Source organism: Cheilinus undulatus, linkage group 7, assembly GCF_018320785.1.
Source record: "Cheilinus undulatus linkage group 7, ASM1832078v1, whole genome shotgun sequence".
Lineage (NCBI taxonomy): Eukaryota > Metazoa > Chordata > Actinopteri > Labriformes > Labridae > Cheilinus > Cheilinus undulatus.
The window spans coordinates 49,527,972-49,599,291 of NC_054871.1; the positions used below are offsets into that span (position 1 = coordinate 49,527,972).

At 38.8% G+C, this 71,320-nt stretch overlaps 4 protein-coding genes and 1 pseudogene across 7 annotated transcripts in view; all 5 read left to right on the top strand.

Annotated features, from left to right (window-relative positions):
- Positions 1 to 3,127, top strand: part of anapc4 (anaphase promoting complex subunit 4) — an 18,678-nt gene extending 15,551 nt beyond the window's left edge. For both annotated transcript variants that reach the window (XM_041790635.1, XM_041790636.1), the window contains exons 24-29: positions 62 to 100; positions 189 to 290; positions 374 to 451; positions 1,900 to 2,067; positions 2,516 to 2,639; positions 2,750 to 3,127. In XM_041790635.1, the coding sequence (XP_041646569.1) occupies positions 62 to 100; positions 189 to 290; positions 374 to 451; positions 1,900 to 2,067; positions 2,516 to 2,639; positions 2,750 to 3,001 (763 nt within the window). In that variant the 3' untranslated portion in view covers positions 3,002 to 3,127. The remainder of the gene's footprint in view (positions 1 to 61; positions 101 to 188; positions 291 to 373; positions 452 to 1,899; positions 2,068 to 2,515; positions 2,640 to 2,749) is intronic.
- A 4,004-nt stretch (positions 3,128 to 7,131) lies between these two features.
- srd5a3 (steroid 5 alpha-reductase 3) lies at positions 7,132 to 18,424 on the top strand. Its single transcript, XM_041791644.1, has 5 exons — positions 7,132 to 7,597; positions 11,376 to 11,524; positions 15,201 to 15,386; positions 15,465 to 15,590; positions 17,597 to 18,424. Exons 1-5 carry the CDS (start codon positions 7,296 to 7,298, stop codon positions 17,854 to 17,856), a joined length of 1,023 nt encoding a protein of 340 aa, XP_041647578.1. The 5' UTR covers positions 7,132 to 7,295; the 3' UTR covers positions 17,857 to 18,424.
- Positions 18,425 to 20,533: 2,109 nt separating this feature from the next.
- Positions 20,534 to 28,477, top strand: LOC121512506 (immunoglobulin superfamily member 10-like). Of its 3 annotated transcripts, XM_041791806.1 has the most exons (9): positions 20,534 to 21,508; positions 21,643 to 21,718; positions 23,817 to 23,849; positions 24,137 to 24,439; positions 24,621 to 24,920; positions 27,197 to 27,469; positions 27,550 to 27,588; positions 27,735 to 27,816; positions 27,892 to 28,477. In XM_041791806.1, the coding sequence occupies exons 2-9, from the start codon at positions 21,688 to 21,690 to the stop codon at positions 28,052 to 28,054; spliced, it is 1,224 nt and encodes a 407-aa protein (XP_041647740.1). In that variant the 5' UTR covers positions 20,534 to 21,508; positions 21,643 to 21,687; the 3' UTR covers positions 28,055 to 28,477. The 3 variants fall into 3 exon arrangements, with proteins under 3 accessions (XP_041647740.1, XP_041647739.1, XP_041647738.1); XM_041791805.1 differs by having other exon boundaries at positions 20,534 to 21,718; XM_041791804.1 differs by lacking the exons at positions 20,534 to 21,508; positions 21,643 to 21,718 and having other exon boundaries at positions 23,632 to 23,849.
- A 3,170-nt stretch (positions 28,478 to 31,647) lies between these two features.
- Positions 31,648 to 47,525, top strand: LOC121512835. Its single transcript, XM_041792328.1, has 6 exons — positions 31,648 to 31,663; positions 41,428 to 42,147; positions 42,331 to 43,029; positions 43,552 to 44,331; positions 47,078 to 47,239; positions 47,320 to 47,525. The coding sequence occupies exons 1-6, from the start codon at positions 31,648 to 31,650 to the stop codon at positions 47,523 to 47,525; spliced, it is 2,583 nt and encodes an 860-aa protein (XP_041648262.1).
- A 5,472-nt stretch (positions 47,526 to 52,997) lies between these two features.
- On the top strand, positions 52,998 to 64,651 carry LOC121511721 (annotated as a pseudogene).
- Positions 64,652 to 71,320: the final 6,669 nt, after the last annotated feature.

A 71,320-nucleotide genomic window follows, 5' to 3' on the forward strand; every position in this document is an offset into this window, starting at 1 on the left:
ATACGACTAAAATAGTGTGACACAAGCTGCATTTAACTGTCAATTTTTGTTGTTTTTGCAGCCCTGAAAACACTCCTCGACTTTTTGAGCTGCCGTCCTTGTATGTAAAAACCAAAAACATGCTGTTTCTTAACCTTTTCTGCATCAGAAATTATTTTGTTGTAATGGTCTTTCCTTGTCGTCCACAGGTGGAACGACAAGAAAGCCAAAATGCACTATGTTCTGTTCTGCATGCCGGAGATTTCTCTCTCCAAGCTGTACCTGCTTCGCAAACCAACAGACCCTAACAGGTACATCTTCATCATTTAGATGTGTGAGTCTTCTGTGCTTCTGTTTAATGTTTATAACTATAATAATGAATGTGTTTCCACAGAAATATTCCAAACACTGTTGTATCGATTGATCTCAGCCACCATCTTGACAATGCTGATGATGACAACACTGCAGCCCAGTGAGCTCCTCCTTTCTCCTCTTCCTCCCATGTTTTTTATTTTTAAGAACTGTAGCTGAGAGAGTATTCCTTAGCACAGGGGTGTCAAACTCAATCACAGCAGGGGCCAAACTCTGGATTCAGGACTAACCTGAGTGCCTAACAGGGTCACCATAAACTGTCAACCTCATTTCACCAGTAATAAAATATGACCAAAAAAAAGTATCACTGATGATAAACAATTTTGACATTTAAAAAGTTAAAAAGATAAGTTTAAAGGATCACAATCTGAGAAAAGTATATTTTTTAGTTCAAAAAGGTCAAAACATGAAACTGAAATTGAAAACTAATGTTTTTAAAGGTAAATATATAAGAAAGAAGTCAAAATCATGAGTTTTAGGGTCAAAATAGGAAATAAAATTTGTAATCATGAAATTAAAAGTCAAAATATGATTCAAAATTTTAATTTTGTAAGTCTAAAAGGTCAAACTATGGGATTATGAAGTCAAAGTTTGGAGTTGAAAATATGAGGTAAAATACAAAATAACAGGTTAAAATGGTCAAAACATCACTTAAAAATTAGAATTATGAATCTTAAAGCTCAAAATAATGTATGGGAAGTCAAAATTATGAGTTGAAATGCTCAAAGTATGAAATTAAAAGTCAAAATCCTAAGTTTGAGTCCTAATTGTGAGATGCTAAATTAAAAAATATGAAATTAAAACACAAATTAATTTCTTTTCCCACATTCCTGACTTCTTATCTAAATATTTTTACTCCTTATTTTTCTTAGATTTTGTGACTTAACAAGGAAATCTTAAATCATCAAGGATAATTTCACATTCTTATACTTGAGGAAATCTGCAGACCTCATACTGATGGCAGTGTTAATTTCATCAACTAAAACTAAGACTGAAAATGTTCGTAGACAGTCCTTTTTCCCTGAAAAAAAAAGACCAACACTAACAAAACCAGATCTGTGATGACTAAAACTGACAAAAGCTAAGTTTAGTTATTGTCAAAATGACTAAAACTAGACTAAAATGTAATGTAGTTTTCTTGGGACATTCAAAATCTGTGATATTTCTCCCTGATTTGGTACCAGATTCAGGCAAGAAAATAAATGCTTGGACTGAAAGTAGGGACTAAAATATGAGGACTTTTTATGGACTATATCTAGACTAAAATGTTTTTGAGTTTTCGTTGACTAAAACTGAAAAGGATAGAAATGACTAAAATGTGACTAAAACTAAAATGCGTTTCATTTAAAGACTACAACTAAGACTAAAATTAAAAATAGCTGCCAAAATTAACAATGACTGATGGGCCAGTTATAACAGAAATATGGGATCATCTTGGGAGCCGGATTTAACTGTTCCACGGGCTGGATTTGGTCCCTTGAGTTTGACACCTGTGCCTTAGCATGTGAAAGTGTCACTGCTATTACTTACCATGATTTTCTCTGACAGACCTAGCTGTGTGTACAGCTGCCTGGATGCTCGGTTCTATGACGATGAGATGCTAACTGTGGTCCTTCAAAGCTCAGAGGAGCAGAACAAGAGGCGTATACTGGCTCAGCTTCCTCTGGCTTCCACAATGAGCTGTGAGGCCGAGTTCAAGTGGGAGCCGAATATGAGGTGTGTCTGTAGGAACGCTCTATGAGAAATTTCTGTCATATAAATAACGCTTATTCTGCAGCCGTGAAACGACTGGGAAGCTGGGTGTAATTGTTTTATTTAAAGAAGTGACGCTTCTATATATTCTAGATTCATCTCATACAAAGTGAAACATTTCAAGACTTTTTCATTTTAATCTGAAGGAGAAATTTATTCCCCCAATGGATATATGGATCAATCTGGTGTGTCAGGTTAGCTGTTCCCTGCCAACAAGACTTTATAGTTTAAATTTTTAGGGTCTTTCAGTTCTCCACCACAGACCTTAGGGACAGTACAATTACACACCCCAAACACTAATTACTCTGCCAGAACACACAGTTCAGTCTGGCATTTCAACAGGCATCCCAGATAGTTGCAGTCAGCCATATTCTAGGTTTTAACCCAATGTTATGTGACTCCTTACCATCAGGTTGGACCAGCAGAGCGGCGCTGTGCCATGCCAAAGCCTGGTGTTGGGGAATCAGTGGCGTGAGCTGGAGAGCATGAAGGCTCAGTTCGTGGCTGTCAATGGAATCCGCAAAGTGGCCTGTGTGGTACGGGGAAATTATCATCTCAATTAGTTTGGATTGTGAGGGGAAACTGGAATTCGGTGTTCATATTTCTGTTTAATGGTTCCTCATATTAACTTTTTCTCTTCTTGCAGCTAAGCGCCAATCTGCGCCACATCCGTGTTTTTGAGATGGACGTTGAAGATGAAGATGACGAGGGAGCTGAATCGCAGAACACCAGCGCTGATCAGGACATGCTGGACACCACGATGAGCAGCACAGGGCAGGGAGGAGAGGAGCACGCTGAGGCTGAGGCGGACGCTGGAGGGCAAACAGGGCAAACAGGGGGTGTGCTTCAAAACACTGAGGAGCGTCTCGAGTCAGAGGAAGCTCTTGAACTCTCCTAAGACTGCCGTACAGAAACAAGCTAAAAAAAATACAAAGATAAAAAAAATCTATTTTTAGCTTATAGCCTAAGGTTTGTCAATAGCTTGAATGTCACTTTTGTATGATAATAAACAGACTTGTTCTGATTTGTTTGTTCATATTTACCTTTAAGGAGTATATCTTGGGGGATTAAACATTCTTACACTGCATTTTACTTTATATTTTTAATAAAATGAACAGTCAATGTATTCTTTAACATCTAAAAAACTAAATTTTTTATAACTAAGTTTAGTTTAAGTAATGTAGACCTAAATGAGATTTATTTTGGGCCTTTTCATGCCTTTATTTGATAGAGGAAGGACAGTGGATAGACTTGGGAACTGGGGAGAGACATGCGGTAAAAGGCCACAGGCCAGATCTGAACCTGGACCACCCGCGTACATGGGTTGCACCTTAAACCATTCGACCACCTGCGCACCTTAAATGAAAATCTTTACAAACATGGTGGTAGCAAAGACATTTAAAATTTTCAAGAAACACAAAGTGAAACAATTTCATACAAAGAATTTTAAGCCATCAAAACATGGTTTATATTTATAAAAATATGAAATACTGTAAATCCTCAATTAAAAACTGGGATTCAATCTGCAGCCACCTGGATTTTGCATATCATGTGCATTTATAGGCTGGTATTTAAATTGTAGCTGTATGTTAGTGCATCTGATGATATGACAAGTGCATCTGTGTGACCCTAATAGACATTCTCACTCGTGGTGCACAAATTAATTGAAAATAAATATATACTGTATTTTGATGTAAAACATTAAAAAAGAAAATTGATGTTCAGTGTACAGAAATTATTGCTGTATTTGATGTGGAAAAACAGACTTTTAAACTGTAGACTGCTGCTCCCCTAAGCATGCTGGGAATGGTCTGCCCACCTGGCATCAATATGACTAGGGGGGAGTAAAGCTTCTGAAGCTTCTGGAAAAGATTGTCCTATTTCAATCAATTTGTCAGCCTTTTTACTTAGCATACTGTTTAAAGGAACATTTCATTGTTAACCAGATCTAAGAACTTTAATTTCTAAGACTCATTTTAAAGGGAACATTCGGCCCTTTTTATCTCTTCACTGCTGTCTAGACAGATAAATGAGTTAAAATTTAAACATGCAAAAAATGTCAGAACTTAATCTTATACAGGGGCCCTAATACTTTTTAATAAAGTGGAAACAAAAGTGGTTTGTTTTGTATGAACAACACATTGATAACCAATGTATACAGTCTTTAAGAGGCCAAAGAGTAAGGGTTAAAACACATCCGTATGTCCAGCTGCTGAAGTTTCAGTACCAGTGTTATGTTATTTGCTTTGAATAAAAATATGAGCTGCTAACACAGCCCAGACAGAGAGTTTTAAAAATAAAGGCCTGGCTCTAAAAAAAGAGCCTCCTTCTTATAAAGGCCTGGTGCCCTTAACAATTAAGAAAAATAAAGAATGCAATTAAAAATACATGAATACTAAATATGAACAGAGATTATTATTTGTTGGAGAATTAGAGCAAACTATTGGGTTGAATTGATTTTTAAAATACTTATAAACCATTTTAGATGCTTTCTATAGAAGTCTGCCGCACAGTTTTAAAATGAAGGATTTGAAATACACAGTATATAAAATCTGCAATATGATTTTTTATCTTCAAGTTTGTTTTATGTGGAAGAGTCGGTGCATTTACACCATACTTTTGAGCCACCAGGGCCACTGTACTTTAAGCAGTTAGTTGCGCACCTGAACTGATTCACTCTCTGTGAAGTAAATCACTGTGGTGTTTGCCATTTTTATGGTTAACCAAATTCAAGGTGCTTCTTATTCTCCTGTAGACAAAATTGTTGGTTCGCTTCTGTTAAAAAAAAAAAAAAAAAACATGGTCACCAAAATTACTTGAAACAGACAAAAGTAATAATAAATTGAAATTTACTGAAAACTCACTAATGCAATTCAGACATTGCATTTGAATTATGGTTCAACAGAGTCATTTAAAAAAAAAAAAAACTAACAAAACTGGCCTTGACAAAAATGATGGTACCTTTAATATTTTGTTGCACAACTATTTGAGGCAATCACTGCAATCAAGTGATTTCTGTAACTCTCAATGAGACTTCTGCACCTGTCCACAGGTACTTTTCACCAACTACTGTGAGCAATCTGCTCCAGCTGTCTCAGGTTTGAAGGCTGCCTACAGACCGGACTGCATGTTTCAGCTCCTTCCCCTAATGTTCAATCAGATTTAGATCAGGGCTCATAGAAGGCCACTTCAGAATAGAAAATGTTTTGTTCTTAGCCATTCTTTAGCTGAATGCCTTAATAGTCTTGAGATTTCATTGGACCTTGCACAGATTCAAGGCACCCTGTGCCAGATGCAGCAAAGCAGCACCAGAACACAACCGAGCCGCCTCCATGTTTCACAGTAGCTACAGTCTTCTCTTTGGATGCTTCATTTTTGCGTCTGTGAACACAGAGCTGATGTGACTCGCCAAAAAGCTCCAGTTTTGTCTCATCTGTCCAAAGGTCATTCTCCCAGGGGGGATTTCAAGAGTGGAGTCTTCCTTAGTAGTCTTTCATTAGGTTGTCTGCAATGTCAAGATGCAGAAAACAGAAAGAAACTTAAATCTGTCATTATTAAAAAAAAAAAAAAAGTCACATATCAATTCATTTTAACAGGTTTATTTGACTCTATATGCCAGTGTTACTCAACCCTGCTCAACCAAAGAGCCAAATTGTTGAAAAATACCTTTGCAAGAGCCACAATCTAAGCGGTGAAGCAAAAACAGCTTAAAGTATAATAACAATAAGTTAAAGGTGGCAAAAATGGTCAAGAAGCAACAAAAATGGGTGAAAAGGGGTGAGACTGAGGAGGGAAAGTGGAAAAGGGGTCAGAAAGTAGCAAAAAATGGGTGAGAAGTGACAAAAAATGAGTAACAGGTGACTTAAAATGGTCCAAATGTGGCAAACAAAGAGTGAAAGGTGACTAAAATGGGCAACAAGCAGTCAAGAGTGGCAAAAAGAAATGGCAAAAATGGGCAAAAAAGAGGAAGCAAGTAGCAACAGGTAGCTTACATGGGTGGAAAATGGCAACAAAACTACGAAAGAAAAAAAGGTAAAAGGGCAAAAATGGGATAAAAGTGGCAACATGAAGTGGCTAAAATGGGCAAAAACTAAGGAAAAAAGTGGTATTTCATGACAAAAGGTAGCTTAAATGGGTGAAAATTGGGAGAAAAATAGTGAAAAGGGCAAAATTGGGATTAAGTGGCAACAAGAAGTGGCTTAAATGGGCAAAAACAAGGAAATAAGTGGTATTTCATGACAGTAGGTTGCTAAAATGGGTGCAAACTGTGAGATAAAAATGGTGAAAAGGGGCAAAAATTGGATAAAAGTGGCAAAAAATGGGTAAAAACTTGCAAAAAAAAAAAATGCTAAAAATAGGTATAAATGTAGGAAAAATTGGTATTCAATGGCAAGGTGTAGCTTAAAAGGGGGACAATTGTACGAAAAAAAATGGTGAAAAGTGGCAAAAAATGCTCAGAATAGGTGGAAAAAAAACAGGAAGAATGTGGTATTCCATGACAAAACGTAGCTTAAATGTGTAAAAAGTGAGAGAAAATTGTGAAAAGCAAAATTGGATAAAAGTGGCAAAAAATGGGTATAAAGTTGCAAAAAAAAAAGTCAAAATTGGAAAGAGTGGAGAAAAGGTGGTATTTAATGGCCAAATGTAGCTTAAATTGGTGAAAATTGTGAGGAAAAAATGGTGAAAAGGCAAAAATTGGATAAAAGAGGTGAAAAATGGGTATAAAGTTGCCAAAAAAATTCAATATTGGGATAAAAGTAGGAAAAGGGTGGTATTTAACGGCAAAATGTAGCTTAAATTGGTGAAAAGTGGCAAAAAAAAGTGAAAAAGGGTGAAAAAAGTTTCCCTTTTTTAGGTTTTCTGGTTGAATAATTTTTAAATTTAAGACGTAAAAGAGCCACAAATAATCACAAAAGAGCCACATACGTTTAATATCGCTGGGTTAAGCCATTGCCTCTCGTGCCTATCGCTCTAATTAGACAGGGACTTCCGTTGTTGATGTTGGCTGCGCGTGAAGCAGTGCAGGAGAGGACAGGATTTAGTCATAACGAGTTAATTTTAAGTCATACTGTGTGTGGTCCTCTGTCTGTTGTACGCTAAGTTAAATGCATTTCAAAATGTTTTAATCGCAAAATGTAGCTTCATCGGAACGATTTTATATTTGTACGCGTCGTTATTTCCCTGCATGTTTCATGCGGAACTATTGGTATTGTTTCCCAACGTCTCATTTTAGTGAAGCACACAACAATGTCCGCGCGCTGCAGAGCAGTAAAATGATCCGGAGCTCGGGTTTTCTGAGTTTAATAGATGTTTTTTGGTCTTTTTTGGCTCTTGCTTTCCTCGCAGCTTTCTGTGCTCATAAAATCTCTCCTCGCCTGCCAAAAGGACTAGAAACGTTCCGTGTTTACGTTTTATTTCAGGATCTTATCAGGTTCGGAAAAACCAAACACCCCAAACGAGACGACTGGCTGCGACTGTTTGACGTCCCCAAAAGGTGGTACTTTTTAAAATTAACTAGCAGGAAATGGGATAAGTTACGATGAATGTTGAAAAAAGAAAGATTTTTGTCCCTCTTATGTAAGTCTTTAATAAACTCCTTTGGAGTTTACAGACGTAAAAAGCTTAAAAATAGTTCTCAGTGCACTTTTAACATGTTTAGAAATAGACGTGTGAATAGTCATTTATCGTTTGATTGTCGTATTCACTATGAATACATGATGAAGTTTTAATCTAACAAGTAATTTCACCGAATTTTAAAGGGTAATAATTCTAGTAGTCATTGAGTCTTACATTTTTTTAAATGTGGAGACTTTAAAGGCAGTATACAACTTTACTTGTAGAGCACAAACACAGGATCAAAAGTCATTAATATATTTTTCATTAGTTTAAAGTTGAATTAATTAATTAATTTGGTTAATTAATCGTCGACAGCCTTTTTTCCATGACAAAAACTAGACTAACACTAACAAAAATGGATCTGTGATGACTAAAACTGACAAAAACTAAGTCTATTTTTCGTCAATATGACTGAAACTAGACTAAAATGTTTTATAGTTTTTGTCAAACATCCAAAATCTGATATTTATCCATTGTGGGTAAATCTTTAAACAAACAAAGCAGCTGTATCTGTTCTGCCTCTCAGCGGTAGAAAGCAGGGACCCCGGATTTGGCAGGGTGCAGAGAACACACTACCATGATCTGGTACCAGATTTAGGCGAGAGAATGCTTGGACTAAAAGTAAAGACTTAAATGTGAGGACTTTTTATGGACTAAAACTAGACTAAATTGTTTTGAGTTTTTGTGCACTAAAACTAAAAAGGGAAGAAATGACTACAATGTGACTGAAACTAAAATGCATTTCATTTAAAGACTAAAACTAAGGGTTGCAAGCAGCACTGAACTGGTTCTGAACCTTTGCGCACCTTGGTGTTTGGTGCAAATCTGGCTTTTGGCGCAGCCAAATGTGCTGCTTCAGCGGCTTCCATCAAACAACAAAAATTCAAAATTCTCTGACCCTTTATGTCTGATTCAGTCAACACAAAATGACGGTACACAGTCTAAAAGGCTGAAGAAATTCATAAAGATATCACTTGGTCTTGACAGCAGGTGACCTTTTGAAATAAACTTTATTTCCTCTAATGATGACTAGTAGTTAATCTGCTGCCGTCCCCCATACAACAGCCGGAGTCTTGGTCTGCCCAAATAAATGAGGAAAAGAAAAACGGACCTAGCTTTTAGCTCATTAGATATGCCTTTTTAAAACACTTTATTTTGTTTCAAACCACCTTATAGCCTACTTCAAACTAAAAAATATATATCATCATATTAATCATTTTATTTTAGTATTATCTTGTCATGAGGCAACTCCCAGTTCACAAAAGATTTGAGCTATTACTGTTAAAGTTACACTATATTTATTTAGCTTGAAAACATGAACAATAGTTTTCTGAGACACTTGGAGATAAAGGGCCGATTGGAAATAATAAACATCCTTCATATTCACTGGAATCTTCCTCCATTTGTAAATAAAGGCCCTGGTCTTTATTTGAGAATGTATGGTTATAACTTGTGGTGTTTAAAGTGTTCAGAGAAGATCTGTAATGAAACAAGTACAATTTCAGGCAGTTTGGACCCCACAGGTTTGCGTAATGATAACGGTGCCTGCCAAATTTCACAATTTTAGGAATAATGCACCATGGGGCTGAATCTAAAAAAAAAATCAGGGGCTGCCACTGAGCCACTTTACCTCACCCACTCACATAACTTACACGTTGCTGCTGATTTTGTAACTGGGCTTATTACTACAAATTTTGATGCCATTACAAGCATTTTCAGCACGTCAGAAACTACTTCCTGTTCAGTGGCATGGTAATGGTGAAAGCTTTGGCTGCACATCTGTGAGCTTTGCATGTGATGGTTACATTTTTAGGATGTTAGAGATCAATGTAAGAGGAATTCTGGCAACCTGGTTTAATTTATCCATATTCCTTTTGGTCTCTTCTAGCAGCAGAACGAATTTCAAGAGGATATGAAGAACCTTCTTTGAGGAGATTCGCTATATTGCCAAAAGTATTCACCTGCTTTGACTGGCATATGAACTTAAGTGACATCCCATTCTTAATCCATAGGGTTTAATATGACGTTGCTTTACCCTTTGCGGCTATAACAGCTTCAACTCTTCTGGAAAGGCATTCCACAAGGTTTAGGAGTGTGTTTATGGGAATTTTTTTACAATTTTTCCAGAAGCGCATTTGAGAGGTCACACACTGATGTTGGACGAGAAGGCCTGGCTCTCAGTCTCCGCTCTAATTCATCCCAAAGGTGTCCAGAATCTCTTGGTATGCTGAAGCATTCAGAGTTCCTTTCACTGGAGCTAAGAGGCCAAGCCCAGCTCCTGAAAAACAAGCCCACACCATAATCCCCCCTTCACCAAACTTTACACTTGGCACAATGCAGTCAAACAAGTACTGTTCTCCTGGCACCCACCAAACCCAGACTCTTCCATCAGATTGCCAGATGGAGAGGCGTGATCGGTCACTGCAGAGAAGGCGTCTCCACTGCTGTAGAGTCCAGTGGCGGCGTGCTTTACACCACTGCATCCCATGCTTTGCATTGCACTTGGTGATGTATGGCTTGGATGTAGCTGCTCGGCCATGGAAACCCATTCCATGAAGCTCTCTACCACTGTTCTTGAGCTTACCTGAAGGCCTCATGAAGTTTGGAGGTCTGTAGCCATTGACTCTGCAGAAAGTTGGTGACCTCTGCACAGTATGCGCCTCAGCATCCGCTGACCCCGCTCCATCATTTTAGGTGGCCTACCACTTGGTGGCTGAGTTGCTGTCATTCCGAATCACTTCTACTTTGTTATAATACCACTGACCGTTGACTGTGGAATATTTAGGAGCAAGGAAATTTCACCACTGGACTTGTTGCACAGGTGGCATCCTATCACAGTACCACGCTGGAATTCACTGAGCTCCTGAGAGCGAGCCATTCTTTCACAAATGTTTGTAGAAACAGTCTGCATGCCTAGGTGCTTGATTTTATACACCTGTGGCCATGGAAGTGATTGGAACACCTGATTTCAATTCTTTAGATGGGTGAGTGAATACTTTTGGCAATATAGTGTAAATGTAGAAGGATCCCTGGAAATGGTTTTGTTCAACAACTTCTTAACCAAAAGTTGAACATGGTGGACTTCCTGTTGATTTTCTGATTGGGCTCCAAGAGACCTTTTTGTAGGTTCTGGCATGTGTACCGAATTTCAAGATCAGAGGTTAAACGCAGTGTAAGGGCTGATCTTTGAAAGAATTGTAGGGGGCAACTCTGAGTTATGAAGCCATGGTCATTACGACTGTTACAAGTTTTTTATTTTGTGTTGAGGTTCATATAATAATCTTTGATCCACCAGAAGTTCCTCATTTTCATACGTTTAAGACAGAAAAAAACTCAAAATGAAAGAAAACTGATTTGAATGCAAAATAGTGGAATCTGTAGTGATAGAAAAAGGAAGATTGATTTCATTCAACTACAGGAATTTTCAGATTAATCACAGTTAAATATTTGAATTGTCTGACACCCCTGGTTTTAAAACATGTCCTGGAAGACCTAACTAATGTCAGCTTAGGTTATCTATGCAGTATCTATACATATTTCATATACATATTTTCTATAACCCTTTAATCTTTAGAGTACAGGGATTTTCCACTGAGGTTAGATTTTTATGTGGTTAAACATCCTGAATCCTAACGTGATTCTCTTTTTTCTCTCAGATGGTTCTGGCACTTTTATGCAGTCTCTGCTTGTTGGAACGGTTTCCTCCTGGTTCTCTACCTGAACTTCACTTCTCAGAAGACATATCCGCCATGGCTGTCTGGACTGTTAGACATCCTGACAGGAGCACCAAGCCCTGACACTCAAGGTAGGCTCACTTTTGCCTTATTTTCATGTTTTGACTCACAGTTTGATAGAAGTATTAAAAAGTTTTAATCAAAAACAGCAGTCTATAGGGGTTCATGACAGAGTTACCTATCATACAACAAACCTAAATACAGATTTATTTTCACTTTATAGCAGTGTTACTCATCCCTGCTCAATCAAAGAACCAAACTGTTGAAAAATGCCTTTGCAAGAGCCACAATGTAAGTGGTAAAAAGTGGCAAAAAAAGGGGTTCAAGCTGGCATTAAAAATACATTAATGGTGGCAAAAATGGACGAAATTGGGGCAAAGTAGACATAAAACGGAAAAAGGGGTAAAAAGTGAAAAAAATGGGAAGGAAAAAGTGGCAACAATGGGTGAGAAGTTACCAAAAATTGAATTACAGGTGGCAAAAATAGTCATAAAACAACAAAACAGGGCAAAAAATGAGTGTAAAATGTGATGATTTGTGTAATCAATTGTGTGTATTAGAACCCAGGAGCAGAGCCGGAGACAGTTGAAGCAGTTTAAAAGTTTTATTGGGGAAACATTGGAGTGAGGAGAGGGAATTCCAGGGAGTGAGTGAAGGATCCAGTGAGACGTGAGGGCGAGAGGCGTGGGGAGAGGCGGTGGAGGCTGTGTGAGAGTCCAGTGCGAGAGTGTCACTAGAGTGTCTTCTTGTTAACCACAACTATGTCCTCTGGAGTGATTACCTCCATCACAGGTATCTCAATCTTCCTGCCAAAACTTTGCCTCTGTGCCTGTACTATATTTGGGCTTTTCTGACCTTCCATTCCTCTCACTGCTTTTGCATTTGATATTTTATGATCCTGTTTTACTTTCTGAGTCTGCTCTCCTTCAGTAAAGAAACTGGGTGATCCTCTTTGCAATTGGAGCATTTTACAGGCTTGGCAAAACTCTTTGCCTCTATGCTGACCATTATTTTTGGCATTTGAAACACTGCAAAGTGGCACTGATGACACCTTATTTGGCAGTTCTGCCTCTTTTAAACCCCAGTGGTTCTGGTATGCTTCTTTTCTTGTTCTGAGTGCTTCCCATTTTAGCCACGCTCCTGTTCCCCTGCTTCAGGTTGTTTAGCAGCTCTTGCTCTGACATCTCTTTGGGCACATTATAACTTACTCCTTTGGCTCCAGTCTTTCCTATTGGAGCACACCCCTCAACCACCATTCCCAAGAGGTTCTTCATTTTGAAGGTTTTAACTTGCTGTTCATGGACCGAGTGCACCAGTTGGACTTGAGCCCTGTTTGAGTGATGCCTGGTTTTAAATGTTACACATATGATGGAGCGGGTCAAAATTTAAGAAGTCAGACTGACTTAAGGTCTTGTGAATAGAGACCACACAACAATGGTAAAAAAAAAAAAAAAAAAAACGTAAAAAGCATAACGGCAGCACACTTCAACAGATTTATCAACAAAGGCATGAGGAAGAAAGACAGAACCATCTATGACCAGACTCTAAACCTGGCTGAGACAGTCAGATGGTGAAAAAAAAGCATTTAGCAGACAAGCTCTGTTTGAGTAAAAAAAAAACAAAAAAACCCACTATCCTCAAAAAATGAGATGTCAGGTAGAAAAACTTTGCTTCCCCCCTGCAGGTGTGGATTCTGTCAGTGTTGCAGGAACTTTTCTCCCTCAGTAGGCTCATAATCTTCTGTTTGAATACACTAGGGCAGTGGTTTTCAAACTTTTTTCGCCCAAGGCACACCTAATGTTAAGCCAAAATCTCAAGGCACACCATATTTAAATCAATCCAAAACAGACTTTTTAAATAATGTTACAGTGAAGGTGGCCTATAAGGGGAGATAAAGGGGAGAGCTTTCTGGGCCCAGCCAACTGGGGAATCATGGAGGTGGCAAAAGTAGGCTAAAGGTGCCAAAAATAGATTAAAAGTGATTAAAAAAAACATGGCAAGTTGGGCAAAAAGTGGCAAAACAAAGTCAGAAATGGGCAGAAATTGTTAAAATCGAAGTGGCCAAAAGTGGCTTGAAATTGGCAAAAACTTATTGGAAGTGTCAGACTAGTGGCAGAAATGGCTTACAAGTGGTTATATGTTGTAAAATGTGGTAAAAATGGGTTAGAAATGATTTAAAAAGGGTAAAATTGGGCAAAAATGTGGTCACACAAAGGCTAAAGTGGGCAAAAATAGGCAAAAGAGTGGCATAAATGGGTTGAAAGAGTCAAAAAGTTGGCAAAATAGATTACAAGTGGCAGAAAAGTGGCAGGAAAGGGTTACAGTTGCTGAAAGGTGGTAAAAAGGGGTTAAAAGAGATAGGGAAATGGCAAAAAATGCCAAACAATTCGTAAAATTGGGCTAAAAGTGGCAAAAAGGAAGAAAAAATGGGTTAAATGTGGCAAAAAGTTCCAAAAAAGTGGCAGAAATGGGTCATAAATAGTAATAAGTAGTGGAGAAAATGCTAAAAGAGCAGCAAAATGATTTAATTTGTCAAAAGAAGTTGACTAAATGGGTAGAAAAATTGGTTTACTTGGTTAAAATTTATGTAATGGTTTTGAAATTGCAACAATTGTTAAAAAAATGTAACAAAAGGGGTTAATATGTGGCAAAAATAGAAGAAATATAGCAAAAATGGATAAAAGTGGCACAAAGGGGATAAAACATGAAGGACAAGTGTTTTAAAAGAAGTTAAAATCATGCAAAAATTGGGTTAAAGAGGCAAAAAGTATCAAAAAGGGGTTAAAAGTGTCAAAATGGGTAATATTGGTGCTAAATCTCATATTTTGCTTTTCAAATTTTGAATTTTTTTTTCATATTTTAACCTTTTTAACTCACGATTTTGAATTTCTTTTAGTACTATAACTGTTAAAAATCATGGTTTTAACTTCTGACTTTTTATCTCAAAATTATTTATCAGTAAAGTTACGTTTTACCCAACAGTCTGCTCATTTATTCAGAATAACGTTTTTGTTTTTAAATCTTGTTGGTATCTTGTTCGGGGAGAGTATCAGGAGGAACAGGTGTCAGAGGAGCATCAGGCTCCTCGATGGAGGCGCTGCTCAGATGCTGCGTCTGGTCTCGTCTAGGCCGTAAAGTAGACCAGGTCCAAAGGGTCCAGTCCTTGCCTGATTCTTTAGGATGCCCACAGCGGCACAAGCATAATAGGCATGTAAAATTATCCATAGTAACCAATTGCAGCTCTGTCCGCTACAGTCTCCCTCCTGTAAGCACACTGAGTAGCTGGCAGACATGTCAACCAATCAGCTTACAGCCTCATCCAATCATTATTTAACCATTATTGTCACCTGTAGTCCATTTATTTGGTCACGTCTCACCCATTTCTGCCACTTTTTCTCCACATTTTTGTCACTTTTCACCCAGTCTGCCATTTTCTTCCTATTTTACCCCTGTTCACCCATTTTGGCTGCTTTTTTGCAGCTTTTGGCTGTTGCAACGGTATTTTTCAACCATTTGGCTCTTTGGTTGAGCCAGGTTGAGTAACACTGATGAACGGCTTGTTTCAGCACACATTTTCTGAAAGGTGGAGAAAGAGAGGGGGAGAGGGAATGGATTTTTCTGGTATTTGAGGGGATTGTGGACAGGCCAGGGACACACATTTGTGTTAGAAAAGTCTGAAAAAGTGATTTTTACATATGTCCCCTTTAAGATTATCAGAACCAGCCATTGAGTTGGTTCTGTTTTTAGTCCCACAGCTGGTCACAGTGCTGGTGCAGCTCCTGCTCTTCTCCCACTCCCTCAGGCGGCTGCAGGAGTGTCTGTTTGTCAGCGTTTTCTCTGATGGAGCCATCCATCTGGTGCAGTACGTGTTCGGTCTGGTTTATTACATCATGATAGGGCTGACGGTGCTCGCATCAGATCGTCTAGAAAAAGGTGAAAGCTCAACAAACTCCTCTTTGTGTCTGTTATTCACTACTTTGTGGTTGTAACAGTCCTCTTTCTACCCTTCAGGGACTAGACCTCTGCTGTCCCAGCTGGACTGGTTTCATGTGGCTGGAAGTGCTCTTTTCATCATGGCCTCATTTATGCAGCATCAATGTATGGTCCAACTGGCTGGACTTCGTACTGGGAAGTCAGGTAGGCTAATGACCACTGTCTTCCAAACATGGGTTTAATGTTATCTAATACTATTCCACCGTCTGCCAAGTTTGACATTCACAGTAAGGACACACAATAACAAACTAATGGATCAAAGCAGCATCAAACCCTGTCTATATGAATACTGGTGTTGTTTTATTATCTAGTTTAAGGTGGAAATGTCTTCATTCATAAAAAGAAAACATAAATGAACAGTTATTTCTGCTTAAAGTTTATATTGTAAAGGCAGTAGTTCACATGATGACTTTTCCTCTGATTGGCTTGTGTATAAATAAAAATGAGAATAAAATAAATCCCCTGCTCTGCTGTTCTCTCTCTTTAATTACAAAATGAATAGATACAATGAAATGATTGCCGTTTCACTACAAAGTGATTTAAATAAATACATTTACTAACTTTAAACCAAGCTCATACAGTCATGGACGAAAGTATTAGCACCTCTGCAATTTTTCCAGAAAATACACCAGAAATTGCCCAGAAATTGTTGCAATAACAAATGTTTTCAGTATACATAAAGTAGGGGTGCACCGATCGATCGGCCAAAATCAGTGTCAGCGCCGATTTTCTTAATTTTGGGAGATCGGCGATCGGCCGATCCTTGTAAATAAGATCGGTGGATAAGATTGGTTTCATATGCCTCTACCTACTAAAATATGAAAAATGAAAGACTAAAGGAACTGATATAATTTAGTAGTTTGGACAGCAATGCTCTAAACTTTTTATTTATTTATATTTGAGAGAACTACCTCATGTGCAGTTAAAACAACAAGTTTGTATTGTTTCACGGGTATTGTTCAATGTTTTTCAATAAAATAAGATTGGAACATTAAAGGTGTATGCTGTCAGTTATTAAAAAATCGGTATCGGCCAAAATCGGAATCGGCAGGTCAGGCTTTTTAAAGATCGGTGATGGTTGATCGGCCATAAAATTGCAATTGGTGCACCCCTAACATAAAGTTTATTTCCTTTATTTGCAATGGAATGATGCGAACAACGCAAATGCTGGCAATCTAGAAATCACACCTGAAGCCAGTGAGAATGTCTAAAAGTTGACTCAACCTTTGTGTTGTGTGCCTGTGTGTGTCACACCAAGCATGAAGAAGAGAAAGAAGAGCCCAGAATTATCTGAGGACTTGAGAAGCAAAATTGTGGAAAAAATTAATTTAAATTTAATGCCAAGACCGGTCAGGGGATGTGCAAAAACATCTTCTCTTTTGTTGCCAAGACAAGTTTGGCGTGGCTTTATGCTCTTGTTTTAAAGAAGAAATATAGTCCAGTTCTGATTAAACTGTTGCGTCCCTACAGTTACATTTGAGCTAACAGCTATCACGGCTGTAGTACAGCGAAGAGGAAAAACATCTTTTCTGTCATGAAAAGCTGTCAGTGTGGCTCTCTGTCCTTGTTTTAATAAAGACACCTTGTCCAGTTCTGACAAGCATGCATGGGGCTAAGTCTGAGCTAATCACTCCACTAGCAGCCATTGTATACAAGCATTCGCACAACAACTAAACTTTTCCCCCGTAACTATCACAAACTCATGCTGAAGCAGGTCGACAGAAGAACAAGAAACATCTTTCACAACATGAAAATCTTTCAGAGTTGTTTTTATTCTTTATTTCATGCAGAAACATGGTCCAGTTCTAGTAAAATGGCCGCAGTGCTAAATCTTTATCTGAGCTATTTACCGCAGTGGAGGCAGCCATTACCAATGGCTTTCAGTACAACTAAACCCCGCCCACAGGGCAACTCTGTATGTATTGCTCTGAAAGGAGAGTCACTCAGTCAGTCAGACACATACAGACCCATGAGTAGGTTAGGTCACTATGGCAGATAATCACTGTAGAAGCATGAATCAGGCTTTACTGCTCGTATGTTGTAAATATCAGTTGTAAATATTGGCAGAATTATCCGTATTTGCCAGTACCATTATTAATATCATGCATCCCTATTAGGATGAATAAGGATTGGTGTATTCTGTGTTTCAGGCTCAGTGGAGACGCTGGCTCACAGACTTCCAGAGGGTGGCTGGTTCAACCTGGTGTCATGTCCTCATTACTTCTCCGAGCTGCTGCTCTACATCTCTCTGAGCCTGACGTATGGAGGTGTTTCCCTCACCTGGTGGTTGGTTTTCCTCTATGTGCTCTTCAGCCATGCTCTGTCAGCTCAGCTCTGTCAGGAATTCTATATCAGCAAATATGAATCATACCCCAGGAACAGGAAGGCTCTCATCCCGTTTGTGCTGTGAGTGTGAACTCTTAAAGACGTGCGAGGATGTGAAGGACTAAATCTTTCCTGCCTCACAGCATGGAGTGACAGAATGCTCTTGAAGAGCTGAAGCTTCTTGACAGTCGACACCTGGCAGCACTCAGGTGTGACTGTGAGACAGGATAGGCAGCATAAAAAGTCTTTAACAGCAAGGACTCTCTCTGGGTGAGAGGTGGCCTGTGTCCACTGTTGGTTGGGCAATGCCAGTAGAAACTGCAAGCCAAAATTGAAATGTATTTACAGTGAGCTGTTTGTACGTTTCAGCAATTAAAATGTAAATGTGATAGGAAAAATAAACAGTGGGAGTTTTATGAAAACTGTACACCTTATACAGTTAATGGATTTATTAATCATTTGTACAAGTGTGTGTTATAGATGTATGTCCCATCACAGTAAAGGAGGACAAGGACAAGGTAAACATTTGCCACAACAGGCAGGAGAGAGCAGGAGAGGGAGAGGCAGAAAATGAGGCCATGGTGAGAGAAGTAAGCGTCTAAGCTAAGCTGTCTTAAAAGGTCACATATTTTACCCCTTTAAGACAAGTTCATATCATCATATATCTAAGAGGTCCCCAAAACATGCTTGTGACATTTGTTTCTGAAAAAACACTCCACTATTGGATTTTTGCATGTCTATAAACCCCGGCCCTGCTCAGAACAGGCTGTTTCTGTGTCTGTGGCTTTAACCTTTAGAGCTCACAGCTATTTTTTTCACCATCATGTCTCATCTGGACTTTTTGTCTTAAAAAGCTTGTAAAACATCAACCCTATGGTGCACAGTCAAGTTCTAAACACTTTTGTTTTTTCAGGACAACCTGGGCTTTAAGAATATATCTACAACAATAATGTCACTACATTTTTGAAAAATTTATAGGACTCTAAAGACAAGAGAAAAAAACAAATCGGAATTTGAAACTTAAAGATTTTATTGATAACACACAGTAAACAATAGTGACTAAGCATTTTCTTTGCACAGACGTGTTCTCCCATCTCTTGGGGACACAACAGTGAAAAAATAAACATTCTGTGACTAATGGTTTTCAAAATATTTACATATATATACAAAAAAAGTCCATGTGCTTTTTGCAGTTAGATTTATTTGTGCCATTCCTTTAAAGCAGTAGAGATGCAACATCTTGCAATTGGAGGATGGCCCCTCCCACAATGCATTGCATGTAAACATTGCCCTAAACAAATATGGCACTACCCACCGAAGAAACCCAAAGTAAATGTTCGAAAATGGATTAAAAATGGACAAAAAGACGCTTAATATCAGATCTAACACAGTGGATTTAATCTTTAAAGACCCTGAAAATTCACTGAAGTTCTGGGCTCACTAGAACGGCGTCCTTAAGGCCTACGGCGACATCAAGGGTGGCAAACAAATGGCAAAACAGCTGTCAGAGGAAATAAAAGCGTGTCTTTGACTTATGGTTCAAAAGTTATTAATGTTTTTCTAAAATGTGTCACTTCTTGTTGCCGTCCTCAGAGACCCCAAGAAGTCAGCCAAGTTCCAGGCTCACTAGAAAATGTTCTGTAAGAGCTACGAATGCATGAAGAACATATTTAGAAAGGCACAACACAGAGCTTTAACAGGAAAAAACAAGTTAGTGTCTACGACTTACGGTTCAAACGTTATCAAGCAATTTACAAACGGGTGTGCCTGCGCAACAGATCCGTGCCATGTGACCTCTAAGGGTTTAATGTTAATGAGCTGTCTGACTCCACACCTGGCCACGCCCCTCTCAGGAAATGGAAGTGGCTTTGTGAAAGAAGAAACTGAGACACCACTTTGTCCCGTTTGTATTTAGTGACACCAGGACTGTAGGCTTTTTAACGGCCAATTTTAGACTAAAACCTGCCAGCTAAGACTGATAGGTGGAAATGTTATATCTGTTAATTACCAAACTCAAACTCAATCACAGCGGGGGCCGGATTCTGGATTCAGGACTAACCTGAGGGCCTAACAGTGTCACCTCTTTAACCATAAACTGTCAAATTTGCTTCACTGGTAATAAAATATTTAAATGAAAAACTCAGCACTGATGATAAAAAATTTTGACATTTAAAAAGTTAAAAAGATTAAGTTCACAGGCTCACAATCTGAGACAAGTACATTTATTAGTTCAACAAGGTCAAAACATGAAATTGAAATTGAAAAGTAATGTTTTTAATGGCAAATATATAAGAAAGACTTCAAAATCATGAGTTTAAAAGGTCAAAATATTAAATAAAATTTGCAATCATGAAATTAAAAGTCAAAATATGATTCAACATTTTAAATTGTAAGTCTAAAAGGTCAAACTATGGGATTAAGAAGTCAAAGTTTGGAGTTGAAAATATGAAGTAAAATACAAAATAATTGGTGAAAAGTATCAAAATATCACTTAAAAATCACAATTATAAATCTTAAAGTTCAAAATATTATATGAGAAGTCAAAATTATGAGTTGAAATGCTCGAAGTATGAAATTAAAAGTCAAAATCCTAAGTTTGAGTCCTAATTGTAAAATGCTAAATTGAAAATGTGAAATTAAAACACAAATTAATTTCTTTCTCACATTCCTTACTACTTATCTAAATATTTTTACTCCTTACTTTTTCAGATTTTGTGCCTTAACAAGGAAATCTTAAATCATCAAGGATAATTTCACATTTTTATACTTGAGGAAATCTGCAGACCACATACTGATGGGACAGTTAGAACAGAAATATGAGATCATCTCTAGGCCCCCTCTCCTTGAGTTTGACACCTGTGACTTAGGTATTGATGAATGAGGGACTAACCTCGAGTTTATCACAAATGAATGAGTAGCTTACTACTAGTGAACTACTGACAAATAAGTTACTAACTTCTAGTCACCACCTGTCAGTGTTAACTGGCTGATTTTAGTCTAATATTGGCCGTTAAACAGCCATCATTCATCATGTCCCTAACCACAAACAGGACAAAGCATGACATGTCCTGATTTTTGGTTTTTGGTTTCATTTTATAGAAGTGTTCCCAAAACACCAGAGATCCAAACGAGTGAATTTTGGCATCAGGCACAAAAGCATGGCTCCATTAATATTTACCATCTTCAGACAGAGCTATTGGATGAGACAGGATTTATGTTAACTAGTATTCTGTGAGCTCAACACCAAATAAAGGCAGCAGTAAACATTTATCTTTTTATTTTCTCTACTGGAAACCATGCCTGTATCCTCCACTGCATTTTTGATGGACATGAGACAGTCTGTGTGGATTTCTGTGGGCTGTATTTTATTATTGATGAAACTGAAAACAATGAAATGCTCTACAAAGAGAAAATACATTTCAGTGTCAGAAAATACTGCAGAGGAAAGAGATAAAAATAGATCCAACATGGTGACACAATACAGAAGATTTTCAATTAAAAGAAGAAACTGATTCCAACATTTTTAAGGATGTTCCCAACATAGTTATAATATGAGACATATAAAAATATGAAAATTATAAACCAAATCAGAGCTTTCTTCATCAGAAGTATACTGATATTTTCTAATCTGCCTGTGTATCCTTCTGTCTGTTCACTCTGATAACTGGAAGAAGAGGACGGAAATGTCTCTGCTGAGATAACATCTCTGTTTGTGGTCTGCTCAGAGGAAAATCCTCGTAAGGACACTTTAGTCTCTCGTTCATAGCGACTAAGCTCTAAAGTTCTCCTCTGGGCGTCTAGAATAACATCTTTTTCAAGTTTTTGATGTCTGAAAATTCTCATTACTGTCAGTTTTTCTCTGTTTTATGAGGCATTAATGGACAATCTGCAGGAACACTTCTAAACATTTGGGAGCATGAACATCATCCTGATCTCCTCTCTGCTGGGTGAGTGTCACAGATTTGAGATTGGCGATTAAACCTGCTTGGTTCTTTATTGACCAGTCAGGGATCGCTTCAAGACTGGGAACACTTTACACATCCAACTGTGATATAGTTTGAGATGAATTTCTGTCTTAAATGTCTCTAAGCATGAAAACATTTAGTAAACTTTTTTTTAAGTCCAATAACCTTCCTTTTCTGTGACTTGCATGGTTTACAGCAGAACTTCAAGTTTTGAAAACAAGTTAAATTTAGAAAATCATTGCATAATCCAAATTCCTAAAAAGTTGGGACGCTGTGTAAAATGTATTCACAATAGACATAAATAACATATCAGATGTTGAAATTGAGACATTTTACCATTTTATGAAAAACATTAGCTCATTTTGAATTTGATGGCAGCAACACATCTCAAAAAAGTAGGGACATGCTGTTGTGATGGATGTGGTTTGTGGTTTAGCATTGTCTTGCTGAAATAGTTTAGACCTTCCCTGAAAGAGACGTCTGGATGGGAGCATATGTCCAGATGTGTAAGCTGCCCACGCCATAGGCACTACTGCAACCCTATACCATCAGAGATGCAGGCTTCAGAACTGTGTTTTGGTAAAGTAGAAGACCAGTGAAATCTTCTGGAATTAGTTTTACTGTTATTTGGTAACAGTTTGAAAGCTACTAGCATGCTAACTAGAGCTGTGAAAAAAAATTCAATACAGCAATATATCGCGATACTTTGACATCTGATACAATATCGATACTTCAACTCTTAATATCAACGTTTTTGTAAAAAAATAAAAATTCATATTTAGCAGAGTTGTTAATAAAATACGACTTCCGCACCTCCACTGTGGTAGATGGCGCCGAGAGCTACTCTGCTGTATGTCGCCGTGGCATTTCGTGGAGAAGCAGTCAGAGTGCATAGGTGAAAGGAGCGTACATTTCTGACAAAATAACACCTGCACAATTCAAAGCAGACGTTTGGAAGCATTTAGGCTTCAAAGTTAAAACGGGGAGCACAAACAGCGAGTTAAAGAAAGGAAATGCCGTTTGCAAGCTCTGTCTTGCTGCCGTGAAATATAGCGGGAACACCACCAACGTATTGTGTGATTTACATATACATCATCTCTATATTTTTCTTAGTTAACTGTGTAGAATATCACAATATATCACAATATCATGATATCCTGGTATATCGTGATACTATCGTATCGTGACCCAAGTATCATGATGCGTATCGTATCGTATCGTGAGGTTCTTGCCAGTACTCACCCCTAATGCTAACTGTGCATTACTGACTCATGTTAGAAAGAGTTAGCTTGTATGCTAATTTTACGATGCAAATGAATGGAGAATGCTACAGCTAACTGTAATCAAAACACTCCTGTGATTTCAAAAGCAGCTGTTAGGTAGGATGATTTTGATATGTAATGTTAAATTATTATTTATTGGAGAGCTACTGCTAGATGCTAAAAAATACCACTCCATAAAATATTAATAACTATTTTACAACAAATTTAAGTAACTTGAAAAACAGCCAGCATTCTTCACTGATTTTAAGAGTGTAGCAAGGCTAGCTTAAAGCCTATGCTGCTATAGGTAAAAGTTGTTCACACGCGAATGTATCATTTGGCATTCATTTTCCATGCTCCATATATTTTGCATACCATAAAATGACAGAAAAAAAATTCTGGACCTGGTCTGTATGAGTGCATGTTGTCTCAGAGGAAAAAAAAACGCAATGTGAGGACATTCCTGCAGCTCCGGTGGGGATGAGAAACATCTAAACAGTCTCATTAAGGAGGCGGAAGCTCTGCTCTGTGTCACACTGTGACTAAAGCTCTTTCTTTCTGTGTTGAATGTTTTAAACGTGCCTGCAGAGATGAAGACTTTAGAAACTTTACTTAATATTCTCCTGGTTTTCAAATCTGCTGTGCCTGCATGTGGGAATAAACCGTCAGAGCCGCCTGCGGTGGTTACACTCCCGTCACAGCTGATTGGCAGAGCACAGACTGACACACTGATGTTACAGCAACAAACTGGGGTCAATCTAAAGACCTACTGAGACGTCTGATGACTTTATTTAAAGTCTTTTTTTTCTGTTTTTCAGGTGTGTCTCTTCTTAAAGTCGTTTTGGCTGAAGGTATGATAAATTCACACACACATGGAGCATACACCTGTCTCTCACATGCAGCAGAGCCTTTAGGGTTGACATGAAAAAGGAAGTTTTAACTTTGATTTGATTCTGGAAGAAATCAATAACAAATCAGATATAGACATCAAAAATCTGAATCTGCCCAAAAAAGTGCAATAGTAAAATAACTACATGAGGAAATGTTTAAAGTTGAGCAGAACTGTTTAAAGTCTTGTGGATTCAACCATAAAACCTCATCTGTACGTCATACAGTAACCATCCTCCTCCTCCTGCAGAGCCTCCACAGGTCAGCGTGTCAGTGTGGCCTAAAGGACTGAACATCTACCTGGATGAGAGCGTGCTGCTTCGCTGCAGCATGGAGTCAAACTCCAGCTCTGTGTGGACCCATCGATGGTTCAGACACAGACCGGACTCTGCCCCAACCCTGAACCCTAGACACCTGGTCTCAGGTGACAGCTACTCCATCACCGCGGTAACCAGAGAGGATGGGGGCAGCTACCAGTGTCAGGCAGAGAGGAGGGAGGGGAACATCAGCTCTGTGGTGATCCTTAGCCAGCCGGTTGTTCTCAGGGTGTTGGGTGAGAGACAGCAGATAAAACCTGCAGAGAACACCAGAGAGATTTGGTCCAGATGATTTAAGTCAAACAAAATACAAAACAGCAAAAAGGAACCCCAAGACATCCCATTTTGTGTAAATCCTTGTTTTAAATCAACAAAACTAACTAAATCACATACATCCCTCCTCTTTTTTCTCCTCAGATGTGGCCCCTGCCTCTCTGACGGTGACCCCCAGTAGCAGACAGATGTTCAGAGGGGAGCGTTTCTCTGTCCACTGCCCTGGTTCTCACTCTAACTCCTCCTGGACGCTGAGGCGGCTCTCACCGGGTCAAACTGAGAGGAGCAGAGCCTTCCATACTGACCGGTGTTCACCACTAGGGGGAGCTGTTAGCACAGACAGACCTCATACATGTGTGTTCACTGCTGGGAGAGAGACCGGGGGCCTTTACTGGTGTGAGGGAGCCGAGGGCCGCAGCAACGCAGTCAGCATCTCAGTGAGCTGTGAGTTTAGAGATGATGATGAAAAAGGTTCAAACAGACAGGAAACTGATGCACAGGGAGATTATTATCATTGACTGAGAATTTACAGGGCTTAGAAGGACATTTTTACAACTCTGACTCCATTTTTTACATTTTTCAGCTGCCAATAATTCTGTTCTTGATCCCAAAATTTGGAAAATAATGTTTAGTTTTGAATGAATTGAATTAATAATAATAATAATAATAATAATAATAGTAATAGTAATAATAATAATACAATACAAAAACAAAAAATTCTTTGACTTTAAAAAATGTTTTAAAAGAAAACAGTTATCAGTAAACTAAAAAAATCAGAGAAATGAGGAGGAAGTAGAACAGTGATGCTCAACATGTGGCTCTGGAGCCACGTGTGGCTCTTTTGTGATTATTTGTGGCTCTTTTATGTCTTAATTTGAAATATTATTCACCCAGAAAACTTTTATATAGAGAAACTTTTTTGCCTTTTTTTCACCATTTATGGCACTTCTCAGCCATTTAAGCTACCTTTTGCTATTAAGTAACACTTTTTTCCCACTTTTTTACCCATATTGACACTTTTCTGAAACTTTTTAAAAAAAATTTTCCACTTTTATCCCATTTTTGCCCCCTTTTACAGATTTTTCTCCAAACTTTCACCCATTTAAGCTGCGTTTTTCCACTTTTTTCTTTAGTTTTTGCCCATTTTAGCCACTTATTTTTTCCACTTTAATCCCATTTTTCCACTTTTTCACAATTTTTTGCCACTTTTCAACCATTTTAGCTACCTTTTGCTATCAATACCACTTTTTTTCCTACTTTTTTCATCATTTTGACACTTTTTTGCAACTTTATAAATTTTTTTTGCTACTTTTATCGCATTTTTCCCTGCTCATTATCAAATTCCACTTTTTTCCATAGTTTTTGCCCATTTTAGCCACTTTTTTTGCCACTTTTCACAATTTCTTTGCCATTTTTTGCCCATTTAACCTATTTAATGCCATTAAATACCAGTTTTTTTTAAATTACTTTTTGCCCATTTTGACCCTTTTTTTTTTTGCAACTTTTACTCATTTTTCCCATTTTTCACAATTTTTCCTCCCAGTTTTCACCAATTTAAGCTACTTTTTGTCATTAAAAACCACTTGTTTCCTAGCCCATATTAGCCACTTATTTTTGCCACTTTTATCCCATTTTTGCCCTTTCACCATTTTTTGGCAATTTTCACCCATTTAAGCTACATTTAGCCATTAAATACCATCTGTTTCCCCTTTTTCCATTTTGACACTATTCTTTGCCATATTTACTCATTTTTTTTGCTGCTTTTCAACATTTTTTCTCCCAATTTTTACCAATTTGAGCTACTTCTTGCCACTAAAAACCACTTTTTTCCTCTTTTTTGCCCATTTGTGCCACTCCTTACAATTTTGCCCCCTTTTCACCCATTTTGTTGCTTTTGACCATTTTTTGCCACCTTTAACTTGCCACCACTTAGATTGTGGCTCTTGCAAAGGTATTTTTCAACAATTTGGCTCTTTGGTTGAGCAGGGTTTTGTAACACTGATGTAGAGTTTACTGAGTGACTCAGTGAAAATTCTTGAAAATTTCCCACATATAATCTTAAAAATATCAAGGAAAACTCCTGAAAATCTAATAGTAAAGTCTCCCAGTATGTGACAGATTTACTTAAACTTCAATGGACAGTCTGAATAGTTTTCTCAAAAATTCTAATAGTATAAATTTTTACTATGTTGTAGGAAAGCTAGAATGTGATGTCCTCATGTGTACACAGGGTCTCTTCAGAGGTTATTTGCTGTTTGCATTAGTTACCCTGGCTGACCATCAATGACGAGTTAAAAGCTGAAGATGTTCTTAAGCATCCAACTATGATGTCCAGAAATGCTTTAAACCCATTTTTGAAACATCATTTTAGCATGTTTGGATGCCATTATGATAAAGATAGAACACAATCAACCATCCAAATAAACAAAAAAATAAAAAAATGACGAATAAACGCAGTGTAGGACGGTTTAGATTCAGTTTTGGCTTAGCACACATATGGTTGGGCAGAAGTTGTAAAACGGCCTTGTTTTCTACCAGAAATACGTCACACCCAGCCATGCATAGAGCCGATGCAGTCAGCAACATGGCTGAACAATTAATCAAAATGTACATAGAAAGTGGAACCTGGCTTTGACATGAGTTGAGGTAGAGTCAGTCTTAGACAACGATGCTCAGTATGTGTTTGATATCTACTAACTGCTGTTTTCTCTGTCCCTCAGATGGCTCAGTCATCCTCAGGACTCCAGCCTCTCCTGTATTTGAGGGCAGTGCAGCCTCTTTACTTTGTCAGTACAGGACAGGAAGTTACGGAAAGACGATCTTCTTTAAAGATGGAGTAAAAGTCAACAAGTCGACGTCTTCGATCTCAAACACAGAGATAAAGATGATGATTGACAACGTGACGAAGGAGGATGAAGGTTTCTATAAATGCTCTTCTGATGACAGACGGGTGGAGAGTCCAGAGAGCTGGTTATCAGTGACGCCTGGTCGAGGTAAGTGCGAAGCAGAGTTTAAATCTGTTTTTGATTGTGTAACATCAGCTAGCGACTAACAGGATGGCAATTTGTTTTAGGAAATGGGACGTCAACAGATGGGAGAGAAGCTTCCACTGGTCAGAGAATCATTTATTTAATATTCGTACAAACCACTGTTTTCATGAAGCTGCCAAAACTGAGCACTGTTGGTCTGTTTTTTCTCTTATTTTTTATGAATAAATTGCACATTTATCTATTTATTTATCTTCTAATTGTTCCTCAGGCTCCTGGATATGGATCTTAGTTTCATGCATACTTCTCCTGCTGCTCACTCCTCTCTCTGTCTGGCTCATTCGCCACTACAGGTCAGTCACAGTGTCTTCTAGAAAATCCAAAGCCTACTTAGAAATGCCTTCTCTGATTATTGTTTTTGCGTACAGGTACCAGACCTTTTGCACTCGCAGCTGTTGGCCATCTTCTAAAAAGCGGCGTCCAGCCGTGCAGCTTCCTGCAACCAAACAGGATGTGACAGAGGTGCAGTGGGACCTGTCCTGGATGGAGATGTCCGACCTGCTGGATAAACATTTGTACCCTGGCACCTAAAGGATCTGTCCAATTTAAGGGATTGTTCGGTCAAAGCTGCTTCCACAGTGAAGCCAGACAATGTGTTTATGATACTGGTATTAAAAAAGTTTATTTAAGGTGTACCACAAGGATCTATACATTTATCCCTCTTGTTAAACCTCGGAAATGGCGACAGTACTCACATATAAAATTCTAAATCATCCCTTTGATGCAGAGCATTAAAGTCAACATAGAAAATATTGTTAATTACGATATTTAATGTTTTACATACATATTTTGTGACCTTGTAAAGCTGTATTTAACAGCTGTATACATTTACGGGGGGTTTCATTCCTGAAAAGATGTCATGGGTGTTGTCAATTTCACTGGTAGGGAAATGTATTGAATATATGTAATTCTAATATTTCTGAGATGTTCTTTATCACATAAGAATCCACATAAATGACCTTGAGTTAACTTTACTGTTGGTAATTTAATACCATTCATGTTTAGTTTCTCATTCTGTCTCCATGCCAGTGCTAACCACAGGCAGAGGCATGATGACGTGTGTGTCACTCAGCAGCCAAGGTCAAGCTTGACGGCACTTCTCTCGTCCTGACTGCCAGTGGGTTTTGGGCCCTTGAGCCATCCACAGCAAGACCAGGGGCTTTGGGCAACCTTACTACCAGCCTGGACAGTTCCTTAGGCCAGTGGCTCCCATCCATTTTTCCTTGGAGCCCCCCCTACATGTACCTAAGAAAGGTGGAGCCCCTTAGAACACAAGTGAGATGAAAAATTGACACACTGCCATCAAAAATCAACATAGATTCTAATTGCATTGATGAAACAAAAAAGCCCATGCATGCTTTTCTTATCAAAAGACATTTGTATAATTTATTTAACAACTACTTTATCATGGTTTAGTCAACATTTTCAAATCTAATTTTGGCAGCCTCACAGCAGACAAAGTCTTGTACCCCACCCTGGGGGTCACAAACCCCAGGTTGGGAAACTCAATCACAGCAGGGGCCGGATTCTGGATTCAGGACTAACCTGAGGGCCTAACAGCATCACCTTTTTAACCAGAAACTGTCAACCTTGTCTCACCGGTAATATAATACAAACAAAAACTTAGCACTGATGATAAAAGATTTTGTCATTTAAAAAGTTAAAAAGAAAAGTTTAAAGGCCCAGAATCTGAGAAAAGTAAATTTATTAGTTCAAAAAGGTCAAAACATGAAATTGAAATTGAAAAATAATGTTTTTTAATGGCAAATATATAAGAAAGAAGTCAAAATCTTGAAAATTGTGAGTCTAAAAGGTCAAACTATGGGATTATGAAGTCAAAGTTTGGAGTTGAAAATATGAGGTAAAATACAAAATAATTGCTTAAAAAGGTCAAAATATCACTTAAAAATTAGAATTATTAGTTTAAAATATTACATGAGAAGTAAAAATTATGAGTTGAAATGCTCAAAGTATGAAGTAAAAAGTCAAAATCCTAAGTTTGAGTCCTTACTGTGAGACGCTAAATTGAAAATTTTAAATTAAAACACAATTCATTTCTATTCCCACATTCCTATCCTCTTTTGGAAATATTTTTCCTCCTTTTTCAGATTTCGTGACTTAAGAATATCTTAAATCATCAAGGATAAGTTCACATTTTAGTACTTGAGAAAATTGGCAGACCTCAGACTGATGGGACAGTTAGAACAGAAATATGAGATCATCATGCAGGCAGGATTAAACTGTTGTACGGGCCTTGAGTTTGACACCTGTGCCCTTAAGCCATGCTGACTCACCACGCCCACCCTTTACTCCACCCCAAAGGTGTGGACCTTTTTATTATTTCAACTGTTTATGTTCCCATGCCCCTGGTAATATGTAAGGACATCCAGACTGGGGGTTGTGTCAGTCCTCTCTTCTGCCCGGTGATGCCCTCAGAAAGCTTACCTGCCACATCTACTTCTTTCTTCAGCCTCAATGTTGGGCCCAAACATGCATAATAACTGAAGCGCGCTCTAAGGGGTTTTCTTCAGTGTCTACTTTTACTCAAGGCTGAATTGATTTAATTCTAGAGGTCATAGGTCAAAGGTTAGGGCCATTGGGCCACATGTTTACCCCTTGCCTGTGATCAAAACTTCTGAGGAATTCTCTTCTGCACAAATGTAGAATTTAACTAAAAGATGAACTGAAAACTTATTGAAGGTAAAATGCCAAGGTCAAAAACTACCCTAACCCTTCTCCATGACTCACCACTGTTCTTACACCTTTAGCATCAGAGCTCAATAGTGACCACACCCAAGTACAAACCAGCAAACACCAGTTAATGCAAAGAAAAACCTCTATTGTCTAACTTGTTTGTTTCTGCATAACAAGTTAACTGAGAATAGTGTGCCCACACGAGCAAGTCTGGTTAGTTAAAATATAATCCAGTGTTAAAATCTGCAGGATCAAAGTGAATGGTGGGCAGAGCTTGATGCTCTGGCGGGTCGCCGCTTGGACGAATTCAGTGGAGCCATACTCAGATTTAAAGGCATACTTCAACATTTTGGCAAATTCACCCATTGCCATAATGTCTATAGTCTTAGTAATAGGTTTGTTTCCTTTAGTTCTCGGTGCAAGCTGTTTCTAGATCTGGGGGGACCGAGCTGCATAGCTAATGCTATGGAAGCAGACAGTATTTTTTGCTTTCCCTCATCAAACTCATCAAATACACAATCCAACAACTCCAAATGCTCTCGTGGACAAGTTGTGACCTGTACATTCACCACGTTATGAAATAATCATGGAACATTACGAGACGGAGATGTTTTAAAGCTAAATGCAAAGCTGGAACTACACTCCAGACATGGCTGCTGCACTGTGTCACTCCACCCAGTGGTTCACTCAAGAAATAGTTCCAAGTATTTGCTTCATGTGTCATAATGTTACATAATTAGACGTTATTATTTCATAGCATGGCGAATGCGCAGGTCACAACTTGTCCACGAGAGCGTTTTGGAGTTGTTGGATTGTGTATTTGATGAGTTTGATGAGGGAAAGCAAAATATACCGTCTGCTTACATAGCGTTAGCTGTGCAGCTGGTACATCGGTCCCCTCCGATCTAGAAACAGCTTGCACCAACAACTAACGGAAACAAACCTATTACTAAGACTATAGGAATTATGGCAATGGGCGAATTTGCCAAAATGTTGAAGTATCCCTTTACAGATTTGGTCTTGTTTGTTAAAATTAAAAGTGGTGCCTCAGGGACGAGTGTTTTCTTCTTCAAAACCATCAATAAACAGAGACCTGGAGTTTAGTCTCTGCAAAACCCCCTTACTTAAGAATGGAGCTTTGACACGTGCATTTGAACCCAAGTGGCAAAACAGGGGGTGTTACATCATCTTTTCAGTTTACATGTGTCTGCTGTTCAACGTGAGTACAAACCGGTTGAACCAGTCCAGACATCTCTTGTCTAGATCTATGCTCTCATTAGGCACCTTAGCAGCAACAGGCTGGCCGCAAAACTGTCAGAGTACTTGTTTACTTACAATTTTATTACCTGATGATTGTCTCGATGGACTGAAGAATCTTCTTAGGTTTTTGGCTGGTAACAAGTCACTGACTTAAAACAGGATCTGAAGACATGGAGAACAGCCTGGGTGAGTTCTTGAAGCAGTGAAATCTGAAATGAATGTGACTGTAAAGATAAATCAGGTTGAGTTTAATCAACTAAAAAGGTAAATGTAGGTATCCAGTGGTGTGAATGTCATAAACACTTGGAAGCCTCCTAAATTTTAAGCTATGTCAATAGTAAACTGACTTAGACAAGGATAATGCAGGCTGGTGTTATGGCCTTGGACAGTATTAATGCTGCTTGATATCAATTGTATGCTCTTTTTGAATTAGATTTAGTCCAAAATGTCAGCAGGTATGTCTAAAAAAGAGGTTTTTCTTTGTGTTTTTGCTTGTGTATGTGACAATAAGGTCTGGGTGTTAAGTAAATTTACACACAAGGTGTTGGAGTTGTTTAAGTGCAGACCAATGAGCACAAAACTAAAATAAAGACATCAAAATGCTCTTGGAAATAAGAGCTCAAAATGTCAAGGAATCTGTGTTAATTTCACCAAACAACAAGAAGACTTAGATAGCTTCTAAAAAGTATTCACCCCCTTGGATGTGTTGACCTTTTATTGATATTATAAATCAATCATGGTCAATATAATTTGGATTTTTTTTTTTACTGTTTTTTTTAATGAAAAACCCTCTTTAATGTCAAAGTGAAAACAGATTTCTAAGAAGTGATATTAATTAAATAAAAATATTTCAGGTAAAATAAATGCATAAATATTTAACCCCTTCAAGTCAGTATTGTAGAGTAGAGTCATTTTTGGCTGCAATCACATCTCTGAGTCTGTCTGAGTCTGTGTGGATAAGTCTCAGTCAGGCTCAAAGCTCTGGATTCTACAATTTTACTCCATTCTTCTTTGCTGAACTGCTCAAGCTCTGTCAGGTTGATCAGGGATCAGGTGTGAACAGCCCTTTTCAAGTCTAGCAACAAATTCTATACTGGACTTCGGTCTGGGCTTTGACTCAGCCACTCCAGAGCATTCACCTTGTTTTTTTTAAACTAGTGCCGTCAATTGATTAAAAAAACTAATCAAGTCAATCGCATTACTGTGCTGTGATTTATCATGATTACTCACAGAATTTCTTTAGTTTTAGTCATTTTTAAATGTTCTTATTATCAAGTTTTAATTTCATTATTTCAATTTTATGTGCAGCACTTTGAAAGCGCTTTTTACTAAAAATGTATTCTTATTGTTATCTATAAATGAACATTTAAAATACGACCATTTACTTGTATTTGTGGTTGAGATAAATTAGTACAAGTATGGTGTTTAAATGAAGAAATATTAAACAAACTAGAGTTTTTAAACTTAATTGTGGCTTATAAATCAGAGTGTCTTAATTCACTGAGCTACACTACCAGCAGAGAAACACATCAGGTAGAAAATAACTTGTGCTGCAAAGTGAATGATCAGGTGATCAGATGATGTCTTGAAGCCCCTTGTCGTCAAAGATGTCGATGGTCTGCAGTCTCTGGCGACCCATTAGTGATCATATTAGTTAGCTTAGATGTTGTTGTTTTGGGGACAAATCCAGGTCTGCTGGACTGCGCCGGTGTAGGTTGGTGTTATGACATGATCCTGTGTTGTTGTTGTGTCTTTGCTAGCATTAGCATCATTAGCTATCATGGCTTGATCCCGTGTTGTTGTTTGCTAACATTAGCAAAGACGCGTGTCGCCTGGAGGTGCTATTTCAGACTCGTCGTACTTCAGTATAAAGACAGTTCATCACCGCAGTATGTACACACAACGTTTGTTTCATCCAGACTTCCATTAGGAAGCTTTTAAAATCTAAATTTGCTGTGAAGCAGACCGGGGTCTGTCTCCTCACTCATCACTGCTGGCTGCGTTTGACCCGCCTTTAACCTTTTCACTCCAGGGATGTAAACATCCACAGGAGGACTACGGGAGGAAGTTGTGGTCAAACTTAGTCATATGATTAAATTGCGTTATCATTTTTTTAATGCATTAAGCTTTCCAGATTAATCACCAGCATTAACACGTGTAGACTGAATAAGATTGTCCTCCAGTATTTTCCCATATTTTTCCAAATTCATTTAACTCTCTACCTTTACAAGCCTTCCAGGGCTGACTGACAAGAAGCATCCCCACAGCATGATGCTGCCACCACCGTGCTTCACTGTGGGTATGGTGTGGTTGTGGTGATGTGCAGGGTTTGGCGTCTTGTCCGATGACCAAAAAGCTCCATCTTGGCTTTATCAGACCAAAGACCTTTCTTCCTGTGGAGTCTTCCACATGCCTTTTTGTCAGGGCTGGGCAATTAATCAAAAATAAGATTTTAAAAAAATTTAAAATTTTAAAAATCGCAGAGGTTGCAAAATTTCTTTAACCTGAAATTTGAGTCAAAATACCGGTTTAAAACTTTTTCTTTTTTTGCAGCAGAGATGTGATGCATTACATATCACGCAATCATTCAAGACCCTTTTTTTTAGAATAGCCTACAAGAAATCCTACTTTCTTCATTTTTGCACATTTTTCTGATTAAATATGAGGATGACACAAAAATTATCTTTCCATTCAATACAAGAATTTATATCCAATTTGCAAAAAGAGTCAAAATCATCCTAGTTAGATATTTTTTCAAAATTGCTCAGCCCTAGTTTTATCTAATATAGTGTTGGTTATAGTGTAGAATGATTTATTGCTTGTGTTTGTTGTTAAATACATAAGATGAGGAACTTAAGGATTAAACTCATATCAAATCGCAATATTGTGGAAAAAAATTGCAATTAGATTATTTTCCCAAATCATTCAGCCCTACTTTTGGTGAACCCTAGTCCATTTTGAATCTTAGTTTTCTTCAACAGTGTCTTTCTCTTTGCCACTCCCATAAGGCTTTGACTGGTGAAGAACCCGGCCAACAGTCGTTGTCTGCAGAGTCTCTTTATCTCAGCTGCTGAAGCTTGGAACTCCTTCAGAGTAGTCATAGGTGTCTTGGTGGCCTCTTTCACTAGTCTCCTTCTTGCACGCTCAGATTTACACTTGTGCCATATTCCTTCATTTCTTCATGACGGATTTAACTGAACTCTAGGGGATGTTCAGAGCCTTGGAAATGTTTTCGTTTCCATCCCCTGACTTTCCAGTAACCCTTTCTCTGAGTTGCTTGAATTGTTCTTTTGTTGTTGTGGTGTAAATGTAGTCAGGAATGCTGCTTAACCAGTGACTGGAAACCTCCATACAGAGAAACTAAAATTCTATGATGGGAAAACTACTTTTGCTCTACCAAGATAGCAAGAAAACAAGCAAAAAACATTTAGTAATCATGGAGTAAAATATGCATGAATGTATTACTACTAAAGCTTCCATAAATCATGCACTTTTCACATCCAGGCAAGTTTGCAGCCCACTTTTGGGGCCCAAACCACCAGTAGAGAACCATTGTTATGAACCACACACAGTCCTGGCAGTCTTGTGTTTTAAATTAGTCATTTCTTAATTCTTGTTTCATCGTTATTGTTATGATAATTGTCGTGTTGATTTTACAGCCATGTCTACATTTTCAACCCAGGGAGAGCAATTCCAGGTGCTGGTAGCAGAGAGACAAAAATAATGGCATCAAGATTAAAAATAATAGTCAGTAGTCATGTGGTGTCCTAACAGGAAAACATGTAAAGTAATAAAACCTTGACTGTAAACAGAGTTTAAAGTAAAAGCTTGTCAAACCAGATGATCCTGCTGGTAGAAATACTTCTGGTCAACTGTTAAAACCATTAATTCCTTCCTGTTAATACTGTTCAATGTGAAAACTAGCATCAGCTTTTTATGCTGTGCAGTTAAACGCACATCTCCTGCACAAACAGCTTCTTTCTAAAGCAGCTTCTTATATAAGCTGTGATTGATATATAAGCTTTTTATGAGAAAAAAAATATTTTAGGGCAGAAGTTGTGAGCTGTCGGACAAATTCTGATGGTTCCTTGGTCAAATATAAGAAATACTGGTACTATGTTGGAGGTTTACACAGAAAGAAGTAATGAAAAAAGAAAGACTTGTGCTACATGGGCGTAGCACAGGGGGAAAAGGGTACTGATTCTCTGGGCCCACAGTAGGGGGCCCAGGGAATCATACAGATGCCTGTATGGAAGCCCATTTGGGTCAAATAAAAAAGAAAAAATGTGAAAGTACAGCAATTCTTGAAAAAAAAATTCCAAGTCATAATAATGAAATAAAAGGTCATAATTATAAGAATAAAAAGTCATGATTATGAGATAAAAGGTCAGAATTATGATATAAAAAGTCAGAATTATGATTTATAAAGTCAGAATTATGAGATAAAAAGTCAGAAATATGATTTGAAAAGTCAGAAATATAATTTAAAAAGTCAGAATTATTATTTAAAAAGTCAGAAATATGATTTAAAAAGTCAGAATTAGAAGAAAAAAGTAATAATAATGAGATAAAAAGTCAAGATTATGAATTGAAAAGTCAAAATGATGACATAAAAAGTTATAATTGACTAAATGGACTTTTTATCTCATAATTTAATTTAGTAATTTTGACTTTGTATCTTTTAATTATGATTATTTTATCTCATAGTTTTACATTTTAATGTTATAACTATGTCTTTGGATTTCTTTTTTATTTCCTTACTTCCACATTTTTCTTTTTTAAGTGGCAGAAATGGGCTTTCATATGCTACAATAAAAAGTGTTTTTTTTCTTTTTTAATAATTAGTGTCATTATTGTATCAAAAATGACTAAATGATCGGTCAACAGACTTAAATTTGTATCAAATAGAGTGAAATACAATTCTGGGGGCCCTCTCTTAAAAATGTCCAAATAGTGTGGTCCAGCACTACAAAATAATGCAAGTAAATTTAATTTAACCATAGTAAAAAAAATGCTCATAATTTGGGAAATGATGGTTAAAAAATACATCAAAATGCATATACATTTGTAAAACTGATGCAACATTTGTTGCTTCACTATCTGGCTAAGTGGAGCCCTGTGTAATAATCTTTCTAGGGGCCCTAAATCCCTAGCTACGCCCCTGGTGGTATGAGATACTGAGTGTAGATTTCATCCTCTATTGCCTGCTCCAACTGTGAAATATTTACAGTCAGAAATCCTGTTGCATAGGGGATCACCAAGGACAGCCTAGCCGGCACGAGCAGGATTGCTACGTGTAACAGAGTAAAAGCCAATGAAGCAGCAAGACAACAGTAAACACAAAGTTAGAAATGGGCTAGCAACTTCCTGATTGTGGCAACCAAGTTTGCTCTTGTTGTGTCTGAATGTGGAGACTAGCAGTCAGCCAAATCATTTCCCTCATTCAGATTTAAAGGTCTGGGCTCTGAGTCAAAACCATGGGGATTTTTAATTCGCCATGAAACAGGAAGTAGAAACATGAGTATAAAACTTACCACAAAAACTCCCTGTGACAAACAAAGATGATTGAATTACTCTTGTTCCTTGGCTCAGTGGTGCCTCCTACAATTTTTTATAATTTAGCCCTAGTGGCAGATTTAACACTGGATTTTGAAAACTGGTGGGCATGAGTTTCATGTCAGATCCTGCCTCTTCTTCTTCTCCAACCCACCTCAAATTTTACCCAGAAAGAGAAGAAATTGTAAACATTTCTTTAGCTCTGAACTTTGATGTGAAACTATTAGACCTGAAGATTTTTATTACTCAAACAAGGAACATGGCAGGACTTTGAGGTCTTCCAACAATGAATTGTTGACTAATTAAGTCAAAATTGTGAGTTTTAAAGGTTAAAATAGGTGTTGAAATTAAATATTTTGAGTTTTAATGGTCAAAATATAGGTTAAAATTAAAAATTGTGAGTTTGAAAGGTCAAAATGTGAGATTAAAGTGAAAATCATGAGATTTAAAGGTCAAATATGAGACAAAATTCAATCTAAAAGAAAAATATGTGATTAAATTCATACTTGTGAGTTTAAAAGTTCAGAGTATGAGATGAAATAAAAAATTATGAGTCTAAAGGATCAAAATAGGACATGTACATCCACAATTTTGAGTTTTAAAGGTTAAAATATGAGTTAAAATTAAAAATTGTGAGTTTGAAAGGTCAATATGTGAGATAAAATTTTAAATCATGAGTCTCAAAAGTCAAAATATTTGATCAAAGTCAAAATAATTAGTTTTAAAGGTCAACTTATGAGATAAAATTCAAATTGTGCATTTAAAAGGTCAAAATATGTAATAAAATTCATTTACATTTATAGACATCTATGAAGCAGCCCATTTAGCTGCAGTGCCACAAGCAGGATGTACACCAAACATGTGCAAAGGTGTGAGGCCCGTTCAGTGATGCTTGGAGCCCTAGTTTTCATTTTGAGGTTTTAAGAAAATGATGTGATGCAGGGAGAAGGTAAGTATCGACTCTGAAGGGTATTTTCCTTTGGGCTGGTTGTGGTTCACAGCACTCCACTGTAAAGTTTCTCTGCTGTGAGCATGGTCTCACAGTTTCACTCACATATTTCGATCAGAAATCACCCAGCACGTGACAGTAACAGCTGATGTGTCACGTCAAGTGATTTAGTTCCCAGAAAGACACTGTATCTACCTGGATCACTGTAAGAATGTTTCCTCGTTGAGGTTTGTTTCACATGACTGTGAGTCTTTGAACTCTTGAATGAAAGAGATGAAAAGAGTCAAACATAACTGCAGGAAAGTCCCTAAGGATCAACAGGAGCAGGTGCTCATTCTTCTTCTGTCAGTCACACAGAGCAGCAGAGACACCTGGTGTGAGAAACTGTGTACTTCTAATCATCAGGATGAGCCACTGAATAACTTTAAAGGACGTTCTCTCAGCAACTCCATTAAGACAAAATGTAGAACCATAGAGCCAAAGAAAATAATGTAACAGACAACACGTTTCCATACACAGCAGGGGTGTCAAACTCACAATTCATCAAATGGTAAAAAAAACAAAAATCCTCTCATAACATTACAAAAAAATATCATTATAACTGAAAAGTTAATCTGGACACAGGCTATCCGATGACATAAGAGGTCCTGGAGCAGTGCTAATCTTTCTCTGTATTGCAGTGTCTTTGAGTTTTTATGAAAAATGCTTTATAAATAAAATGTATTATCAAAAGACATCCAAAATTACACACTGAGGTGTCCTAGATCATGCAGGGGTGTCAGGGAGATTCCAATAGAATGGACATGCAGAAGAATGATTGTGGAGGATCACTCGTGCATTTAAAAGTCAAGTTTTCATTCACTCAGTATTCCAGTCTTTTAAATTCAGCATCAGTGGATACAGGGCCGGCCCAAGCTTACTTGGGGCCCTAAGCAAAGTTTAATTGATCGATCACTGTTACTGATGCAGTCAATGCTGGATAATCTACACATGTACAGCTAATCTAAACCTCAGTGGAGAAAAAAATGAGGTTACAGAACTTGAGATTTTGTACATTTAATTTCAAACCACATTATAGATATTGAGAGAAATTCAACATATAACATCAGGTTATATACTTTAGTTAAAGCTGAAGTGATTTGTCTCAGTTAATTCTTTAAATGAGTTAAACTGGACTCATGTATTTGACTAGTGTGTATGAACTGCCTATTTAGTCCACTGATGATCATCCCTGTACATAATTGTAGTGACTATTAGTCACACTCTGGCCCACTGGCATGCATGCAGTAAATTGAGCTGTGAGCTGGACTTTTGTGGATCTGGAGAGGACTGTGATTGTTTCTGAGAGATCAAGAAGTCCTCCACTTTGCTGGCTTTGCTGGGATGTTTGGGTTTTACCTTTCTGCACACAGATGAAGAAAGTTTGGATGGTTGGGGCCCCTTAAAGCCCTGAAGTCTGTAGGAGTGGACACTTGTGAAGGAGGTGGACTTCTTCTTCTTTTTTTGTTATCTTTCAGTCATTCTTTTGGAGACCCACCTCATCAGCATGCATCCAAACTAAGAAAAAAAAAATAAATAAATAAATAAAATCAATTTTTTAAATGTGTTAATGGTAAGAACTTACATTTATGTACAAAACACACACAAAAAAGGAATGGAAAGTAACTAATTGCATTTACTTGAGTTATTGTAATTGAGTAGCTTTTTTGTGTACTTCAAAAAACTGTAATGGAGACAGTTTTTTGCAAAATAGAAGAAATATTTATAAAATTTCAACTAAATGCAATTGCACTTTGAATGTATTTCCATTGAAGGGTGTTTCGGGCATGAGCATCGTAACTCTGGTAAAATCTCATCTCACAAGACTCTGCTGCAAAGAATGCTCAAAACCTGTTTCATGTTGGCAACTGATGATAGTTCAGAGGCAAAGTTCACATGTACAGCAAAGTCCACGTACAGTGCTTAACAAATTTATTAGACCACCTGTCATATTCGTCTGAAGACCATCCAGCATCATGAAGTGCTTTAATGCGGACTCTTTCATTTTCAGTCAGCTCTCCACGTTTTACCATTTTGAACAGGAATGAGGAATTTCAAACTGAATCCACCTTTTTATACCCAAATTTGAGCCGGCTCACTGGGCTTCTCTGAGAAGTCAGAAATTAATGAAGCATAACATTCAACCACTAAAACTAATTTTTCTCTTCAGGAATGCAAGTAAATAACTATAGTTTCCCATATTAATCATGAAATAATAATGTGTTTTACTATTTTTCAGGTTTTTTGTCAGTAAATTTGAAAATTCATGGATAACAATAATAATTATATTTTAGCATTAAAAATATCATTTGGGTTAAAGAGCTTCTACATATTGGTGTATTAACCCTTGCAGAAACATAAAAAATGATTTTGGTAATTACCAATGCTGTTAATTTAGGGCAGCTGTGGCATAAACCTTACTTTGGTTAGGGTTAGGGTGGTCTAATAATTTTTTTAAGCACTGTATAAGGGTATGATGTGAAGAAAAGTCTCGGTCTCCTCTTCTGACCACACGCCATATTGTCTCTGAGTGAACTGGTCATGTGACACCGTACATTACGTCCTGTGACGTGTAAATGCAGAAAAAGTGTTTCCATTAGTTTGATATATATTTCTATATTGAAACATCTGAAAAACCTCATGAGAGCGCGAAAACGTTTTTGCGATATTTGGGAGGTTTGTTGAAATTCAGGTGTTTCCATAACCAGTATTTAATTGCACAATTTAGATTTTGCACAGCTAGAGTGGTGTTCCTGGTATCTAAGCATGCAGACAAAAGTCTCTCTTCCAGTCCTGGTGGCAACTGTCACAATTTCTCTTCAGCACATTTTTGATTATCATTGGCAAGACCATGTGTCTACTGATACTGCAGGATGCAGCACACAGGGTTATTAATGAACCTATTCATTTCTTATCACTGATCTAGACCCAGAACAAAGAATTGCAGCCACTAGTGCACACTTAACAGTTTGACTTTAAATGTTTGACAAGAGAAGACCATGCTGTGGTGCCTGCCCTGTGTCAGCCATGCCATGCATGGCTCATGAGAATATATGTCCCGGTATATATGCGTGTTCGACATTTGCCAGATTAGCCAGACATCATGTAACACTTTTAAAGCATCCCCACACATAGGTCAAAATAGACATATACTCTCAAGGCATTTATCATAAAAGTGTCCTTTTAGGCAGCACCATCTTCATGACTGGAAACAGTGGCTATTTTATGGTATTATCATATTACTTTCCATTTCTACTGCCATGTGAGATTACATTTGTTATCTTCTCAAAAGTATTTGCCCTGTGACAGCATAGACCTGACTTTGATGTTCAAACCAGGTTGAGTACAAACCTGTTTCCAGCCTACTTTTTGACATCCAGTCCAACTATTTTTCTTTGTCTTGCAGGGGAGAGAGAAAGCTTCACCCTAAAGGAGGTCAGAATCATCCTGATTGGTCGGAGATGGGCTGGTAAAAGCTGCTCTGGTAACACAATCCTTAGGAAGGAAAGGTTTGAGTGTGGACGAAACAGAACATCTCAGTCCGAGGTCCGACATGAACTAGTGGAAGGCAGGCACCTCGTCGTGGTCGATGCTCCAGGATGGAACAGCTCACTCTCCCTAAACGAGACCCCACAGGGGGAGAAGCAAAGGTTCAAACTCAATGTGTCCAAATGTCCACCCGGCCCACATGTGTTCCTCTTGGTGATCCCCATTGACACAGCCTTCTGTGGGGAGCAGAGGCGGACCCTGGAGGAGCACATGAAGCTCCTGGGGGAGCGGGTGTGGAGGTACACCATGGTGCTGTTCATATGTGGGGATTTCCTTGGGGGGAAGACGATCGAAGAGCACATTGAGAGTGAAGGCGACGCTCTCAGCTGGTTGGTGGAGAAATGCAGAAACAGGTACCACGTTTTCAATAACAAGAAGAGGAGCGACTCGCTCCAGGTGACACAGCTGCTGGAGAAGATAGATGAGATGGTGTGGTACAACAACGGCAGTTACTATGAGGTTGACGAACAAACACTGATCATCATTCAAGAGAAGCAACAGGAAGTGGCTGAAAGAGCTCAGCAGAGACAAAGGAAGGCCGAGGAGCAGAGACAGCAAATGAGAGAACTCCTTTCAGGTAAAACAACCAACCAGCAGATGGTTTTAGCTCTTTAATATGCTCACAATCTGACAACAAACTGACGACAAATGCATACATCAATTGATAAATAGCTTAGCCCCTCAGTAGTATGGTGGGTTGAAAAACTTAAATAAGTGGCTGCAAGCTTCATTTATTATTAAGCTTTTTTCTCTCTTGCAGAGGAGGTGAAAATCATCCCAAAGCTCCAGATGATTCTCTTGGGAAGTAAAAGTGTTGGGAAAACTTCAGTAGGGAACACCATCCTGGGAATCAAAGAGCAAGATGATGGAAAGAGAACAGCTCACTCCGTGGTCCGGCAGGGTTTTGTGGGAAAAACTGAAATCACTCTTGTTGACACACCAGGTTGGTGGAAAGGCTTCCCTGTGTGTGACACTCCTGCAGCCATCAGAGAGGAACTGGTGCGCAGCATGTTTCTGTGTCGCCCTGGGCCTCATGTCTTCCTGCTGCTGATAGATTCTGATGCATCCTTTAACAGCGGACACTTGGAAGCAGTGAAGACACATATGGAGCTTCTCGGAGAAGGAGTCTGGAGACACACCATTGTTGTTTTCACCAGAGGAGACTGGTTGAGAGCACACAGCATAGAGGAGTACATCGAAGGCGAAGGAGAGGCCTTGCAGTCCCTGGTTGAAGAATGTGGAAACAGGTATCATGTCATTGATAACAAGAACCCAGATGACGGTACTCAAATCACAGAGCTGCTGGAGAAAATCACCGGGACTGTGGCCGAAAACAACTGGGAGTGTTTTGTCCCAGATGAGGAGAAATACTTGACCATAGAAGAGAATAGGAGAAGAGTGGAAGAAGGAGCCAGGCTGAGGCAAAGTCAAGCCCAGGCAAAAACAAAAGCCCTTGAAGGTACTGTGTTGTCATCAAGGGTACATGAGTGTGATGTTGTCAAAGCTGTTTTAAATCTAGATACCACAGATACAACTAAATGATAGCCTTCTCCCAGCCTGCATGTCCATGTGGGCCCCATATGGGTCATTTGTAGTTCTCTTTAGTTGTAGTTGTGCAAATATGGGCCTCAAGTGGGTTTTTCCATATGTTCTATGTTGGCTCCAACTGGGATTTCCCGTTCGGCACTTCTACCAAAAAAGGGGCCTATATGTGTCTCACATAGGTCAAGCAGTTGGGGCCACCATGGGCTGATAAACCCACCCACATTTGGGTGACCCACATAGGGCCCACATAGAAATGCTGGCTTGGTGGTTCATCAGAATGGTTAGTAAGTTGAAGAGAACAAAAGAACAACCAGAAGTTCCTGATACCTTTAGTTGAAAAGCACATATAGATGAAAATGTTTGGTTGCTAACCTAACTGGACTGGGCTAGTTCACGATGTGATTTGTCTCTTTATCCTCTTTGTGTTCCTCTAAAGGTTCAAGGAATAAATTACAGGCCCTGAGGATGGTGATGCTTGGTCAGAAAACCTCTGGTAAAAGTGCAACAGGAAACAACCTACTGCGTAAAGAAGTGTTTCCGACCTGTCAGAACAAGGAGTGTCATGTGGAGGAGGCAGAGGTGGCTGGCAGACAGATCACAGTGATCGACACCCCGGGTTGGCGGATGAAGCCCTCCATTGGTACTGATGATATAGATAAGGAAATAGTCCGAGGTATATCCCTGAGTCCATTAGGGGTTCATGCCATTCTGTTGGTTGTCCCTTTGGACCTTGCGTTTGGAGAATCCCAGCAGGTCGCCCTGGAGGAACAAATGAGTCTCTTTGATCCCAGTGTCTGGAAGCATGCGATTGTTCTGTTCACGTATGGAGACACCTTGGCAGATAAATCAGTAGAAGAGCATATTGAGAGGGAGCACAGAGCTCTGCAGTGGTTGGTAGACAAGTGTGGAAACAGGTATCATGTCATGAGCAACATAAAGAAGAATGACACCAGGCAGGTCACGGAGCTGTTTGAGAAGATCGAGGAAATGGCGGCAGAGAACAGCGGCCGGCTGTTCTGTCCCGATATGAACGACATCCGAGACAGACTCATGGAGAAGCTCAACAGGAGGCACATCACACAGGTCCTGAGGCAGGCCTTTGAGGAAAAGTACAGAAAGAGAGAGCTGGAACTGATGACGGGATTCAGGGAAATGCTCCGCAAGGTACAATCTGAGATCAGAGGAAGTGGGACAAGCTTTTCAACCAGGTCATCAAGTAAGTGTAATGAGTGGCATGATTTTTTGGGGGTCTAGTTGCACAGCATGAGTTCTGCTGGAATATGTCAGCACTGTTAGCATACTGAACACCTTTCTAAAACAGAAATCCTTTCAGACAACACGGGGTCACCATGTCATCCAGAAAATGATGTGGAATTACTTTTATAAATGTGGCCAATGTAAGCAGAGCTAGCTCTAAGTCCTACAGCTTATTCTGCCCTCCCTGAATGTTCTGGTTTGGTTTTGGCAGACAAATTAAACGGTTCTGTCTGAAATAAAAGAGCATTTCTTCTTAGTTTGGAAATTTATTGAGACCTCACACAAAAGGCACAAAACAACACAGAACATAGTCTGTCACTATACAGAGTTGAAGTAGCATCTTCACTTTAACCAAACTGTAAAACACATCCCTATATGTTGCTGTGTATAATCAGCATACCATCTGCATTCATCTTACACAAAGTCAAAAAAGGTCCCATTTACAGGCTAATGAAAATTAGCGTCACAATTGTAGTTATTTTTTTATCAATCCACCTTAATCCTGGGGCCGCTACTGTAAATGTGAATATGTGTGAAACTTTTGGTGCTAAAGCAGAAGTACATTAAATACACGTATTCCAGTACAGCAGCTAACGATAGACGCTAACAAACAACAACAGTTGTTTTGATAGGAATTCACCTCGAATTTGTAAATATTGGTATATTTTTGTAATCACATGTTTACATTGTTTGTATTGTAAGCTGTAAGTAAGTAAATAAGGTGGATACCACATTATTCCCGGGGGGGTCTACTGTAGCTATGAATGTGGGTGGAACTTCCTGTACAGTAACAATAACAGCAAAAACTTGATTCTTCCAAGAGCTTACTATAGTGATTTAACATCAACAATGTCTTTTTTGGTAAATCAGTATGAGCTGAAAGTTTTAGATAATATTTTCTGTAATGCTCAGTTCCTGTTACTATGTTCGTGGTACTAATATTGTGACCAAGTTAAATATGTCTCTCACAACAGTGTTTTAAACATGCTGATCACTGTCTAAAGGCCCATTTATGCTCAACGTTAAATACGGATACGGACGGAGCCTTCTGTCCGTGCTCCGCGTTCATTTCATCCGTATTTCTGCACGTTTCCATAAGCTTACAGATACGGACCAAATGGAACAGTACCACCGGAAACCGTGGGGGCAGTGTTGCTGTCACTACCTGATACGTAGCTCTAGTGAGACACGAAGCAGAAATAACAATGGCGGAACTTTTTGAGGAAAAGTTGTGCAAGTTGGTTAGAAATGCTGCCTCCGTTTTTGTCTTTTATGCAAGAGGTACATTATCAATACCTCCTCCACAGTCGCCATGTTTGTTTTTGAGTTTTTTGTTGTCATAAACTTTTGACTCTGGGTTGCCCCCCCCCCCCCGGTGGATGTATTGGTTAACATCCATGTCAACATAAAGGAGGCATGGAAGTATGTGAGCAGTGACGGTAACATTTGAAAAGGGCGTATACATTTTTGTACATAAAGGGAGTATAAATGGGCCTTTAGTGAGACAGGGACGTGATTCTTTCATTATTAATTTATCATTAACTCTTAATACAAAACTTGACATTTACCAAACTGAAGAGTTGACAACTTGACTCATGGATAGTTTTATCAATATGATTCCCACATTTAGGGAGGGATTAAGTGGTGAAATAAGAATTTCAGCAACCCCACAAACTAGACATCTATCTGGGGGTGGTGTCCAAACTCCTTTAACAAAATGTAATCATCTCTTTCTATACTTATATGAAGCTAATAAAGTTAGCTAAATATGCTTTTCTAGGTTATCTGAGGTAATGTCATCAATTTGTACTCTCTAGTAGAGGGCGGAAAAATAATGATGTTGTCCTGTTTGAGGTAAAACAGTCAAATTTTACATATTTTGGTGTCCAAATTGCTGTAATAATTACTTTTAACATCTTGTTTCTATGCAGAGTCCCATTTAGATAGAACAGACCAGAAGTTGTGCCCATATTTCATGCAAAGAATCAGGTAGGCTAGGAATAAGGTGGATCCAAAAAGTAAACTTAAATGACACATTTCTCAACACACATCATCACGAGTCGTGAAAAAAACAACCATACTTATAGGCATTTGTTTCCACCACTCTTAAAACTTAAGACTGCTAGCATTAGCTCACATTAGCTGACTCCAGTCTGCGATTGACAAGTCAATTACAAAACGACTCTGCTTTATGTGGGGGAAAAAAAAAAACAAACTTCTTTTTCTAGATCAAAATCAAGCAACTGCCAGGAGAAAATCTGGTTGCAGAACGGTGCAGCACCATGGCAGTAGCCATGAACCAGAGCTACTGTGGCTGCTAGCTAGGTGGATGCATGACTGTTTTAAGAGGGCGTTTGATCAGGATTGCAGGCCAGAACTGATGAAAAAAAAAACTAAAAAAGTTTGGTAATTCTGTTGCTAACTACCCAGGACTCCAAGTCTGGATATCCCTCTTTTACCCACAGTGCTTTTATATAAATTCTGCATCACTGCTGAAATTTTGCCCTTATAAAGTTCCAATTATGCAATAGAAATTATAGCATTGTTTTGCTCAGATATGCCCACACTTGGACACCAACAATTCCTTATACCAAAAGAGAACCATTGTCTCAGACCATCAATGCGTTCCAGAAATGAATAAATAAATTAATATTTAAAATTCTGGTGTTTATCTGCCTTTTTTCCAGTTGAATTTGCAGTTCGAGACCTGAACAAGTGCAAAATAAAGGGCATCGGTCAGAGCAAAAAAGAAGAGAAAAGAGAAAGCCTGGACACAATGATCCATCAGGAACTAGAAAATCTAAACAAGGAAATCATGATAGCCACTGAACTTCTTCGGCGTAGCATGGACTTCAATCCCCCAGACCGTAAGAAAACAGTTTATAATCATTTAGTTTTTATAGTAAGAATGGCTGCTGGAATCACTCTTTGTTCGTTTCATTTACAGTTTCAGGAGAAAGCTCAGAAACTTCTATTCCAGACTCAGAGGGAAGACCGTCAAAAAGCAGCTTCAGTAAAGTCGCCGGTTGGCTGTCCAAGCTCCAGATCACCACGAATGTTGACAACCAGCTGAGCCTCAACTTCTCTCAGTCATCAGGATACAGATCTGTGCTGCCCAAAGACTTTAACATGGAAGTAGATATCACTGAATGAAACACCTCAGTCTACTTAGGTTTTTAAATGTATTTCAGGGATGTCAAAGCTTTTCTAAAGTTGTTTAAATGGAGGATGCCATACTCCCATGGCAGTCATGTTCCTATGATGCTTAATAGTTAAGAATGTCGTTTTGATGTTGTTTATGTTTGTTCAGAATTAGCCAGTGTTTCCAGTGCGGGGTACACAGCGGGGATCTTAACCCCAGCATTGTGGGTATGAGCCTAGATCAGGGGTTCTCAAACTTCTCAGCCTGCAACCCCCAAAATAAAGGTGCCAGAGAACGGAGACCCCCACTGTACCTGAAGGTGGTTAAACACAGTCATGCACATTCAAGAATAGTTATGTGGAGAAAAGGCTGTCCACTAGGGGGGAATAATGGGAGAGCTTTCTGAAGCCCAGCCAAACTGGGGCCAGCAAAACCATGGTACATTGTAAAGTTAAACTGTGATATTTTATATTTAACCTGAATCATAACCACTCTTATCAAAGAAACAATTTTAATTATTTGTATAGTAAGTAGTCCTCTTAAAAATGTTAATCCTTTTGTTGAAAACAGAATTACAATATGTTAAAAGTACCTAAAATGGTTTAATAATGGCAAAAAAAAAATAAAAAAAGGGTGGGAAATGTGGTGAAATTGGATTGTAAAAATAGCAGAAATGGGTTGGTGAAATGGGATGAAAATTGATACAAACTGGCAAAAAAAGGTTTAGCCAAGGCAGAAAAAGTAAGAAATTGGCTAAAATGGGCATATGAAATTGTGAAATGTGACTTAAAAAGTGGTAAAAGGGGTTAATAGTGGCAATAATGTGCCAATAGAGCCAACAATAGTCAGAGTGGCAAGATTTGGATTAGAAGTGGCAAAAACAAGCCAAAAAAAAAAGTGGTGGAAAGGGTTTAGAATTGACGAAAAAATGGGTTTTAAGTTGAAAAAATGTGTTCAAATTGGTGAGAAAAGTGATATAAATTGGTAAAAATGTGTCAAAATTGGTGTAAAGTGGCAACAGTTTAATTCAAACATGTTCTTAGTTTTTTAAGGCATCTGGAGACCCCCTTTTAGTGTCTGACGACCCCCAATGGGGTCCCGACCCCAACGGTGAGAACCCCTGGCCTAGACTCTCGTTTAGTTTTAAATCCATTTTGGAAAACTGGTACACAGAGCCAGACAAAATATTGTTCTACATGTGGCCATGTGCAATAGTCACATCCCTTTTTATATTTGGCCTAGGATCCTATTTAACTTGTTTTTAAGATTATTTATTCTTTTAAAGGTGTTTAGGTGCGTGGTAACCTTGGGGACTGGAGTTAAAAGACTTTTCATGGGTTGACTATTCTGCATTTTGTTAAATTATTTTAGATGCTTAGTAGACCAACTCTGTGGTTCCCTTACAAACTAAGATGCAATTATCTTTATATTTATGCCCAAGTATCAGTTTTATCATTGTTATCCCCATTAAAACAGAGACTTTGCTGTTAGAAATCAAAAATTATGGCATGCTAACTGTTGCAGATAAATACGTAAAACTACCAGTTAGTGATGTATCAATACAAAAGTTCTGAAATATTTCAATACTAAAGTACTGAAATATCGATAACCATGGGCAGAGCGAGGGGGTGGCTTACGGGGCTTCAGCCCTGAATGTTTTCTTACAAGCCCCGAATCTTTCAGGTTGGTTTCAAGTATGTTGCTTATGGCATTACTGATCACAGCATTGAAATGTAATTTTTAAGATCAGATTTTTTTAAAAACTTTTTAGAACATATGTACAGAGGAGGATTAGGAACATTAAACTAAAAATAGTTGGTATGCATTTTTTTAAATTGTAAGACAAATGACAGAATTTTGACTTTTGGCAGAATTTTGACTTTATCTTAAATTAAAAAAAATGCATGCCAATTTTTTAAATGGCCCTAATACTCTTTCAAATCTATGTACTCACTGCAGTATAGAAACATCTTTTAAATTGTTCTAAAAATAAAATTTTCTGCATTTTTGTGAATAAATTAATATCTCTAACCCCAAGTGTTGCTTTTCTGTGCTTTGTTTGAAAATGCAATGCTTCAATTGTAAACCTTTTTAACCAAATTTCTACCCTACCTATGAAAGTTACTTAAAATATTAACTTCAGACATTTTTAGGAGGCAGAAGAGAAAATGATTGGACTCCAGCATGATGTATCATAATTTCAGAGTGACAATGACACTTTTGGCTCATTTAGGGGATGAAAAAATGATATTATCAATTAAGTATTTTTTTAGGTTGAACAACATTATTTCTGCCTAAATGTTGCGTAGATTTGTTGGCATTTTCAATTTAAATTTCTATTTGAAATTGCACAAAAAAATGCATTAAACTGTCTGAAAAGCAAAAAAAATTCTAGGGAAGAGCCCACCCCTTGGCCATCCTTCGTTTGGGCTTAGCCCCGGATTTTAAACATGTCTGGCTCTGCCCCCATCAATAATTCTTACAAGGTAGTGATAACCAAATGAGTACTTTAAAATATGTCTTGCCACCGTTTCTCCCCGAGTGCCTCTCCATCTCTTCTTCTTCTTTTTTTCAAACATCTTGAGAACAGTACAAAATATACAGGAACAGTCTACAAAGATGGTAACATGAAACAGAATAGCCAGGGGTTAAAGTCCGTCACATTATACTTCCCCGTCTCTCTTCTCCAGACTGTGTCGCCTTCACTGCTTGTCCGGGTCACGTGACTTTGACAACCAATCAGACATGACTAACCTACAGTACCGTGTGACTTTGGGTACCAATCATACAGAAGTAAGAAACCTCTGCAGCTCAGCTCACACGCATATGAACTCGGCCATCCTTCTCACTCAGTGTGGCCTCCAAGTCAATTTCAAAATTGTACAAAAATATAACAAGGCAAAAAACCTCTGAGGCCACAAATAAATACCACAAAATGTATGAAGACCACATTGTAAAATCATAAAACAATAAATATTTCTATGAAAATCTTTGATGACTTTAATTTCTTAAATTTACTCCATTTTAATTCTTTTGAAAATAAAAATGGGGCAATTTTTATGTTGTAGATATTTTTCTAATTTCAATTTTAATTTGTGCTATAATTATTTACTATTTTGTTTTGTATCTGCTTGCACAAACATTTTTAATTCAATTAAAGTTTTTAAATTGAAGTAAATTTCAACTCAGGTTATTAAGTTAAAATTAATGGGAGTAAATACATTTCTGAAGGACCTGGATGCATCGTTTTATTTGTTTGTTTGTTTTTTTGACCTGAACTGATGGCCGGACGTTGGCCTTCAGGATTTTCTGGTAGACAGCAGAATTCATGGTTCCATCAATCACAGCAAGTGGTCCAGGTCCTGAAGCAGCAAAGCAGCCCCAGACCATCACACTGCCACCACCATGCTTGACTGTTGCCATGACGTTCTTTTTATCAAATGCTGTTATTTTTACTCCAGATGTAACGGGCCACACACCTTCCAGAAAGTTCAACTTTTGTCTCTTCACTCCACAGAATATTTCTCCTAAAGTCTTGGGGATCATCAGGATGTTTCTTTAAAATGTGAGACGAGCCTTTGTGTTCTTTTTTGTCTGCAGTGGTTTTGGCCTTGGAACTCTTCCATGATGCCGTTTTTGCCCAGTGTCTTTTTGATGGTTGAGTCATGAACTCTGACCTTAACTGAGGCCAGTGAGACCTGCAGGTCTTTGGATGTAGTTCTGGGTTCTTTTGTGACCTCCTGGATGAGTTGTCGTTGCACTCTTGGAGTCATTTTGGTTGGCCGACCACTCCTGAGAAGGTTCACCACTGTTCTCAGTTTTCTCCATTTGTGGATAATGGCTCTGACGGTGGTTTGCTGGAGTCCCAAAGCCTTGGAAATGTCTTTTTAACCTTTTCCAGACTGATAGATTTCAATCACTTTGTTTCTCATTTGTTCTTGAATGTCTTTGGATCGTGGCGTGATGCGTTTCTTTCTGAGATCTTGTCGCCTACTTCACTTTGTCTGACAGCTTCTATTTAAGTGATTTCTTGATTCAACAAATCTGGCGGTAATCAGGCCTGGGTGTGGCCAGTGAAACTGAACTCAGCTTTCCAAGAACTGTGGTTAATCACAGTTAACTCATGATTTAAAAAGGGTGGGGGGAATTTCTTTTCACACAGGGACAGAGAGGTTTGGATTTTTTTCCCCATTAAAAAAAATAAGTAATCATTCAAACACTGCATTTTGTATTTACCTTGGTTGTCTTTGTGAAATATAAAAATTGTTTTGATGATTCGTAACATTTAAGTGTAATAAAAAAAAATCAGGAATCAGAAAAGGGGGCAAATACTTTTTCACAGCACTGTGTGGTTATATGCGGGTATGTATATGTATATAAAGATGTTTATATCTGTGCACAGGAGAGCATGAATAAAGAGATTTAAAGTTACGCATAAACTTTAAGCATCCATTAAATATGCCTGCAATTTTTGGCTGAAATGCCAATGTGGCAATGAACTTTATGGCACTATCTTTGTTTTCCCCTTCATATGCCTTTTTTTTTTTTTTTTTTTTTTTTTTTTTGGTATGTTTGACTTTTTTTCTGTTACATTTTTTTTTCCGTCTCTGTTTTGTTTTCTTGTATTACTTTCATGGTTAAACCTTGCACTTTTGAAAAAATAAAAATAAAAAAAAAACAAACAAGCTCATTCAAAATGACTTGTTATTTTTCCTTGTCTTTATTTTCAAGAGAGTAGCATCAGCTGTTTACAGCCTTTCACCGTCTCTTTGAATGACAGCACCATGGACAGCAACAAAGAACAGCATAATTTTCTTTTCTTTGTTCTTTTCTTTGCAGAAACATTGTTTTTGCCCTTCTCCCATCCAGATTCGACAAGAGTCTAATCGTCATGTATTTTGTTGTTCTGATTGGCCCTTAAAGATGTTACAGACAGAATGTTCATCCAATCACCCTCTGAGTTTTTTTCAAAGGCTCTGCCCTTTTCCAAACACCATCAGTGCAAGGCTTTAGAACCTTAGAAGTGTGAGGCAGAAAGGTTGTCTGAGTTTTAGGGGGGAAAAAAAAGCTTTAGAGTCAATTTGTAAAGATTCATATGTTCATACCGTGGTGCTTCCAGCTACAGTAACTATAACCAGAAGGATAAGCTGCTTCCTTCTGCAGAGTTTAGTCTCTGAAAATCACTCTTATATAAGAAAGGCACGCTGACACATTTTCGAGTGAGAGCCTCCACACAGCAACTTGAGTAAAACCGGTTAAACCAGTGCTGACACCATCTCCCAGTTTCTTTCGCTTTGCTGATAGATCTCTATGTTTTCTCATTGTGCACCTTGATAACAAGCAGACTGGCAGCATAAATGCCTGAACTGTTGTTTGCTTTCAGCAGTTTTACCTGAGGACTGACTGATTCAACTGTGGCCTGAAGAATCTTCTTAAGTTTTCGACTGGTAACATGTTGCTGAGTTAAAACAGGATCTGAGGAAATGGAAAACAGCCTGGGTGAGTTGATAAGGCATACAAGATGGAGATGAATGTACCTGCAAAAATACATTTGTTGAGTTGAAATCAAATTATTTACGAGTATCCAGGGGTGTGCATGCCATAAAAGCTGAAAGTTTTAAGTATCTTTAAAGGCTTAACCAGCTTGACAGGTGCAGTGCAGTACTTTAAAGATTGGTTTTAAAAGTATTATGGGCTTGATGTCATCCATATGCTCTTGTGGAATTTTTATTTCTTTTTTTCTTTTTTTATAAGATTTATTTTTGGGCATTTTTGTGCCTTTATTAGATAGAGGAGGACAGTAGATAGAGTTGGAAACAGGGTCAAGAGTGGGGAGAGACATGTGGTAAAGGGCCTCAGGCCAGATTCATAACACAGTTAATGACAGCTGTCTATGGTAATACATCAAAACAAAAATTGCAATGGAGAAGCTACATAGTTCAGGTTATGCTCATGATTTACCCACATTTCCACTTACGTATCGACGCCTTCCTAAAATAATGGCCTAAGTCATATTTTCAAATTTTTCAGGAGACAGAAAAAACTGAATCAAATGTACGGTAAATTCTATTCTTTAACAATTGCACACAAAAAGGTTATGACAACAGATGACTATTGACATACAAATAATGCTGTTGGTCAGTTTTGTAAAATGAGAGAATTTGATGACTTAGGCCAATTTATGAAAATGCCTTTATGACTTAGGCGATTTTCAATCTGACTTAAACCAAATTACTTCTGAAATAAGTGACTTAGGAAAATCAATATATTTCTTTTTTTCCTCAGTACTATGACAGAACATGGGGGAGGGTAAGATGGGCCAATCAGAGCAAAAAAAACATGTGACGTGGTCGCCGCTACCGAGGAGAAAACTCCATAGAGAACTGCTTAACGTGGACCATGGCGACTGTAGACATGTCAGTACACGACTTTTGTCATTTTTGAGAAGAAACTTTCTGCTGTTCCTTGTTCTTCTTTTAACGAAGAATTGTTGTCAAGATCTGATAAAACTGACGCTTTAGCAGCGTCCACACTAAGCTCTTCCTCCATAATTGCACCGGCCTCTTGCTGGTGCTTGTTTACATCACGACTCCGCCGCGCCTGAAAGTACTGCCCCTCATCGCTGATTGGCCCTGTCACTTTCCAAGCGGGCCCAAACGGTTCAGATGGGAGCTTAACGAGATGGATTCGCCAGTGAAAACAAGGAAATGGGGGTATCCATCTGCTTTGCAAAGTTACCACAGAGGAGAAGTATCATATATTTTGCATGCCATATGAAAACTAAATTGCACTTTAGTCTAGTTTATGTTTATAGTTTAGTTTATGTCTCCTTGATGAAAACTAAACTTACTTTAGGTCAGAGTTTTAGTCATCAAAGATCTATTTTTAGCAGGTCTAATGGCCTATTCGTACGGGACTAGAATTACATACAGGCCTCTGGTAATTTGTAATAATCCTGTAGGACGTTTATGTTTTTATTCCTGTACAAAATCGTCCATGTCTGTAATTTGCAGAGTTTCCAGAGCAAATTACTGACCATACATCTCAAAAAGCGTTGGTTCTTGGCTTGTCTATCCTAAGGGGTTACCAGAGTTGGGTATAATTGGGTTTTTTTCAGTACAGATGCTAAATCAATACTTTTTATATGGTGCCAGTGCCTAAATGGTGCCTGAATTGATACTTCGAGGGGAAAAAATGTATGTTAAAAGTCAGCAGGAGACTGGGTATCATAATTAATATGTAGAAATATCTTTATGAGATGCCAGTCAAACATGGGAAAAGAAAAGGAACCCAGTGGAACTTATCACATAAATCGCACAGTTCCATAACATAGTTCTGCCTTTCACTGCGTGTGTGTTGACATGTGTGTTGTAATTTGGTCCGGTAGGTACTGAAGGTGTTGGTACTACGTCTGTACCAGTTTTCAATACTCATCCCTAGTCACTACTATCTCTTCAGTAAAAAAAATAATGACCCATTAAAAAAAAAAAAAATTCTATCCATTCAAATGATTTTAAAGGAAAATATTGCAGTTTGGACATAAGACCAAATAAAAAAGAGTGACAGGAAAAAACAAACAAGCCCTGGGAGGAGATTCATGCTGAAATTGTATTTTGCTATGTTGTTTTTATACTGATATGGAGAGTGTTATCATGTGAACAACTTTATCATCCTAATATATAAATAATGTAAAAGAATAATCTTGAGTCATGTGGTAAGTCTTTATAGGAAAACTGCACCCTAAAGGAATCTAACCTGCACTGTTGATGACAAACAAGTCAAACCAGATTCTCCCGATGCAAAAACAGATTTGATGCTACAAAAGTATTTAAAAAATTTCACTTGCATCTCACAAATGTCCTGTAAATACTGATTCACAAGATTAAGAGTGAATTTAGCCTCCCTGGTCTGCAAGGAAACCAATCAGAGCAACTCCTATTGGAAATTTTAAATATAAAAGGGTTTCTTTCTTTTCTTAAAAATCAGAAATCGTCTTTGCACTCTGTGTACTGTTACACTTTCCAGTTTCATCACACATCACATGGGACAGTGATAGCTGATGAGTCACTCTCGACTTATCTGGTTGCTCTTAACAAAAAGTTCATCAACGTCTAAATCATGTCAAAAATGCTAATAATCAAGCCAAATGTAAAAATCCACGTCCAAGTCACAGTTTAGTCTGTTTTTGGGTCACAGTTCAGTACAAATTTGGTTTAGCAGGTAAAATTCTTCAAAACATTCAAGAAGAAAAGAGGTGGTTCACATGGGACCAAAGTCCAAGCACACTTGACTCCAAAGTCTGGTTCATTTGGTCAGTATGAAAACAAGGATACAGTACTCGAGTAACATGCCCAAGTCTGCTGGAAGATGTAGATCCTCTTCGCATCAGGCAAGACTGTTTAGTGCTGTGCCCAAGCACAACTGAGTTTAGTCCCAGACTGTGAAGATTTGGGATTGCCACTAGTTACAGAATGTCATCTCAACATCTCCCTGCATAATATTACGTCGGTCCACCCTTTGCAGCTATAACAGCTTCAAGTTTTCTGGGAAGGCTTTCCACAAGGTTTAGGAGTTTATGGTTTATGAGAATTTTTGACCATTCTTCCAGAAGCACATTTGTGAGGTCACACACTGATGTTGGACGTGAAGGTCTGGCTCTCAGTCTCCGCTCTAATTCATCCAAAGGTGTTCTATCAGGTTGAGGTCAGAACTCTGCGCAGGCCAGTCAAGTTCATCCACACCAAACTCTCTCATCCATGTCTTTATGGACCTTGCTTTGTGCACTGGTGCACAGTCATGTTGGAACAGGAAGGGGCCATCCCCAAACTGTTCCCACAAAGTTGGGAGCATGGAATTGTCTAAAATCTCTTGGTCTCCACCAAACTTTACTCTTGGCACAGTGCAGTCAGACAAGTACAGTTCTCCTGGCAAGCGCCAAACCCAGACTCGTCCATCAGATTGCCAGATGGAGAAGTGCAATTTGTCACTCCAGGGAAAGCAGTTCCACTGCTCTAGAGTCCAGTGGCGGCGTGCTTTACACCACTGCATCCCACACTTTGCATTGCACTTGTTGATGTATGGCTTGGATGCAGCTGCTCGGCCATGGAAACCCATGAAGCTCTCTACGCACTGTTCTTGAGCTAATCTGAAGGCCACATGAAGTTTGGAGGTCTGTAGCCATTGACTCTGCAGAAAGTTGGTGACCTCTGCGCACTATGTGCCTCAGCATCCGCTGACCGCGCTCTGTCATTTTACGTGGCCTACCACTTGGTGGCTGAGTTGCTGTCATTCCCAATGGCTTCCACTTTGTTATAATACCACTGACAGTTGACTGTGGAATATTTAGGAGCGAGGAAACTTCACCACTGGACTTGCTGCACAGGTGGCATCCTATCACAGTACCATGCTGGAATTCACTGAGCTCCTGAGAGCGAGCCATTCTTTCACAAATGTTTGTAGAAACAGTCTGCATGCCTAGGTGCTTGATTTTATACACCTGTGGCCATGGAAGTGATTGGAACACCTGATTTCTATTATTTGGATGGGTGAGTGAATACTTTTGGCAATGTAGTGTATTTGACAATTATAAACATCACATGCCTCTTAAGAAAATATTTTATCAGTGAAGTACAGGCCCATTTTATCCTATTTCACATTCGTCTGGAAAGCTCCTAGAAAGCATTTGGGAAGAAAAACCCTGTAACATTCATGATGGACTAATCAGAGCGACAAGCCAAATGCGCTTCACTCGACCTAACAGGCTACCACTGCTGTTAATGGTGTTATTTTGTTAATGGTGGAGCTTTCTGGTGAACTGAATGGGTGCCAAGGCTGGTCAGGAGATGTGCAAAAACATCAGCAGTTATTTTGTATTTTCATGTTCACGTGTTTTCCAAAGCTAAGTGTCATCTCACAGCTGAATACAGAAGTGGTTTGCCTTGTAGTATTACTCCTTTTCAAATGTTTTGTTGTCTTCCTCTTCTTCATTAGTTGGTAAGTAGTGATTGGCAATGAGGTAGTAGAACTACCTCCGCCTGGATCTTGGTGAATATACTGCCATGTGAGATTACATCCTTTATCTTCTCAAAAGTATTTGCCTTGTGATAGTATAGACCTAACTGTGACATTCAAACCAGGTCGAGAAAGGTCCAGCTTACTCCTTGACATCTCCTTGACACATCCAAGTTTGTCCTTCTTTGTCTTCCAGGGGAGAGAGAAAGCTTCACACTGAAGGAGGTCAGAATCATCCTGATTGGTCAAAGATGGGCTGGTAAGAGCTGCTCTGGTAACACAATCCTTAGGAAGGAAAGGTTTGAGTGTGGACGAAACAGAACATCTCAGTCCGAGGGACGACATGGACTAGTGGAAGGCAGGCACCTCGTCGTGGTCGATGCTCCAGGATGGAACAGCTCACTCTCCCTAAACGAGACCCCACAGGGGGAGAAGCAAAGGTTCAAACTCAATGTGTCCAAATGTCCACCCGGCCCACATGTGTTCCTCTTGGTGATCCCCATTGACACAGCCTTCTGTGGGGAGCAGAGGCGGACCCTGGAGGAGCACATGAAGCTCCTGGGGGAGCGGGTGTGGAGGTACACCATGGTGCTGTTCACATGTGGGGATTTCCTTGGAGGTAAGACGATCGAAGAGCACATTGAGAGTGAAGGCGACGCTCTCAGCTGGTTGGTGGAGAAATGCAGAAACAGGTACCATGTTTTAAATAACAAGAAGAGGAGCGACTCGCTCCAGGTGACACAGCTGCTGGAGAAGATAGATGAGATGGTGTGGTACAACAACGGCAGTTACTATGAGGTTGACGAACAAACACTGATCATCATTCAAGAGAAGCAACAGGAAGTGGCTGAAAGAGCTCAGCAGAGACAAAGGAAGGCCGAGGAGCAGAGACAGCAAATGAGAGAACTCCTTTCAGGTAAAACAACCAACCAGCAGATGGTTTTAGCTCTTTAATATGCTCACAATCTGACAACAAATGCATACATCAATTGATAAATAGCTTAGCTCCTCAGTAGTATGGTGAGTTGAAAAAACTTAAGTAAGTGGCTGCAAGCTTCATTTATTATTAAGCTTTTTTCTCTCTTACAGAGGAGGTGAAAATCATCCCAAAGCTCCAGATGATTCTCTTGGGAAGCAAAAGTGTTGGGAAAACCTCAGTAGGGAACGCCATCCTGGGAATCAAAGAGCAAGACGATGGAAAGAGAACAGCTCACTCTGTGGTCCGGCAGGGTTTTGTGGGAAAAACTGAAATCACTCTTGTTGACACACCAGGTTGGTGGAAAGGCTTCCCTGTGTGTGACACTCCTGCAGCCATCAGAGAGGAACTGGTGCGCAGCATGTTTCTGTGTCGCCCTGGGCCTCACGTCTTCCTGCTGCTGATAGATTCTGATGCATCCTTTAACAGCGGACACTTGGAAGCAGTGAAGACTCATATGGAGCTTCTCGGAGAAGGAGTCTGGAGACACACCATTGTTGTTTTCACCAGAGGAGACTGGTTGAGAGCACACAGCATCGAGGAGTACATCGAAGGCGAAGGAGAGGCCTTGAAGTCCCTGGTTGAAGAAAGTGGAAACAGGTATCATGTCATTGATAACAAGAACCCAGATGACGGTACTCAAATCACAGAGCTGCTGGAGAAAATCACCGGGACTGTGGCCAAAAACAACTGGGGATGTTTCGTCCCAGATGAGAAGAAATACTTGACCATAGAAGAGAATAGGAGAAGAGTGGAAGAAGGAGCCAGGCTGAGGCAAAGTCAAGCCCAGGCAAAAACAAAAGCCCTCAAAGGTACTGTGTTATCATTAGCGTCACAAGTACGCAAGGCTACAATAACAACTCAATAAATAAAGGAGACATGACAGAAATTACGAAAAACACACACCACCACATTTCTTTTTAACAAATTCAGTATTGGGTGTTAAAATGATAGATGTCATAAAAAACAACCAAATCATGTTAAGCAGGGCATCAAATCAAAAACGTGTCAGACTGTTAGCAGTTAGTTAGTTTTGAGCATGGGAATAATCCCTGAATGTGCATTAGAATTAGCATTGTTCAAAATACAGTAACAGTACCAGAAATACGTCCCAAACTGCTGAAAATGCAGGTGTTGTTTTTTACGTGTATATGTATTAATGCACCACTCTGATACCCTTTCAGACCAATGTTACGACAGGAAGTGACACAGATTATGTAAAGTAATATAACTCTTGAACCATAAATCTTAGCCTCTTACTTTTCCCCTTTTGAAGTTAGACATTGTGGTAATCCACTGATGCTAAAATGTCTTTGTAGCCCTTGCAGAAGCTTTTCTAGCAAGCCTTAAACTTTGGTGACATTTCAGAGGCTTAACAGATTAAATCTGTACAGGTAGATCCAATATTGAAAGTTTTTTAGATCAAATTTTTCATCAGGTTTTGATCATTTACTGCTACTAACTTGAATACTAAGACCATATTGTTTTCCCATGTTTTCCCATTCCCTGTCTCCGAAATCACTCCCTATTCACTATAAAATGCACTATATAGTGAATACGCCATTTTGTAGTGGTGTCCGAATTCTGAGTGAGCATTGTTATTCACTATGTGGTGCACTTATTCTATCCCACAATGCATTGTGAAGAGTAGTGAACAACCGATGGTCACTAGCCCAGCAATATCTACCATAATGCATTGCGGTTGCTGCTCTCAAACATGACGGATGAACGAGAGGAGTACAGGAACATCTATAAAACTTTTTAAAATGCTTTTTTGTTTGTTGGTTTTATCAAATCTGTAAGAAAATAATAAGGATTCAAAATGGAGTAATTTTTTCCACCTATGATGATTAGAAGACATGAGACCATCATCTTTATGCAAAAATAAGTGATAATAATACACACAAAAATGTATATTATTTTATCACTGTAGAGACGTTTTTATCTATAGTGAAAATGTTACATTAAGTATCAGTTTTCATTGAAATTCTACCGTTACTTTCGATCCTCAGCTGTTGTCAAGGGAACCTACAAGCCGTTGCTGCTAAACGTTTTAATTGTGAGACGGCGATGATGTCACCACCCGTGGCCAGAGTAGTGTCTGAAATCATTTTTGCGTTTTGCAGTTGAGTCCACTATATAGTCCACTATTTGCTGCTCACTATAGAGTGGATGGGGAGTAGGGAGTGAGTGAGCGATTTTGGACACAGCCCTAGACTTTTTTGTCCCCAGTCAAAATGACCCAAAACCGAGACAGTAGAAACCAAGCCAACAGTAAACCTGAGTAATTATCACCCTGTTATTACAGACTGGTAGACACATACACATGATTAAACCCTGGAAATGACTGCACAAAGAGGTTCTCTTATTTTTCTTTGTGTAAGTGGTTTAAAGTATCAAAATGAAAGCTGCATGCTTTCCCGTACGGACTCAGTCAGATACACAATATATGCCCATGTTAAACACATAAACAACAACAGTTAGCTTCACATTAGCACTGTTAGCCTGTTAGCACATTAGCTGCTACCATAACTTAGCAGCTTACAACAGCCAAATACCATCCTCCACCGACAACAACGAAGCATCCAAACACATAACAGGAGTGCTCTGTTAACTGGACACCACATTAAAACTCTATATTGTAATGAAAAATGAGTCTTACCGTCAGTTGTCTAATATCAGTCCTCATGATGATAAAACTGTAACCTCTGCTAAAGCTGTAAATCCAACCATCCTGGTTTATTTGGACTAGTCCCGAAAAGACAAAAGCTCCACAGCAGATAGTCCGGTCCAGTCCTCCTCTCATTAATGACTTATCCAAGACTACTTCTGCTAATTAGCCAGGACATCGCAAACATTAACAACCAGCTACGGGGAAGAATGACAGAGCTTTCGTTATCAGCTCCAAGCGGTCCATGCCGTTCTGTTGACTACAATCCAACTTCATTTGAGGACTGGTCATAGGTAGATTTATTGACGTCCACTACAACTCTGCTCGGCGTAGGCTTTTCTCTCTCTGCTGCTGCATCGGTGTTTCAGCCGCTCAGCTATACAGTTCCCTTTGTTTCAGCCTCTTCATTACTCGCAGCGATGACTAACTCAAAATCCCTCCATACCGCTGATGATTAAAACCTTTGATTAACCAGGAAAACCTCACTTGGATTAAAATTCTGCTTTACGAGAAAGTTCTGTTCAAATGTTCCCTGCATAGTCTCCAGCAGTACTGAGCACACGCAGAGAGATAGACTTGGTTTGACAGCGAGAGGATATATTGACAGACAATGTTTTTTTGTTTGTTTGTTTGTTTGTTTTTCTGAAGTCGCGTAATCATGCGAAGTCGTTGGCAGGTGTGTGGTCTCCAGTGATCTGATGGTCCAGCTGAGTTATCTAGTGTGAGCGTTCAGATGATGAAAGATGAAAAATGGTTTAAAATGGTCCTTATGTCTGTGGTCTCCCACATTTTAAAAAAAGTTTCAGATTTAAAAATCGTCTAGTGTATGGCCGGCCCAATGTTATACTCTTAAAAGTGAATTTCAGGACCTACATGTTAAACGCGGCATAGATAAACAACACTCAGCACTGGACAGGAAGTAGTGTAGCCGCACGGAGATGTTAGGTTGGTGTCAATAACTCTGATTTTACATTTAAGCTCCCTTGGCAACACACCTTTCAGGTAACATAATAAATAAATATGCCATTTTACACTATTTACTTATTAGGTTATTGACATATTTTTCATACATTTCTTACTTTTTGGCTGTCTTTATCTGCAAAAAACACTGTCAGTGAAACCCACTAAAAAATGGTATAAACACCGGCTTACTTAAACCCTGGACAGAATGTCTAATTTGCATGATCTGCCACTGACTAGTTCATAGGAGCTTGTAAGTCATCAGGAATGGGCTGGTACATGATGTGATATGTCTCTTTAACCTCTTTGTTTTCCTCTAAAGGTTCCCGGAATAAATTACAGGCCCTGAGGATGGTGATGCTTGGTCAGAAAAATCTCTGGAAAAAGTACAACAGGAAACAACCTCCTGCGCAAAGAAGTGTTTCCCTCCCGTCAGAACAAGGAGTGTCATGTGGAGGAGGCAGAGGTGGCTGGCAGACAGATCACAGTGATCGACACTCCAGGGTGGTGGATGAAGCCCTCCATTGGTACTGATGATATAGATAAGGAAATAGTCCGAGGTATATCCCTGAGTCCATTAGGGGTTCATGCCATTCTGTTGGTTGTCCCCTTGGACCTGGTGTTTGGAGAATCCCAGCAGGTCACCCTGGAGGAACACATGAGTCTCTTTGATTCCAGTGTCTGGAAGCATGCGATTGTTCTGTTCACGTATGGAGACACCTTGGCAGATAAATCAGTAGAAGAGCATATTGAGAGGGAGCACAGAGCTCTGCAGTGGTTGGTAGACAAGTGTGGAAACAGGTATCATGTCATGAGCAACATAAAGAAGAATGACACCAGGCAGGTCACGGAGCTGTTTGAGAAGATCGAGGAAATGGTGGCAGAGAACAGCGGTCGGCTGTTCTGTCCCGATATGAATGACATCCAAGACAGACTCATGGAGAAGCTCAACAGGAGGCACATCACACAGGTCCTGAGGCAGGCCTTTGAGGAAAAGTACAGAAAGAGAGAGCTGGAACTGATGGTGGGATTCAGGGAAACACTCCTTGAACTGCAGTCTGAGTTTGGAGGAAGTGCGAAAAGCTTTTCAACCAGGTCACCATGTAAGTATCATGAAAAGAGTAAGACGATTATGGTGTTTTGTCTCGCTATAAACTAATGTGCTGCTTGACAACAACATTCCTACCAAAATACTCCAATATAGTGAACACACCTTGTACCTAACCTGACACGCCAGATGGATTTGTTTCACACATCCATCTCGATATTCAGTGTTTGGGAAAGGGCAGAGCCTTTGGAAAAAAAAACTTGAAGGGCGACTGGATGACTTGTTTTAAATAGAGCACCATAGTCTTATGGGAGGGAGTTATAAAAATAAATTCCCAGGGTCTGAACCTTTTTTATGTAATATTTTTTAACTTCGATATCTCTAAACTTGAATGCTACCATCTCTTACTTTAGTGGGGACCACTGTATCAGACTTTAAGATAAAGATTTATATATCTCTAAATGTTCTGATGTATTTATCTTTTTTCTGTTACATTTTCAGTGCATGGCCTGGACACAACCAACACTGGGGTCATAGGTCAAAGCAAAAAAGGCAAGAAAGGGAAAGGTTTTGATGCAAAAATCCTTCAGGAAATTGAAAGTCTAAACAAGAACATCATGACAGCCTCTGAACTTCTTCGGAGTAGCATGGACTTAGATATCCCAAACTGTAAGAAAACAACTGATAATAATTATAAGCTTTAACAACAGCTATGGTGATGGCATCTAATGCATTTTCTTCTGTGCTTAATTTGCAGTTAAAGGAGAAAGTCCAGAAACATCTATTCCAGACTCTTCGTCAGAGAGAAGACCATCAAACAGCAGTTTCAATAAAGTTGTTGATTGGTTGTCTAAGCTTCAGATCACCACGAATGCTAACAGGCAGCTGAGCCTCAACTTCTCTCAGTCATCAGGATACAGATCTGCGCTGCACAAAGACTACTACATGGCAGCAGACAGTACTGAATGAATTGACTTAATACTTTGATAAGTTATTTGAAAGACTTTCAATGCTTTGATAAAGGACATTTAAAGGGATTGGACTATATTTCCATGGTGACCATGTTCCTCAGACGCCAAGCTCAGGGTTGCTAGTAACTTAAAAAAACAATGGATACTGAAAATCCAGACCAAGATTTCCTGTTAAAAAGCACCTTAGCTTTGAGCTCCACCGTTATTTCCATTAGTCAACAAATTTGTTATTGAAAAAATTGCACAGGCGTTGTTATTTTAATAGCTGAGTACATAATACATTTTTTCTTCCTGCAAAACTTTGGGGTGTGCATAATCATTGTATTTTATTACATTTTCCATGTTTTGTTAATGAAATGTTTTATTCCAATATTCCCTCATTTGAATATTTTGCTCCAAGTATATATTTGTGATGATCTTGCGGTTTGCCTGTTTGCTGGTTGTTTTCAGGAACCAGTTGGTGTGGTCTGGTGGATGATCAGGCTCAGGACATGGATTGAGAACACCTGGGCCCGTTGTTCTCATCCTCATAAAAGCAGGCTTGTTGGTGGCTTTGGTGGGAGCTAGGAAGAAAGAGAGGTGAGGGACCCTGCTCCTCGTTTGACACTGCTCCCCATCTTAGTTACATTTTGTTAGGTTGCTTGGGCAACACCAGATGTTTTCATATTATTGTTACATTTAAATATTTGTTAATAAATTTATGCCTTGTTTCAAGTAACTGTGTGCTACCTTCCATTTTTTTTTTGTCATCGGTTTCGAGCCGAACATGATAGTTGTATACATCATCAGAAGACAAAATTCCTGGTATATAAAAACTACAAAACAATGATTCTGACTTTATTTTAGTCTGAATTATTTAATGGACCTGCCCTGCTTGGACTTGTGTTCTGCTGCTCTGTTGTGGTTTTGAGTGCTTTTGCCTGTGTTATGAATGTGTATGATGAAGCACCTTAGCGTCACTTGCATAAGCAAAAATCTGATTATTTGGGAGTTGCTGAGTCAAAATTTGTGAAAAAACAAGAAGCAGCTAAAAAAAGGAAGAAGAAATGCAGAGGGGGCAAGCACACGTCCAAGCACCGGACACCAGCCGTGGACACGCAACAATTCACGGACAGGATAATTAACGTTTCCTCAAAAGAACTAGCCAATGACCAGCCATCCCTACTGTCAGAAGGACTGTCTTTTGTTCTCAACAGTGGGCTCAATGCTTGTGGCATAAAAGTTGATCTTTCAGACAAATCAAATTGTCAATTTTTTCTTCAAACAACCGTGAATAGCACCCACACTCCCCTTTAACCCTCTGGGGTCTAAGCACTCGCTGGCACCTTTTTAATGTTTTTATGAAAATCTCTGTAATTTAACATTGTAGAAATGCGGTTTAAACACTTCTGTGCACCAGAGAATCTCTTCTTTCACTTCTGCCCTCACTTGACAGTAGGGCTGAACGATTTTGAAAAATAATCTAATTGCGATTTTTTTTCCCCCTATATTGCAGTTGACATTTGATATTCCTTAACTTTCTTTTATTCCTCAACAAGGGTTGAACAATTCTTCAAAAGTGTCTAATTCTGATGATTTTGACTCATACTGCAAATTGGATATGAATTATTGCATTGGAGGGTTTTTGTCATTTTTATATTGAATAAGAAAAAAGTACAAAAATGAAGAAGGTAGGATATTTTGTAGATTATTCTTAAAAAATGGCACCTAAATGATTGCATATGTCATGCATAACATCTCTGCTGCAAAAAAGTTAAAAACTGGTAATTTGACACAAATTTAAGGTCAAAGAAATATTGCACCTTTTGCAACTGAAAATTGCAGCAGCCTACATTGTGATTTAATCTAATTTTTGATTAATTGCCCAGCCCTACTTGCCAGCCCATGTGATTCACCTCTCACAGTGTGTTATTGGATAAATCCTTTGTCCGTAAACCTTTCCAAAATAATTGACTCTCTTGAACCCCTAAGGCCCTCCTTATGACAGTTTTTGCAGGAGAAGTAAGGTGAGAGACAGGAGGGAAAGGAGAGAATTAGACCTGATGATCTCTGATGATAGTGAAGGGTTTGAATGTTGTTGAAGCCTTGGAGCAAATACTGAAAAGCAGAGATGAAGATGACACAGCTTTGCTTTGGTGAAAATAGAATAACAGACAACATTTATGCCCAAAAATGGTATGACAAAAATTTTATTTTAGTCATGTTTTATGCACTTACCTATATTTTTTTTAGAAAGGTCTCATTCCTGGGGTCCTTTAGGGAGATTTTTCATCATTAGGATAATAAACTAGAATTACCAATCCCACTATTTTGCTCTTCAGTACTTGCCTATATTTAGGAAACTTATTTCACATTATTAGTTGTACACTTGTTGAAAATTTCACTTTAAATGTTTATTAGCCTTTCATCATGTCTGCTCTCTCTGATGTTTGCTGTTGTTGTTAATTCTGATTGAGATCTGATGTCATAAGAAGATTGTTGCGGGTGTGTTACCCCTACCTATTTAAGATGCCTGGCCCTTTTTGACAAACTGCCTGATGAAGGTCTAGTACTGAAATGTTGAGAATAAATTACATTGCTATTGCACGTTGGACAGCGTGCCAGTTTTGTTTTTTAGTTGTTGAGAAAGTGCCAAAAATTTTCACTCACGGAAACTGAGCTGTCACTCACCAACACCAGAGATGCTGTTTGGGAACTACATCACATGTGGACCTGCTGTAGTCTGTGAAAATAAAAGAAGAAGTAAGTGAAATACAATACTTCCCTCATAATGTACATAAGTACAGTACTGTGCAGAAGTTTTAGGCATGTTTGGGCCGAAATTTGAGGCTGAAGTAAGGTGTGTAATGGCGAGTATGCCCACCTGAGGGCCCCATCGGGTGGGAAGGAGGATTGACACAACCCAGGTCATGCTCTGGATGTCTTCGTATATTGTCAAGGGCATGGGAAAATAATCTGATGGAAACAAAACCAAAACCACAGCTTTAGGGTGGAGTTATGGGTAGATGTGGTGCTTAAACACAGCCTAGGGTACTGTTAGGGAGGGTTGCCACAACCCCCTGGTTGTTGTGTGTATGTTCTAAGCTCCTGAAAACTGTTGGTGGTTGCTGGGCGTATTACCAGGGGTGCAAAGACCTGGACAAAAGAAATGCTGTTAAGCTCGACCTTGGCTGCTGAGCGACACACGTACACGTCAAATGTGTCGACACTGACTCTGGCCACCCTCCCTCCTCTCTTCAGCCCGGGGTTGTGGAACATCAGGACCTGTGAAGAAGCGTTAACATGCCTTAAACTTCTGCACAGTACTGTATAAATAAAATCGCTGTTTTAACAACTATTAAAAATGTATGAATACATTAAAAAACAACTTACTTATGTGAGTAAATACAATTAGTTACTTTCCAACCCTGCTGGCGTAACATGTTTGAAAATATTTAAAACTATCCACAGATACTACCCCCCAAATTCTGTTACTACAAATTCATCCCCAATGTGGAAAATGTGTGTTCCCTTTGTGATTGTCTGAATGAAACACTTAAAGCATCTTGTTTCTCGTTGTGTGTATGTGACACTTTCTAGACTGATTTCAGTTAGACTTTACAAAATACAGTAGGAAAAAAACTGTACATGGTGAGAATGATCTGCTATTTATTTATAGTAACCCTAACTCTTTCAGTAATGGATTATAGCAGAGTTAATTTTGGCAGCTATTTTTAATTTTAGTCTAAGTTTTAGTCTTTAAATGAAATGTATTTTAGTTTTAGTCACATTTTAGTCATTTCTATCTTTTTTAGTTTTAGTCTAGTTTTTGTCGTCAAAAACTTGAAACATTTCAAGAGTACCTTGATGCAGACAAAATGGTCGACATACATCCAATCCATACCCAAAGTCTCAACCGGAAGTCTGTATGTCTAAGGTTAGGCTTAGGCATTAAAACCCGAGTGGTAGGTTCAGGGTAAGGCAGTGGGGAAGGTGATATATTTGAGATCCAGCACCGAGGGTTAGCTTTAGGCGCGAAAAAGACTGACAAACACTGGCCGCTGAGGTTTGCGGGTGATTTACTAAGAGTGAATGCGCAAAAGACAAGAGGTGCAAACGTGTTGGAGACATGCCTATTTAAATGAGGGTTTTGCATGTTTCATGGTTTGCAGCATGAGAGCTGAACACGCAAAATTAAATTCGACCTTACAGAATTAGAGGAGTTGATGGATGAAGCCAAACACTTAAATGAACTACAGCAAAGAAGCCCTCGGGGAGTCGGGGAGAAGAAAAAGAGTTTTCCCTGTTAGATTATGCTTCCTGGATTTGGGGGTTTTGGGGGTTTTTGATGTGTGGATTTATTGTGGGGTTTTTTTTCTGAGGAGACTGGTGGATTATAGACTTTTGCGGTTATGTGAGTCATAGACATTTAAAAAAGACTTAAAAGAAACTTAAAAGTACTCGGATAAGAACGAGGTTGCTGTTTTTGTTAGATTTGGACTTTCAGTTTATTATGAAATTATAAAGACTGAGATAAAATCTTTAATTTTGTTGTGACCTATTTTTCATTTGAGTTTACGCATGATGTGCGCTTATGTTCCGGGGAGGTGTAAATTAAATGGGAAGTGCTGTAAAGTCATTACGTTCTCTTGAGAGATTAATTGATTCTATTTGTTCAGAATTGTTGTTTATTGCATTTTGATATATTCTTTACTTTAAAAGGCTTTCTATTTTCCTTAAAAGTTCCCCCTTCTGTGTGTTAAGCACTAGCTTGAGAAAGTTAAGTGTGTGAACTTCACACAGAACATCAGAAAAACGGGATTGGGATATCCCAGCTGTAATAGCTACCGTTTGCTGGAATGACCCAGATGAAAAAAACAGAAAGTAAACTTGCAAGGAGTTTTGTCATTGCAGGTATTGCATGACTGTTCTCGTGGCTGGCTCCAAATCCGCTCTGAGCTCCTCCTACAGCTCCAAAATGGCAAGGCTGATAAATTGCTTTGCGTGTGCTAAAATAATACATTTTCTCCCCCCAGTACACGCACAATTGCGTGTAAACGCCCCATATTGCATATTCATTGCGGCAAACGTACTAACTGGATGCAACTGTGCTATTTTGCACCTTTGAAAGACACACTGTTAGTAAATCAGTTTGTGCATTTTTTTGCGTGTTTGCACATGTTTTTATACACGCAAACCTTTAGTAGATCTGGCCCTTAGTCTTTACTTTTAGTGCAAGCCTTCATTCTCTTTCCTAAATCTGGTACCAAATCATGGTAGTGTGTTCTCTGCACTCTGCTAAACCTGGGGTCCCTGCTTTCTACAGCTGAGAGGCAGAATAGCTATAGCTGCGTTGCATTTTGATAGATTTACCTACAGTGGAGAAATATCAAAGATTTTGAATGTCCGACGAAAACTACATTTCATTTTAGTCTAGTTTTAGTCATTTTGTCAAGAACTATGCTTAGTTTTTGTCAGTTTTAGTCATCACAGATCTATTTTTGTTATAGTTTGTTAGTTTTTGTCATGGAAAAAAGGCTGTCGACGAACATTTTAAGTCACAGTTTTAGTCGACAAAATTAACACTGGATTATCTTCTATTAATCTACCTATAAGTTTGGCCAAATTCTAAACTTAAAACAAAAAGTAAGGCAATTTGTGTTTGGTAGATTATTTCTTTGTTGTAACAATGCTTCTTGGTAATAAATCTTATACCGTTGCAAAGCGCGTTTATTTACCTTTTAAATGATGCCACGTTAGTAAGGAACATGCATTTGTGGGATGAGCAGCAGAGCTGAGTATGTGGGTTGCGCCCATGAAAAATATGCCAAATCTTCTCTGCCAATGCCAAACAGCTGATTCTGCCATTGACTCTTGTTTGGTGTTTGGTGGATTGGATAATTGAAGTTTGAAGAAACAAGACATATTGACAATTTAACAATTTATTCATTTAACAATCAGGAGCTTCAGTAGAGAGTGGAAGAACCATACACAGCCACAACAGCCTGCCTCCTCCTCCTCATGCTGGTCACCAGCCTGGTCACACATTGCTGTTGGATGGCATCCCATTCTTCAACCAGGATTTGACTCAAGTCAGCCAACGTGGTTGTGTTGGTCACTCTGGCACCAACAGCACGCCCAAGCTGATCCCACAAGTGTTCAGTGGGGTTGAGGTCAGGACTGCTGGCAGGCCATTCAATCCTCTCCACTCCCAAACTCTAGAGGTAGTCTCTGATAGACCCCGCTCTGTGGGGGCGAGTGTTGTCATCTTGGAGGATAGAGTTCTTGCTGACAGGGTGAGAAAACAGTATTCTTGGGGTGTCGTCTTCTTGGGACGCCCACTTTGCGGCCTGTCTCTGACATTCCCCGTTATTTGGAACTTGGCCTTCAGTTTGGAGATGGTACTAGGGTTCGCTCCAAACAATGCTGCAACTTGGTTTTGCAGAACACCAGCTTAAAGTGGCCCAACCGACGGGTCCTATCCAGATCAGTCAAACGTGGCGTGCCGATTCTTGAAGCAGACATCTACTGACCGCTGTAGCAGGGCCCACGCTCACACCTGGGGGCACCAGAAGCTCAAAACAAGAGTCAACAGCAACAGCAGAATCAGCTGTTTAGCATTGGCAGAGAAGATTAGGCACATTTTTCATGGGCGCAACCCACATACTCAGCTCTGCTGCTCATCCCACAAAGGTATGATCCCTACAAATGTGGCATCATTTAAAAGGGTAATAAACAGGCTCTCCAACAGTATAAGATTTACTACCAAGAAGCATTGTTACAACAAAGAAATAATCTACCAAACACACATTTCCTTTCTTTTAGTTTTAAGTTTATATCCACACAACAAAATTGCTGAAGAAAACACATTCATATATGAGCTTTAAACAAACTGGTTTGAAAATGTATCTCCAGACTCTCTTAAAACTCAAATCCTCCAACAAAAAAATATGCAAAAAAAATGATATATGCAGTCTCTTAAATGTGTGCCACTGTTATTTTTTTGTTTGTTTGTATGTTGTTCTTTTTTTTATCCTTATTTAATTTATCCCTTGACATACAAACTCTTGTCAAACACAAATTTGTTGGATGTTTTTTCTCATTTCTCTCATTTATTCTACATTTGACAACATTTGAAATGTTCAATTTTTCAAGTTTTAGCTGGCATAGCTAGTTGGTTACATTAATGA

Coding starts and splice junctions, on each gene's coding strand:
- srd5a3 (XM_041791644.1), top strand. CDS start 7,296: ATGCGGAACTATTGGTATTGTTTCCCAACGTCTCATTTTAGTGAAGCA. Junction 15,387..15,464: donor ATCAGATCGTCTAGAAAAAG/GTGAAAGCTCAA, acceptor TCTACCCTTCAG/GGACTAGACCTCTGCTGTCC. Junction 15,591..17,596: donor ACTTCGTACTGGGAAGTCAG/GTAGGCTAATGA, acceptor TCTGTGTTTCAG/GCTCAGTGGAGACGCTGGCT.
- LOC121512835 (XM_041792328.1), top strand. Junction 42,148..42,330: donor AATGAGAGAACTCCTTTCAG/GTAAAACAACCA, acceptor TCTCTCTTGCAG/AGGAGGTGAAAATCATCCCA. Junction 47,240..47,319: donor GGACTTCAATCCCCCAGACC/GTAAGAAAACAG, acceptor TTTCATTTACAG/TTTCAGGAGAAAGCTCAGAA.
- LOC121512506 (XM_041791804.1), top strand. CDS start 23,780: ATGACTTTATTTAAAGTCTTTTTTTTCTGTTTTTCAGGTGTGTCTCTT. Junction 24,921..27,196: donor AGTCAGCATCTCAGTGAGCT/GTGAGTTTAGAG, acceptor TCTGTCCCTCAG/ATGGCTCAGTCATCCTCAGG. Junction 27,470..27,549: donor ATCAGTGACGCCTGGTCGAG/GTAAGTGCGAAG, acceptor AATTTGTTTTAG/GAAATGGGACGTCAACAGAT.